Genomic DNA, 51,978 nt, shown 5'->3' on the forward strand with positions numbered 1-51,978 from the left:
CTTTTAAAAGCTCTCGAAAGACCTCATATGTACGCAAAAATATGCAATGTTGGAAGCTACATGTTAGAGGAAAATATTTGAATAAATAACGTAATAGGGTCTCTTGTCAACTTGAGGGAGGGATTTCACTCTAAACATCTCAGAACAAGTCTAAGGATTAGCACAAATGTGTAGAATTTGCTGGGGGTTTTATATACAACACGAGGAATCTACACCTTCAGGCATGAGAAGATAGAAATGGTTCATTAGTGCATTGATCATACTATTCAAGCTGTAAGTGCTGCACTTTAGTAACAAAAAGAAAAAAACAAGGCCAATTGAATGTGGGTTGTGTAGCACCGATGACCTTTAACCACCACACACAACTTGTTAATAGAGGGGTACGGATTTAAGTGTGATGCTATTATATTTCTCTGCTCCCCTCTCTGTTTTGATGTCAACTGCTAAATGCTGTATGTACTGACAGCTGCCGTATATATATATGAATGACAATTCGTTGTGGAATACTGTTTCATGTGTGCAGTTGTTGTTTTTGCATGTGATGTCTTCGGTTTGAAAATTGGCCGTTCTACATCTGGAGATGTAGAACGGCCTGGGGTAGAAACCTTGGAAGGTGCACGTTGCAAGCAGTGTAGAATAAGACGCTAATGCTGGAGGGTAATACACTCTGCGTGATGCTTAGAAATTACACAAAGTTTACACTGCTCAGAAAAAAATAACTGAAAAGGAAAAAGAAAATATTGGTTTCATCATGGTTTATTGCTTTAATTACTACCTGCTTTCCTTTAAGCGTGCATGTGGCCATCGTTTTGACACGTAGGTGGTGCAATGTTGACCAAACACTATTGCGATATAACCTATGAAGGGGAACTTACTGGTTGAACAAATGATGGGGACACACGGATTTGAGTCCGCTGGTGGGTAGTCAACAACATTAAACATGCATTCCAAAGATATTTGATCATAGAATTAATATTTCTTCAGTATCGTAAATAAAAAAAAACATAGGCCGTAGCAAAAAATGGTTGCATCGAGGCTGACAGCCTTGTTTCCTTTGCTTTTATCTGTGAACTTTATGTTGCACATCGGCAGAAATCTTAATTTTTGGGAAACAACATAAATTTCATGTTGTCCTTGTTTGACCAAATTACCTTGAAATAAAGCTGATGTGACAACAGCCAGGGCAGAGGTCATGAGAACTCACAGTATTACAAATACTGTTTAAAACTTGACATGTTTAGTTTTTGATTAGAAAACAGACCTTGTAGAGCAGTGGAGCATAAAGGACTCACACCGTGAATGTGTCGAACTATAGATGTGGTGCACAGATTAATGCTCACTGAGGATTGATCCCAGACATTTGGGTTTTGCAGTTTTGTAATGTGGACAGTGTTTACTAGACCAAGCTGACATGTTGACTGATCTGCTGACAGTGATCAAAGGTCAGTGCAGTGATAGTGCAGCGAGAGAGAGAAACACAGATACGAGACGGGACGGTTCAACCAACAGAAAGCACTATTTCAGCACTCGTGAAAACTGAAATTTTAAAACGGAGTCAAACATCTAACTGTAATGTGATCACGGCTTGTAGTGACAGTCCCCTTTTTGTGATGATCTCTTAATGCCATTTCAAGAAAAAGTAAGAAAAGTAAAAGCAGCTACAACATGACACTCATTTATTTTAGCTGCAGAAAAGAACCACAGACATAACTGGATATCGTTGCTCTTTATACTATTTCATCTGACTTTCTAAACCAGAAAGCACTGAGGGAAAACATCTGCCACGACCAACATATCACATTTGATGCCACATTCAACCAGAAGTGATGGAGTTACTTTAAAGGTAGATGTTTTTTTTCCAGTGCAGTGTCTACATCATCTTTTCATTGCTACAGATGTATTTTAAGTATAGTTCGGTTTCATGTTTCATAACATGAATGTAATCAGAGAAGGTTTTTAGCGTTAATGATTATTTTGACTTGTATTAGAGTATCTGAAGCACTATTGTCAACGGAATTTAAGAAGAAAAGCTATGAACAGAAGCTTAAAACATTGCTATAAGCATAAAATAAAGACTCATGAAAAAATATTAGGAGTCTGGTGTGTTCCTTGACAAATTTATTAACAGCATTTGGAGCCCATTATGCTACTGATTCATTAATGAGAGTGAAAAAGCCTGTCTTTTCACAGGCCAGTCTATGGCTATGCCATAGCCATAGACTGGCATGAGGCAGATCAGTCCTTCAGATTATCATGACATGACACATGACAACAACATATTCAGTGTGTCCCAAGCACCTCAGAATTACATTCATTCAAAGGATTACATTTATTAATATAGAAGTATATGTTCTTATTATGAACCCATTCTGATTTTGCTGCAATTAATACAAAAAAAAAATAAAGGCAGTAGGCTACAGAAAATTCACATTATTAAAATACCCGGGTATATGGGGTATAATGTTGGTCTAAAAATACTCAAAGGTGGAAGGAATCAACCTCACACCTGTACACACAGTTTTAAATTATCATTAAAACATCATGAGCAGCTCACAGTTGGCATTACAATGAAAAAATCAACCAGGAAGGAAACAGAAGACTGGATGGACTGGTTTGGCTGGCTGATAAAATGAAAGTATGGAGTGATGAGTTGAAGAGAAGGTTTATGATCATCTGTCATGTCATGAAAGCACAACATTTGGGAAACTGCTTGGACTCCAGGTAATGTGTTGTTGTATTCAATTTGCAGCAATCCATCACTGAGGTCCACTGGACAACAGACTGTAATAGTTAATAATTAACTACTATGGAACAACAAAACAAGAGAGACTGCTGAAAAAAAAAAACTTGCCTACATTAGACATTCACACACATAGATTAGACATTCACATTGTCATCCATGTCATCTGTGCATGCGAGTTCAGAAATCATGAACTGGCCTTCAGGTAGATTTGTTTCCACATGGATGTGACACAGTAAACCATCCTGTCTTTAAATCCAGTTTCTCAAACATACCATTCGTTTGCTTGAGATGAGGCGGCTCAACAAGATGCTAACACGGAGCAGCTAGCAGATATTAGCAAAATTAAAATCCATTTTTTAAATTAACATTTAAAATGTCTTAACAGAGTGGCGAAGAGGCTTTGTAGACTTTCCTTAAGAGTTAGATGTGTTTTACTGCTAAAGTCAGGACGCAGTTAGCCTAGCTTAGTGTAATAATTGTCAAGAGGCGACAACAACAACACAAAAGACTCCTTCATTTATACAATACCGTATTAAGGACCTATGTATTAACGGAAATGAAAAGTCCACGAGCAAAAGCAGCTAAAGCAGTCATAATTAGTTTGTACTAGGGACGTCCTGGGACGAACTAAGACTAAGGTACAAAATTACATTTACTTGATAGTCATTCTTTCTGTCTTTAGGAACTGGATTTGAGTATCATGGAAGTACAATTGTATTGGTACAAACTAACTTCTAGTATTGTGACATCCCTAGTTAAGATCTACAGTATCCATAACAGCAGCAGCACAGACAGTTTTAAACACTACAGCTTGTATGATTAGCATAATCAGCAACCACAGCCACCCCACACACAGACTGTTCTGTTTTGTTCTGTTACCATCTAGCAGATATAGACACTATCTGCCAGCACGCTTCAATGTGCAATGCAACTGCCACTTGCCACTTTTACCAACCATTTGGAAATGTGCTGTAAATTTTAGTACTTGTATTGTTGTGCTCTTACTTGTCGTGCTACTTATGGCTGAGCGGTGCAGTTCTCTCGTCCACAACATTTCATTGCACTGATCACATAACAAATAAGTATATACATGAGTGGAAAAAACAATAGAAGAGAGGATTGGGGAGTTTGAAAAATGCAGACAACTTGGGAATATGACTGTGACTACCCAGCACTTGTCTTTTTTTTTTTTTTTTTTGCTCACTGAGTTGTTTGACCATGGGCTAGTTTAAAGTAGGTAACATTAATTATGTAGACATCACAGTCTCAGTAAACATACGCATGTATTCCTCCACATGCTTGTTGTGTTGACAAATCTGACCAAACTGACAGATATTTCCTGTTTCAGTTTTTAGTTTATTAATTAACTATAATAACCTTGGCCCACATGTGACGTAAAGATTTTGTTTCTCTATATAATGTTAATTAGTAAGCTTTAGAGGTGACTAAGTATTTTTTAAAGTTAAAGTAAGTTGAGTTTCCACTGATTTCCAGTAGTTCTCCTAAAGTGGGCTACCTTCTGTATATGCAAACTCCACATCAGATCTAGACATGAAACTGCCTTCAGCCTCTTCATCTCACTCTGGGAAAGAAAGTAAACGTGTATATTGGTATTATGTAACATGAAGGAGTCAATCAGATGGGTCGGTGGTATATAAGGCATAAAACCAGCACAGACATGAACCATATCTTTTCAGCTCGCTCTGCGCAGCTAACAACTTGAACGGTCGGTGCTCATGAGATGAGGGCTTATCCCAGAGAGAGTGTTACAGTAAAAATATCAGCCTTGTCCATGCGTGATCCAAGAGGCCAAAATTCCAAACATCATCCTTCAGAGAGTTCTTCAGTCTTCACGTCATCTGCATCCTCAGACGTTACGTCACCTGCTGGGTGTGCAGCAATCTTCTTCAGGAGGTTCTCTGATTGAAGCAGCTGATTGGTCCAGTCCTGACACACATCTTCTATACCAGGCCCCGCCCCTCCATATTCTGGAGGCAGGATGTGTGGCGAGAAGAAGTCACTTAAAGAATCGTAGAAATCACCACCGTGCATATGAATCTACGATAAAGAGACGCCATGTTTTTAGAAGCAAGTTTCAATGCATGAATGAATGAAAAGAAATGCATTATGAATAAAAGAGAGTGTAAGGACTGAGGTGACAGAGTTTGCTATATTTGTAGTGTGAAGTACAAAATGTGCTGACCCTCTGTTTGATTTTATCTGGCAGGAAGGGCCGAATCATGGCGAAGACCGGACGGAAGAACATCGGCTCGTTGACCAAATGAATTCCTCTAACCTTCAGTGGAAAAGCATCCTGCACATACAAGCACAAGCACAAAACACATTTAGCAAGTTCACTTGACTACACACTGGGATAATCAACGTAAGGAGCACAGAAGATTCTACTATTTCCTCTAATCTGTCAACCGTATGTACTGGATATACACTGTCTGGCCAAAATAAAAGTCGCCACCAAAAAAAAAAAAAAAAAAAAAGGTCACACACCAATATTTTGTTGGGCCACCTTTAGCTTTGCAATCAGGGAAGAAAAAATCCATTGATGGAATAACCTGGTCATTCAGTATATTCAGGTAGTCAGCTGACCACTGTCCTTCCAGTTTTTAATAATGCGTTAGACAGTTCTTAACCCAGTTTTAGTAGTTTCTACAATCTCCTTAGATGTTTTCTCTGCTTGATGCATGCCAGTGATTTGACCCTTCTCAAACAGACTAACATCTTTTCCACGGCCACAGGATGTGTCTTTAGACATGGTTGTTTAAGAAATGAGAAGCTACTCATTGCATCAGTTGGGGTTAAATAACTTGTTGCCAGCTGAAAGATAATCCCCCATGCATTAATTGTCCAATAGGAGGCTCGTACCTATTTGCTTAGTTAAATCCAGGTGGTGACTATTTTTTTTTGGCCAGGCAGTGTATATCTTAATAGACTTGTTTGTAACTGCAACAAAACACTGGTAACAGTAGTTTATAGTAAACATGATCCTGAGCAGAACTAAGAAAAGACAAATGGGCAGAAAATGAGATCTAGTTCAGATTATTGATGTACAATGAGAATAAGACATACTAATAAGTGTGTAGTAGAACAAAGCTGCAGAATAATTGTCACGAAAAGTGTTGGTCATCATCTGCATAGCATAGTGCGATTTTAGGCCTACCGAAAGTACAGAGGATATCTTTCTGGCGAGGGAAGCGTTAATTTGCAGGGCGTGGCCTAAACACCACCCCTGAAGGTCAAATATGGCCTTTACACCCCGCCTTTGTGTCTCTGTCTCCCTGGAGATGATCTCTGATGTCATCATGCTGATTCTGAAGACCTCGAACGCCGACCAGTCTTTTGAGTTCCATTGCCCTGCAGACAGGAAGAAGAACACACTGATGTTACTGCACATCAGTGGAATGAGTCCTCAAGTTTCACTAAGTGTCAGCAGAAAAAATCTCTGAAGCATAGGGACCTGTGTAATATTCTGTTAAATGCATTCTTTATTTCAAGTACTTGACTAGTGTCAGTTTTTTTGTGCAACAAACAGGGTTGCCTTCTTGAATCTCATTTACCAGCACCGTTGTGCTGCTTGAGGTTACGACATGAGATTTCGTGAGCACAAATGTGGTAGATGGAGGAGCCACCCTGTGAACAACGGTGCTGGGCAACTGTTGAGCAAGCTAACAACCTGGTAACTTCATGTATGCAAAAGCATCATGAAAGGATAAGGTTGCTGGGAATACTGACATTTTCCTCAGATGTATTACTGTATGACTTAAATTAGGTAAATGACACTAAATTAACTTTCTATTCAAGTCCACCACTTCTGAAGATATCAGCAAACAGGCCACAACTCAAGAACTGAGGCCTTAGTGAAAATGTCCTCTTACGGGGATGTGAATACCACAGAAAGGTACTCAGCTTGTGCAGGCAGCCCCATTTCAAGGCAGTGTTAGCATGCTAGTAGTGGTCACTGCCACTGAGTCATTTCTAGGGTATCTATCTCAGCCAAATGCTACCGATTTGCTTCAGTGCTGAGGAAATCATTAGATTACTGGAACTTGATATCCTGTGGAGTGTATGCCATTCTATTGTGTTAAAAGTGACAGAACATGTCGAGAAGTAAAGTCCTATTACGTTGACACACTGTCTCAACTGGCAAGCATTAGTATATCAGGTGTACAACAGCACATTCAGGAGTGGTAAACTAACCTAACCGGGGACTCTTTCTGATTGTTTTGTAAACAACTTTCCTTTTTGATCAGGCTTATAGTTAGGGCTGGACTAAACCATCCCTTAGTTATGCTGCTATAGGCCTAGGCTGCTGGGGGACGATGCACCAAACAAATGTCCTCCTTCTTTCTTCTCTCTCCTCTCTCGCATCCTCCACTTTCTTTTCTCTGGCACAGAGCTCTTGCCCTCTAATTTCCTATCTACTACTAGTCATGCAATTCTGTGCTATTACTGTATAGAATGTTTACTGCTGTGTGCATTTTCTGGTCATTTTCTCCATCGACAATGCTGTATGGACACTGAAGGTACCCTCCGTGTTTCAGGATGCTTACATTCACTATTTTTGACCAACTCACAGTCAGTGTGTTTTTTAGCCGTCCTACAGCCTTAAAAGTGTTAAAATCAACCTTGTTGGGAGTGGAATCTTTTTTTTTCTCCATATTATATCATGAGTTAACACTGGGATAAACTGACAGTAAAGCACACTAAATGCATATTTGATGTACTGATGATCTTAGATGCATGCGTCATGATGTGTCATGGGTGTATTAGGAAAGTTGGTAACAACACTGCCACTTAGTTTGTCATTTAGCCCGGTGGTGCTTCATGGTATCGCAACAAAAATTCCCTGCTGCTAAAAAAAATCTGTAAAACTGTACAACTGCTGTCAGGACACCAAAGTCTAAAATCCATGAAGGCTTCAAATGTGAGCCTAGAAAGTGAGTTTTATCAAGACGTCATCACAGTGTAAAGTCTTAAGAGCATGTGCAGTGAGATGTAGAGCATGCACAACCAACATCTAAGTTAGAAAACCTTACTGCCTCATGCAGTGGGCAAGCAGTTTTCATTCTGGTGACCACAGCCATATTTGACATAAGTACCACCTTCTAAGAATATATCCATGGCATGTGTGCTAGATAACACCCTTTATCAACTGCTCTTTTGCTGACAAATTGCAACATGTCTTGGAACATTGCCGTCCCTAAGTTTTATTTTATTTTTTTCACATTCCTCAGTGAAATCTTATGACGCCATCATCAGGAGTGTGACCAACAACAGTGCAATTAGTGGTCAGATAGTTTCACAGGGTACCTTTGAATAATTTTGCATCTCTTTTGACTTGGTTCAGTCCGTCTGTGGCCAATATGCAAATCTTTCTATGCAACAAGCATTTGTGTTTCTTTGCAGTGGTTTTACTCAGATCTGTTCATTTAGGAATTCTGGACGTTTTGACTTTCTTTATGGGTTTATTTTACTCATTTTTCTCCCCTTGGGCCCCTGGGCCTGTGCCCAGAAGTCATGTTCTGCAATCCATTCATGACACACACCATATACTGACCAATCCTATAGATGAGAACCCTGCTGCCAGTGTGGTCGCGCTGCGGGAGGACGGCGTGATATGATGTGTTGAGGAGGCCGAGCACGGAGGAGGGAGACAGGCAGGTGCTGATTTCAGGACTCTCCTTCCGCCATCGCAGGTAGTTCAGCAGGAGCTGCACAGGACAAATTCAGGGACATTAGGGAATTCAAAGGATTCTACTGTATCTGTCCTCACCTGTGCACGTGGCTGCAGCACTGCTACTTTCTGTTTGCTATGAGCTCCAAGGACACAGATCAAATCTTCAGACCTAGTAACCTTTAATCCAATGTTATCTGGGCCAAACCCTGAGAGTAAATAATCTTGCTGCCAGAACTGGAAATAAAAAAATACACACCATTCATCTGTCAGCCATTTAAGTGCTGGGAGTCTGACTTTATGTCTGTGAGTATCAAAACTGCATAGCTTTGACCCACTTGGCAGAGCCTCTGCTGCCTTCATTGAAAACAAGCAACTCAGCCTTCCTGTGGAGAGGCAGTTTTACATGCAGCCACCCCATAAGCAATCTTATAAGGTACACACAGACACACTTAACATATGAGGAAGTATGGTGGCATTCATTTTGACCTTTTAGAATGCTGTAACACAAGTACAATAATAACAACAGCTCAGGTTGTTACGTTTTTAAAGAGGATATTATCTTTCGCAGAATTTCCTAATGCAGTCAACAACTCTACTGGCCAACAAGGACAAAAGTCCTAAAGCAACAGTCCACAGACAGGAGCCGAATCATGTTGCTGTACTGGACAGAAAACAAACAGAAATAGCTGCAGTGTGTACTCAATCCCGCTTGTGTATCATATTTCACTATCTGCTAAATGCCCTCACCTTTTTGACGTTATGCCCGCTACAAGACAAGATACCCAGGTGATGCTGCCTGAGTAATTCTCACCCTTTACAGACTGGCAGATGTGTTCTGGATGGCAACTTTAGCAACTCATACACAGTCAGGGTTGGAGGTCATGTGAGGCACAAATTAACCTTTTTATTATATTACCACTGTATTACCACAACTGAACACTAGTTCTATAATGTCCAGCGTTATTAAGCGCAACAGACACACCATGCTTTTTGAAACAAAAACTTTTAGCAACTGTTAGCGTCTTCCTGTATGGTGGCATCATAAAGGCCTGGCAACAATATAAAGTGATCGAGCAAACTATATGTAGCAAATATTTTGATTTGAAGCTTTTCTTGTAGCGATTATACTCACAGTCGGTGAATAGTTGCAGCTGGTGAGTTAATTGCTAAGTCACTCTGCTAGTGGTGTAGACAGTCACAGTCCATTTTTTTGGTTATGGTTACGTATAAGTCCACTATCATTCTGTTCTCCATTTCACAACACTTCTGTCAACAAAGTTGTGAAGACAGAAAATAAAGACCACCAAGCTAACTTTACTGTATTTGGTATTACTAACGGACTACAATCTTCTATATCCTGTTGAATGTAGCATATTTGTTTGTCTCTGCTGATACTTGAAGCAAAATACCAACAATAAGGGGAAAGATTTATGCTACGGGAATATTAGTTCCATAGAGTAACAATAGCAATCGCCATGGAGAAATTTAAACCTAGCTGGAAAAAAGCTACATCAGCTTTAGGTTTCAAATCAATACAAAATTTTGAGAAATGAAGACATTGACAATAATAACAGCGCTCTCATTTGTCTCTCTAAAGCTCAAGACGATTCAAAATGGATCAAATTAAAAACACAACACAGAAAGTATAATCAACAAATTATTTGTTCTGATGCATTCCACATCCGAGTTCTCAAATAGTTGTTTTGAAACAAAAATTTTTAGCAGTCATTTATTGTTGATTCAAACTAAATTAGAGAACATTCAAATGAAACACTCAGCACCAGCTATGTAGAGATACTACACTTGCAGCAAAGGACCTGCATCAAAAATGTTCGACTAAAAAGGCCTGTGACTGCTTCACCGTTAAATTACTGGATTATCTAGGGTTATTAGTGTTATTACTGCAGCTGGGTAAGCTATATATTAAATGCACAGTTTACCATTTGCTTTATATGTAAAATATTATTATTAATATTATTTTGTAGTGTAACCAGTAAGGACTGCGGTTACTGTAAATACATATTTTATTTTGCCCACTTACATTTGTAAGTGGGCAAAATAAAATCAATTTGGGGTCCAAACTACCTTGAATAGATGCTTCACATATAATCAGGTTCAATGCTTTAGTCTTACAGTTTGAAGATGTGACATAGTCATAAATGCCATTTGTATCATAATACCAGGAGCATTATAGTAAAATGCTGGTGGTTTATGTTCATACATCTCAGTACAGTAATACCCAAGGGTAGAGAGCTAACAAGAGAAAGGAGGCACAGTCTGCAGGGGCTGCACACTCCCAAAAACAATGGTGCTTACTGAAGAATTTAGTTTGTATTCTGAGACTGTTCTTTTCTCAAACGAATAAACGTGAGGAGGGAGAATAATGAACTGATCATTTACATGAGCCTGTAGGTAAGTGGCTCAGGTTAACCTGAGCAGATAAAAAGTTCCCCTCAGCAACTCCTGTCCTATAACACAATAAAAACACTGACTTTAATATTGTTCAAAATGGTTTTCAAGTTTTGGCTACAAGCCCCGCAGCGGTTACATATGCCTCTAAATCATGATTACCATACGGCTCTAAAGAGGTGAAAGTCTACCAATAACTCTGCTGCTCGCTAAAATGACCGAATGACAATGTAAATACAACCACAACAATCCCCCACTAAACTAAAATGAAGGGCAAAAGCCTCCAGACTTTCCTTAAAGTTACGGTCCAGTTCCTGTTTAATCCAGCCTACGCGCTCCTGGACTCTGTAAGACTTTCAGTTCGCTGAACTGATTTGTGTTGTGTTCTGGGCGGCAGTGTGGTGGCGGTGCTGCACCTTCAGAGAGAGCTCCGCGTCGAAGTCTCTGGCCCGCAGAAACTTTAGAAGAAAGGCGTCGGTGAACGTCCTGACAGCGGACAGCTCGGCGGCCAGCAGCGCGCTCCCCCTCAGGCGGCTCACGTGCGGACTGAGCTGCTCCGAGTCGTCGGGGAGTTCACTGAGCTGAGGTCCGTTCATGTCGCACTCGGGTCCGGTTTCATTTCACTGTAGCCAGCGGGCCGCTGCTGGAGAGAGGGGGAAGATACCGGCTGCCAATGGATGGAGGGAGGGTGTGTGTGTGTGTGGGGTGTGTGTGTGTGTGTGTGTGTGTGTGTGTGTGTGGGTGGGTGTGTAGTTGTACGTCTGTGTAAGGACCATTTTTTTTCTAAGGTTGAATTAGCTTCAGGTGATAGGGAACCAATCAAAAGTTACACAGGTTAGGATTTGCTCTGTGTCACTGTGAAGGGATCAAGGGACTTTGAAGGGCCCCGGAGCATCCCACCTCTCAAACACAAGAGCAATGAGGCTTACAGTCTTCTTTAACTCATTTAGCCCATTTGCGTAGTCACTTTATGTTTGTTTTGTATCATTTAGTGGCTGCTATATCACATTTTAGCATTTCTTTGCATCTCCAATCATCTCTCTTGTGTGTTTTTGTGCATTTGTGTATATATCCAGTCTATTCATGGGTTTCACCAGGTCCCTTTCCACAGGTGTTTAAAATCAAGCACCTAGATTATGAATGTAGGCTGCATGGTGCTTGATTAAAACACCTGTGGAAAGGGACCTGATGAAACCCATGAATAGGTGCACTTGATTTGAAGCCATATGCAGAAAGTTGCTCAACATTTCCCCCTGCTGGTCACCATCAGCCATCAGCCTCTCTGAAGCCTCTATGGCGCCTCAGACAAAAGAACAAAACTTCAGACGAACCAAAAAAGTTTTTTTCTTTTTTAGGTTACTACTGACTAAATTACTTAACTCTTTAGTTTTCTCTTCTGTTTGCATTGTCCACCATTCCCATGCTGGATTTAAAATTTGTGCAAGGATTGTACAGGAAACCATCATTCAGCTGCTAAGATTCCTCAGATAAACCTGAGAGTTAAGGATGACAAATATTTTATTCAGTTCATATTGATATTTTAGGATGATGATGATGGTGGTGGTGAAATGCTGATAACTTTAACATTTGCTTAACTGTTGCCAAGCCTAAACAATCCTTGGTTTAATCTCTATGAAGTTCAACAAATATTGTAGCCTCATTTTACACCTGTATAAGGGGGCAAAGTAAAAAATGTGACATGTATTGTCAGTATATGGATGAGATGTTCTTTTTGTCAGGACTTCATTTAGTTAAACCAGTGAAGTTTATATAATTATTTAAGAAATGTGTGAGAAAGAAAGACTTGCAGACACCACTTTTGAGCTTTAGCTGTTTTTACTGAAAAAAAATGTAACAGGGGTTGGTGAACCAGGCACCTCTGTAGCATAATGCTGCTACTGTACATACAAGACAACACCCACAGCACAGTCACTGATTATACAATGCTTCTAATCAATGTGTTCATCAATATATAATGTATTGTATAATCAACAGCTCTGTGTTACACGTGTGGTCACAATGTGGATCAGAATGCTCTCTCTGGGTATTCAATCCTATAAACGTCTTCATTTTATTCTAGTTAAAATACGGGTGTCAGAGAATTTCGATTTAAGTATTATGTTCACAACGTTCTTTATGCTCCACACTGAGAAAGCTTTGGACCATCACTGAGCATGAAATGTCTTATATCGTGATATACGTCCAAGTCAAATACACCAAATTACCTTCAAAAATGAAAAACGTTTATAATGGAGTAGGAAGGTCATAAAATATTTCTAAAATAAATCATGTCCCTGGATCCTGGTGCGCTAAGTGGTTCTATTTCTAATCTGCAGACCCAGAGGTCAAGAGAGCACTGGAGGATGATGATGATGGACGTGTATCTATGAGAACTCATGACCATCAGGTGTTCAAGACAAATAAGACAACACACAGTTGTGTGGGGGTGGGATCAGCAAACAGCAAATGGTTTCAAAGATCAGACTTCAGGAGATCGCTTGTTTAGAGATAAAACTAAAACCTTCCAGAGGAGGCTGGAAGAGCAGACAGTGCTGCTGGATGTGATCTCAGCTCAGGCCTCAGCAACAACTGTTTTCCTATTGATGCTTTCAGCTGCCTGCTGGGTTACTGCGCAAATGTATTTGTTTAGCTCTCTCCAGCTGACAACGACCATATTATCAGACAAACATATTCTGCAGTCTAATCCCATCGAGGCTGGACACTCAAGTTTTAGTGAGATCTGGTCAGAATCAGTTGGTACAGTGTAAAGTGAACTTGTCAGAAGAAAACAGACAGTGTTGTATTTAAACATTCCTACGACATTCTGAAAGAACTTGTGTTGGGCTCAACAGATTCCACCACTCTTGCCTATGGCTGGGTATTCAAACACACTTTGATACTAGTGGCAATATAACACCAAAGATTCAGTACCTCTCTTGATCAAACATTGACATGGCTTCCATACAATCTCTTTTTTTCCATAGGGCAGCAGAAAAATGTTTCAAATCTTGTAAATGTAATCATTAAGTGTCATTCAAACACCAAAATTTGAGCAGACATTCAAGGTTATTGTTTTCATACTCTGATACCAACATATAAGAGTACACTGTACCAAAATAATACACAGGGCTGATACCCAGGCATACTCTCTACTGGTGGAAAACGGGAGAAGGATTTCACCTGTCTGTCACCATCGAAAATCAGTATTTTTTGGGTTTAACAGAAGTGCATGTGATCATCTGGAATGTAGAAGGAGAATTAAAAAGGTGCATATTATTACTATCTTATAAACCCAGTGTGACATGGTCCAAACTAAGCAGGCTGCCTGCAGCTTAAATGTTAAGATTACTGAAAAAAATGGGATACACAATAGATTAAAAGAAACCTTATTATTTGGTCCATTTCCTGGGTCTGGATGCACATTTAAAATATAAAGCAGGACTCAGGGTGTACTCCTATAAGAAGTAAACATATATTCATGGGGTCAGTTTTCAGAGTACATACAGAAAATAACTTTTCACAAAAAAAAAAAAAGCACGGGGCTGGATGACAGGCAGTCAGGAAGCCTACACACAGATTGAGAATTAGCAGGCTATGGTGCTAATGTGCCCACAATATCCTGAGTACTAATCTTAATCACGTCTCATCCCCCTCTCACCTGCCGCTGTGGAATATGCTATTTATAACGGAAGAGTGGCTTTAACTTTATTTGTGTGTCAACATGGAAACCTGAGGGATTAACGAATAAAAGTCCCAAACACAGGAATGCTCTCTGATTAAAGGATATTTACAGGAGGACAATCTAGTTGTCCTCATTTGTTTTTGTAGACATCTGTGGGTGTTAGTTTGTGACGGAGAGAAAAATCCTGAGCACTGAAGCCTAAATGTAATACTCAGTTTTATATGTTATCCTCACTGAAAGAAAATTAACACCAGCTTCAAAGACACCAGTGTACTAAAACAAATCACTGCAAGAAAGAAGGCAGGGAAATGTATCCGGGGTTATATTTTATACTAATGCTCAGTGTCACCAACAGTACTCTAGTATTGAAGCAGGACAACAGATCTAGTGAAAGGGATAATGTTTTCAGTTCAGTGCATCTTCAAGACTTTACAGCCACCTTGTTTCACTTTATAGCGTCACTTTAAAACAAGTTATTAAGAACCTGGAGCTACTTTCTTAACTGCCAAAACACTGATTGTCATCTTACATTACTGAACATCTTCCTGTATGGTGGCATCATAAAGGCCTGGCAGCAATAAAAAGTGATCGAGCAAACTATATGTAGCAGATATTTTGATTTGAAGCTTTTGTAGCTTGACAGTCACAGTCCATTTTTTTGGTTATGGTTACGTATACATCCACTATCATTCTGTTCTCCATTTCACAACACTTCTGTCAATAAAGTTGTGAAGACAGAAAATAAAGACCACCAAGCTAACTTTACTGTATTTGGTATTACTAACGGACTACAATCTTCTATATCCTGTTGAATGTAGCATATTTGTTTGTCTCTGCTGATACTTGAAGCAAAATACCAACAATAAGGGGTTTAGGTTTAGGTTTCAAATCAATACAAAACTTTAAGAAATGAAGACATTGACAATAATAACAGCGCTCTCATTTGTCTCTCTAAAGCTCAAGACGATTCAAAATGGATCAAATTAAAAACACAACACAGAAAGTATAATCAACAAATTATTTGTTCTGATGCATTCCACATCCGAGTTCTCAAATAGTTGTTCTACTGCCTATTCAGTCAAAGCACCACTAAAACATGATGATTAAAACTAAAACTCTAGCAGTGTTAGACACTGTGGAAAGACAAGGAAAAATCAGGACGATAAAGTTTGGCATTAAAGTACACACACTCCTTGAGAGGCTCTTATTGCTCTGGGACTGGGGACTCACTGAAGGATGTCTGAAGTCAGTCACATCAAACTGCATCCATAAGCGGTATTAACTAATTCCACAAAAGGAATGCTGTATACATTTTAATTTGCTTTTAAACTGTTACTACTACCACAAAATGAGCTGATGTTGGGACAAGTAGCAACACACCGCAAGTGTGCCAGCCTGTTTTTGGAATGTGGAAAGACAGCAACAAAACTATTACCTTCTCTCTATTAGAAACATTAAGAAATAGTCATTTTCTCCAGTGTAACCACAACTACCTGTCTTTAGGAAACAAAAGAAAATGATTTCATTTCGTGGCTCTAATGCTTTGGCATTACAGACTGAGACTAAAGCTTGAAGTGTTGACACAATGACAACGAGTTCTTGAAATGAGTTTGTCAGTATGCAGATGATGTGATGTTGGTTGTTGGTTGACAGTCACACAGAGACAAACCACAGCCAAGGCTCTGAACTACCAGCCATTATAAAAGACTACCATCACATCTGGTATAAATGCTGGTATTCAAATAATGGCTTTTTAGATAAACTGTAGGAAACAGATACCTAGTAAAGACTGACTTAAAAACTACCTGATGCCAACAACAGTGACTCGTGATCAATTTAGCATAATGTACAGTACATGACCATGTCATACACACTCTGCTGCTCTGATTAAACTTTTAATAGAAAAAAAAAAACACTTTCATTCAATTATTAAATGCAGTTTTTGATCATTTTCTGTTTGATGTTAAGCTGCCATTGGAAAAACAGCAAAGTAAAAGTATTGCTGTTACCTGGTGAATGAAAGCAACATTCGCAATGGAGACCAGAACATTAGAGCAGCAGAGACTGCCTGGAACACTGCAGAAATGTACTGTACATAATGATGAATCTATCAATACAACAAGCAAACAAAGTAGGTTCTGAGTGTGTATTAACTGGTTAATAGGCCTGGTTCTCCCTGTTACTACATGAGAATGTATAGTAGACTTCTAATTATAAACTAAACAAATACATTAAATAGACTTTGTGTCAAGGCAAACATGTCATTTCTTAACTGCCTGTTAAACCTGAGCTACACCAGCGTATCTGTAGTCAAATAGATTCCGTCCAAAAGCCACACCACTGGAATTTGTGTAACACCATCCGTTTGACTGTGACAGTTTGGACGAGTAGGTGACAGACAGGTGACCTCTTCTCCTTTCATCATGGCCACATTTCAAACAACCAGAAATAATTATTGTTACACTTTCCAAACAGTCTTCAGTTGGTCAATCAAGATTTCAGGGGACAAAATAAAAATTCCGTGGAACTCATCCCAAATCCCAAATGAGTTGACAGGTGGTGATGAGGCATCTCTTCATTCATATGTACACAAATAAGTCCACATTCATTCAGCAGAACCATTTCCCAGTGGAGGATGTTTTTGCTTCCACACAGGGAAGGTAGGAGTCACTGCAGGATGATTAAGATGGGCTTCATCTTTTTCCAAAAACAAAAGTAAAATTCCTTCTCAGCTCCACAGCTGAACAGTCATTGCTGCTGCTGTTCCATTCAGTCAGCACGCAGTACTTCACTTTGTTTTTTTTTTCTACTCGATATTTTCTGAATATTTTCACCTTCTACTTTGGTCTGTCACATATTTACAACCACAGTCACAAATAATTGCTAGTCTGTATATGTGCATGTGTTCTTCCCAAGGTCTGAAAAAGAATAAGTGATGCACCTCCATGAAGAATGAAATATAATAAAATCACTGTTTGTGTGTGTAAACACGATAGGCAATCGGTTCCAATTCACTTTTCCTACAAAGTGCATGTTTCTGTGTTGTGTGTCTCTAAAGCATGTAAGGTGCAGGTAGGCAGCTCTGTGATGATTTAACTGGTTAAGCTGAAGAGCACAGGGGAGTCAAGCCAGTGACTGATTGACATCACAAATTGGTCGTCCGCATTGTCTGTTGTCGCCATAACTTCCTTTATAAATCTGATGTGGACAAAAAGCTTCTGGTTCATTCAAATTAGAGGGTGTCTTCAAATGTCTTGAGGTGCCAATAGTAAATAATTTATTCAAGGCCTCTGTCTGAGCATTACCTGGATGCCGGGAGTGTAGGAGTGTAATATCTAAAGAACAGCAGTAGCTTGAAGTTGCCAGCCTCTCCCTGCGTGGGAGATGTGTGGCACAGAGAGGGCACAGGGACAATTCATGTCAGGATGATCAGCTTGCATTTCATTTAGCTGCATTGTTCATGGTAGGCGGAGGCTTTGAGGAGAGCCCAAGCAATGGCTGACATGTAGGCGTAGTTAAACAGACCACCACTGTTGGCTGTTGGTGTCAAAGAGAAATGTTTCACCCACTGCTTGAGTAAGGTAGAGTTTAAGTGATAGGCCCACCTTTGGTTATTACTGAAGGTAGGATGGCCACATAGCTGGGTTGGTAGTTGAAGAGGAGAAAGTTTTTCCCTTGAAAAAGTTTTGTACCCAAGCAAAGGCTCATGCATTGGAGAAAAGATTATGTAGGCGTGAGAGTTTAACACTCATCCTTAGTTGAGAGTTCAACGCCCTCTCGCTGGGTAATTCCTTATTTAGGAGGCGGAGTTTCCTCCTTTGAATAAATTCTGGACCCAGGCGAGGGGCGTGGCCTGATGTCAGGAGTCATCGTCTGTGTCCTCTATCAGGACTTTGGTGTCACGGGTCTTGGACCTGAAGAGGGAGGAGAGGGAGAACACTGTTACAGAGTGATTTTTTTTTTTAGACTGGAACATCAGCCTAACCTTCTGTTTGGTTAGTGTTTTTACTGTTTCACTCTTTACGTCTGCATTCAGCTCACAGTGACCTCCATACCTGCACTGCACAAGTAAAGGCTTACCAAAACCTTTACACACGGTTTTAGAAATAGCTGCACAATGTGTGCTGAATATTCTGTTCAAAGGTCCACATGAGTGGAAGGTACAAGATAGCATAACGATCTGGCATTACACATTTTAGTCACTGTTTGTATAAGCTTGGTTTCAATGCATGGGAAACACTGAACATAAGGAAAGCAAAAAAACAGTGGTTCAACTTCACTTTAGATTTCTTCTTAAAGATTTACATTGAAATAGATACCTGTTATGTCATTAACAATCACTGAACGAGTAAACACAATGCTTCTGATGTAATCTCTGAACAGATCTCTGGATATGAATGCAGAATGTAATCATCATCAGACAATAGCCATGGGTTGCAAACTATACATTCCCAACTGAAGATCATGTTCAAAACATTTAACTGGAAAAACACAAGTTGACATTTAGTATAAAGTAGTCACAGGAAATGCAATGTGCTTCTACAAAACAAGACAGTACCCTGCTGTTTGCTGACTCATGCCGTATGCAGCATAAAATCAGATCATAGCTTGAAAAAGGTCACTACTGTCTGACATCTTTATCAAAGTGACAACAGTACTGCAGCACCACCAGTAAATCAACATGGACTGAAATCTATGATATAACATACACTGAATTAGTTATATCAGGGTATAGTGTACATTGTCTAACTACCTGCCCGCAGTATGCACAGACATACATCTTTATTCACGTTCATTTCAACAGTCAAAACTAGAAATTTAGTTCTGGACCTCCAACTGTTTCACAAGCAGAAAGATAATATTTCTGTCTGTGTGAAGGCACTGTGTTATCGGTACCATGTCAGTACCAGCAACATAACCTAAAAACATATTTTGTGGGGTTAGTTTGTCAACAGTGACCCTTGATCTTATTGCAGGATCCTTGCTTTCTATTTATCTTGGCTGTTGACATTAAATGTCATGTGGCACTGGCTATTTTGGCTAGCAGCTACGCTAACAAGGCCTTGCAGAAATAAAAATGAGACTGTTACTAATTCTTAGTATTAGTCAGTTATCTGCTTATTATTTGAATATAAAGCATCATTATTATTGGAATATGAATGACTGAGGGATGTCATTGCTTCCCTTTTGAATTGAAAGCCATTTTTTTTTTCTCATTTTGGATTAACTCTTTATTGTCCTCAGATGATATTAGACTCACAGAAACCAATTAATTTAACATTTACAGTGTGTACACTGCCATGTTTGCCTTCAGTAAGTGGTCTGAGTTAACATCAAATATAAAAGTAGGCAAGGCTTTGGGGAATAGATGATGACACAAAACACTGATTATTATTAAGTGCAAATTGGGTAGTAGGGTGATTATGAATCATAGGTTAATACTCACTGTGAAGCAAGTCGTGGCCTCCGTAGACTCATGCTGTAGCTCCTCTTCCAGTGCTTCTTGCCCTGACGGTTCCTGACGCCATCCTCCTGGTCCATCATCTGCTCCAGCAGTGTCTGGTCATCGGCATTGAGCGGAGCCACACTGATGTCTCGGACGGCCCTGAACTCACCACAGTTATTCAGGTGTTCGTTCTCCAGTCGGAAGAAGTTCCACACAAAGCGCCTGGGAAGGAAAAACATTGACTCATTCAGTTTTCTCTTGGCTGTATTTCTTACAGTTTAGAAAGGAGGACCGCAACATTTGTGTCTGAGACCGCATTAATAATCTGCATGAGGAGAGTAACAAGACTAGAAAGACATACTCAGGAGAAAAGTAAAGGGAGAGGAAAAAGAAAAGGATGGCGATAATGGAAAAAGTTAGAAAATAGACAGATTTTGAGTACCTAAAGACTTCCAATGGAGCCAGTACTGTTGCCAATATGTCAGCGATGTTATCTGACTCAAGGAGTGTGCTGAGTGAGATAGTTAAAATCCATGAAAAACGCAAGAGCACATCCTCCACTATGGCACTGTAGTAATAGGCCTGGATGGAGAGACAGAGAGCAAGAATAATACAGCGTACATAACAGATCATATTATCAGGTAGTGAAAGGATTATGTCATCTTGTGTGGAGAAATACCTTGTGTGGGTAGACTATCTCCTCTCTCAGAAAAGTATTTTCTCCTGCATTGCGGTCAAACAGGCCCCAGTCCATCTTCAGGTCCCAGACCAGTGTGTAACATGAGCTGACCACTAAACAGCCGATATACAAATAGAGGAATATCTGGGCTTCAGCGGGGGCTGCACCTGAGGAGGAGAAAAGATGCCAAGATCAGTTAGATGGTATGGCAGAGTAATTGATAGTCACTTTTTCAGGGATTCGGGCCCCAATCACACTATTGCTTTAAGAAAGAAAGAAGGTACTTTATTGTACTATATGCTTTACACATATGGCCATTTGTACACACAAGAGGCAGTGGGCATGCTCAGGAAAGTGGGCAACAGCATACAGCGCAGGCGGGGCCAAGTGGTTGGGACCAAAACCAAAAATATGGACCAAAACTTGAGTTTTCCCCACAGATATTCAGAGGGATTTGGTCTCCAAGAACCTACTAGCTCAGATCAGACCAGCTTTATTTGCCATGCACTGTATGTATATTTACACAAACAAGGAACTTGCTCTCCACATTTAACCCATCCCTGTTAGCACAATTGGAACAGTGGCCAGTGATGCAAGGTTCCTAAGGAGCAGTTTTTTCAGGTTCTTACTCTACAAACAGATGCAAATCTGCATGGCTGGAAAGTTGCATCTCTAACCATGACTCCATAGCTGTCCAGTAGAGCACAGCAGATTAGCAGTGCATCACCTTAAACACCAGATTCTACAGGGACAACTCTAGGAAGAGACCTGGCAGTTCAACACATCTTCCATTTCACAATTACTAAGACTGCTCTGGAAGTGACCTCACTACAGCTTCAGGAATGGTTTTATCCTATCATCTCTGCAGTTACACAAAGCTAGAAGTATCGCAGTCTGATACATAAGTGCTGCAATAAAACTTCATGACGGTCATAATATTAATTTTTGTTTAAATTAAGAAAGCTGTTCACTCATTTTGGAGGTAGGTCGAGCTGTTTAATTGCATTATAAAGAGATAAAGATAAAGAGCCTTTATTTGTCATTATATTATACAAGTATCATATGGTCAGACATGGAGGGTTGGTCCTGAGCCGCTGCACTCGCGCGCGCCGCCACTGTGGCCCAACCTGACCGGTGCCTAACACCTAGCATGTTTTGATGATGGGAGGAAACCGGAGTGCCCGGAGAAAACCCACGCAGACACGGGGAGAACATGCAAACTCCACACAGAAAGGCCTCCGCCCCGGGGATTTGAACCAGCGACCTTCTTGCTGTGAGGCACCAACGCTACCCACTGTGCCACCGTGCTGCCCTATGTGGTGACACACGTGTGTCTATTGTTTTAACTTTACTTCTCTTAGTGTGGAGAATAAGACCTAGTCTTGTTTTATTTGCATAAAAACTGGAACCTTCCACAGGCAAATATATTGAATATATTTATAAATCACCGTCAAACTTGTTCTTTTTACAAAAGGGTGTCAAACTGAATGACTTTACAGCAGTGTCTACCTTTATGTGTGCTGTACAGGGCAGAGAAGGTGACGACAAAGAAGGAAGTGGAGTATTTCCCAGCATTAACCAGGTGAGGGAAGGCCCGCTTGGTGTCACGGTAACGTCGCAGACACTGGACGAATCGGAACCAAGCAGGAAGACACTTGATCACCGCACGAACGCCATAGGAGTAGGAATTACACACACCGTTGCCTGAACAGATGACATTCAAGAGAGTGTCAGTCATGTTATGATGCATCTATATCATTCCACAGCTTATCACAGCTTTGAAATACACAGTAACTCACAACAGTTGTGTTACATTTTATATTTTACAAGTTACATTTTATATTTCTGTCTCACCGTTTTCGATGAGTCCGTCGTGTTTTTGCCAGTTCAGTTCAAAACTGTAGAAACAGATCATGTACTCCAGATCCATCAGCACCATCACCAGAGAGTTCAGCTGGTCAGCCAGCCAGAAGTCTGCAAATCCAACGTGATGAAACGGAGCTGTCACCACCCGAAACTGTAGAGGAAGGCGGATAGGAAGATGAGGTTCTATTCACAAGATCAATAACAGGATTTAGCTTAAACCACACCACCTTCACTCTGAGGTGGCATATGTTTTTGAAAAATATTTATTTTGATGAACTGATATCTTGATATCCTACACAGCATTATAAGGTCTTGCTGTGCTTCAGAAGATGTGGCATCCAAACACATGTAAACAGACGTTATGGACATAAAAGGAAACCTCACTAAAAACACCTCCCACGAACTATAAAGATCACAACTATAAAGATAATAAATTGTTGCAATAAATGAACGGACCACACAACCTTTACACATAAACAAACATGAAGAGCGTATAACTGATGAATACCAGAAGTTTGAGCAGCCAGAAACGTGACTTGTAGTAACAGGTCTTGAAGGGGTTGATGAGGAAGAGCAGGAAGAAGCCATAGAGAACCAGAGGGTTGGCCTGCATTGGGACCAGGATGTTTATACTGAAGATACAGGACAGCAGGCTGACGCACCACAGCACCCCCAACAAACCTGCGATCTGTAGGTACACACACACACACACAGGTCAACTTATTTCCATTGTGACCTGAGTGAGTTTAGAAGGCACGCTGGCACATGTAAGCGTGTGCTGACCTCAAACAGATGTTGGTGGGACAAGTTGTTTCTGGGATTGAGTTCAAATATGAGTACATGATTAACTCCTGCCTGCCTCCATCCATAGGTGTTGATACCTGAAAGATAACAACAAGGAAATAAGAACATGTAAATATTTTAGTGTAGTACATTTACTAGAATGGAAACTGCAATTTAATTAACATCAACATCACTTTAGGTCCAACTATCTGCTCCAGTACAGAGGAATTCCCTTGTCCTTAATTGAATGAACGGAAACTGGACGCCAAATTTAGTATCTAAGCATGTACAGTGTGATGTGTGCTTGTGTGTGTGTTTACCTAACAGGAAGAGGAATTCTATTAACAGGAAGCCTCCTCTGTAGATCCTGACCATAGGCCAAACATTCAAGTCTCTAATCACCACAGCTCCTAATAACAAGAGCAGACAGAGAGACAGTGTGATAGGAGAAAGAGAAGACAGCAGTAAAAAGAAATTAAGTAAATAAAGAGTCATCGTCACCACATGAGTTCATAAAACAAAAACTTTAGACCTTTACGTGGCCATTTTGTTTGGATTTCTTAATTGTATATAACAGTCATTTCTAGTAAGATCTGTATGTATTAGTGAACGGACTTGCAGGTTGCAATTCAATCAATTCAGAAACTTGATGGATACATTAAAGAAATATAAAATATGCTTATTCTAAAAACAAACTATCTTCTGACATTCGAATATTATGGCTCATGATTTTGCCTGCAGCAAACAAGTCTCTTTTTTCACTATGTTTGTTTCTTAATTACATTTAAGACTTTTTAATACTGTCTTAATTCTTATCTTGTGTTCAGTTTTTTTAAGGACAGATGATGAGGTCTGATCTCATGGGTAAAGTGAAGATGCATTAATTCCTCATTTTGACACCATGATTCAATTTTGTCCTGCTGTGACCAACAGAACAAATACTTTAGATATTTTTATAGCATGTGCATTTTGACAGTCACTTTCCAGGAAGTAAAAAACAAATCATCATAAATATCACAGTATGATTAGGTGCTTAGAAATGTGTGTGTGTTACCTGCAATGACCACAGTGACTATTAAGACAAGGAATACTCCACAGTAAAGGCCGACCCTAAAGGTGGTCCAAGCAGGAGCAGGCTGTGGATGGAGAGAAACACCCTTAGATGTGGAGTGTGTGACATGACAAGCAGCAACATTGGAACAGAAATTTAAAGTGGCCACTCAATCAGATATTAATACTCATGTTTTGGATAGAATATACTGAAGAATATATTTGATGCCTTCAGATTGGGTTGTGTTAACTGTGCTCACAAGTAGAGACCATGCGAACACCCCTTTCTTGTATTAGTTGACAACCTTGTAAGTGGAAACTTCAGGAGTGGTCCAAGGTCACAAATTGTGATGTTAATGTTTACAGAAATGGCAAGGTTGTATTATACTCATCAGCCACAACATTAAAACCATCTGCCTAATACAGTTTAGTTTTCCCTTTTGCTCCCACAGAGTTTGGGTGCATCGGAAAATGGACACAGGCCTTCTGAAGGTGTCCTATCGTGTCTAGAACCAGGACGTTGGTGGGGCAGTCTTTGGGTCCCGTGGGTTGAGGGGCGGGGCCTCTGTGGATCAAGCTTGTTCCAGAGCATCTGACAGATACTTCATCAGTTTGGGGTATGGGGAGTTTGGAAGCCAAGTCAACAGGCTGGAATATTTTTCATGTTAATGTAAATTAATGTAAATAAATGTATTATTACTTAATAGAAATTAATTTTATGACTGTGTTATGGCTGATGCTACCATGGCTGAAGACAAGCTTTTTGTGGACACATCTTGTGTTGTAACCAGCTTCAAATAAAAGCAGCAACTGTACCAGTGGGCTAGCTTTAAACACAGGCTCTGAGTACAAACCAGCCTATAACGAATGTGAAACTGCCCCAATAAATAACAATAACAAAATAAAGACATCAGACAGAGAGAGCACTCGCCTTGTAGTAAAATCCCAATGACAAAGGCACGCCATTATATGTTTCTAAATTTAGACAGACTCATAAACAACCACATTAACATTAACCCAGTAAAGGACAACAGATGCACTTTGGCTCCCTCTTTATTAGAAGCCGGTTAAGCAGGAGGTAGTAAATACTGAGTGTGTGACTGACCTGTGCAGCCCCCAGAGGAGGTACCCTCAGTCTCTTCATGGCCCTCTGCCTGTCACCGCCTTCCAACTCTGTTGTGACCAATCCCTGAAAGACACAGGAGATTCTGATGTGTTAATCTAATGCTGGCAGTGATAACCTTGTACAGTCTGTTTTGGTGATACTGTACATCTACAGCCATGTGGACTTTGGGGAATTTGACAGAAATATCTGTAAATGGGTGTGTGTATTTACCTCGGTCTCAGAGATGAGCTGTGTGATCTTTTTGCATGTGTAAAATGGAGCCACTTCAACATGGGCCACCCTCCAGTCGGCGCCCCTTGATGTCTCCAAAATCTTGTCATGCTTCTTCAGGATCTTTCTGAAACCTGTGAAGTTCAGGTTCTGTAGAGACGCGGAGTGGGGGAGACAGAGAGAAAGAAAGGCAGTTGAAAAGACTCTTAAAGCCAGCTGATGAAAGACGTGAAATTGTCGATGAGAAAAATCAGGTAAAAGAAAAAAATAACTAAAGCAGAAGGCAAAACTAGTGTGGATGAGAACATGGTTGGGGAGACTCAGTCAACATGAGGTGTCCATTCTTCAGTCAGAAGTGGAGGTTAGATTTTAACCGTCAGTTTTAACACATTACCAAATGATCAGGGCTACACCTCCTTAGCAAGCAAGGTCAACTGCATTTCTCCTTTAATTGTCAGGAAGGGAGGATATGTGGATAAATCGGGCTAAGACTCCTGTTGTCTGAGTCCAGCTTTTGTTCCTAAGAAAAATATCTGGCTCTTCAGCATGTTCATGTTCAGCATCCACAATGTCCACCATGTAGTCCGTGATCATTCGGTGTGGCAGAACTTTTTGCAGCAGAGTTGCGAATGTGATACAGGATGTAAAGCAGCAAATATGTAAATGTAATGTACACAAGTTCAAGAAACACAGAAGGGGTGACAGAAACTGCAGCATATAATTCGATTAACCTAATAACTTTATGTGTCACTTCTGTCACTCATTATCAATTACTTTGCGGGTTACTTTCTTAATTGACTTGACTTGATTTTGGCTACAAAATAGTGAAACAAACTGTGAAATTTCCCACAGCTGAAGGAGATCAAATGGTTTGTTTCATTCCATCAGCACTGCACACATTACGGTTATTCTGTGTATGATAAATATCCATTTATAGAAATTTCATTCTAGCTGTGAAATTGTGTTGAGGTGGTGTGTGTGAATGTGCACCTGATAGTTCTGCAGCAGTATGAGGCTGAGGTAGAACTCTGAGAAGGCCAGCTGCAGGTCCTTTATATTTCTGTGTTTGCATCGCTCCTGTTGCGACAGGGCAAACACCGTCTTCCTCCTCCTTAGGCCAAGCCCACTGGCTGAGCTCTCCCTCTGGGCGTCCAATGAGGACTGCAGCTCGTTCTGCAGTGTGGCAAATCGCCGCTGAGCCTCAGCCAGTTTTTCTGGAAGGACAAAAAAAAGGGAGATCATTGTTAATGATATAAATCAAAAACAAAACTGTGTCATAGCCATAGCTACATGAGTGATTTCAAACTCTATAGTGTATGACTGTGTGTCGAGACAAGTGGTGTCAGTTGCAGTTATTACCAGAGTAGAAGGTGTTAATTTTGGCCAGCTCTTTTTCACACGTCTGGAAGAACTTCTCCTCAAATTTGGCATAGTACCTCTTGACTGTATCCTCATCTGTGACTGCAACAAAAAAGAGTTGTTAGAACAGTGAGGACTATTACTGAATGAATCACCTTGGCAGATCTGAATGTAGCTGGGGAATGAAACTATAATTAAAATAAATAAATAAATAAAAATCCAGGGAAATGTTGAAGAAACAGTTGGAGAAATTATAAATTGGAAGGGATGAGTGACTTAGTGTGCTATGTGTAAATAAAATTGTTTAATCCCAAAAGCCCTGCCCAGTCCTGTTCCCACCAGTGGAGGGAGCAGTAAGACAGCAGCAGGACTGTTTTCATGGAACGTCCAAAATTCTGCTACACTTGAGTTTACCAACCTTTGTGCTGTGATGCATACCTTTGGTTGAAAAATGGATTAAGGAGCAGGTGAAGTGCAAAGAGAAAATTCTTTTCTAATTCGGGGTAAAGCTTGCCCCAAAAAAGTATATTTAACAGGAACAAAAGACTGAGTAAAAAAGAAAATACTTTAACAGCCACTCCAGTCATCAAAAATATTAACCTATTATCTTAACAGATATCAGGAAGAGACTACAGATTTATTTGTACCAGCAATTAATTTCTATTTCAGTTCTAACCAACAGTGCAAGGGCAAATGTAAGCAGCTATTCAGTGCCTGGGTCAACACATGCACAAAGAATAAACCACTTTAGATTGAACAAATTATTGATAGAAATCATGAACAAGTCAAGTTTATAGGAGCCTTAAAGAAGCAAATGGAACAATAACTATAGTTCTCTACAATAATTGTACCTCTCTCCACCTCCTTTATAGTTATATATGATAAAACTATAATACACTGCCTGGCTAAAAAAAAAACAAAAAAAACAAAACAGCTGCCACATGGCTTAAACTAAGCAAATGGGTATAAGCCTCCTTTAGATAATTACTGCATCGGTGATTATCTTTCAGCTGGGAACAAGCTATTTAACCTCAACTGATGCAATGAGTAGCTTTTCATTTCTTAAACAACCATGTGGAAAGACACATGCCGTGGTCGTGGGAAAGATGTTAGTCTGTTTGAGAAGGGTCAAATCATTGGCATGCATCAAGCAGAGAAAACATCTAAGGAGATTGTAGAAACTACTAAAACTGGGTTAAGAACTGTCCAACGCATTATTAAAAACTGGAAGGATAGTGGAGAACCATCGTCTTCCAGGAAGAAATGTGGCCGGGAAAAAAATCTTGATTGATCGAGATCGGCGATCACTCAAACATTTAGTGAAATCAAATCAAAGAAAAACAACATTATGTGTCCAAAGAATGAGGTCAGCTGACTACCTGAATATACTGAATGACCAGGTTATTCCATCAATGGATTTGTTCTTCCCTGATGGCACGGGCATATTCCAAGATGACAATGCCAGGATTAATGGGGCTCAAATTGTGAAAGAGTGGTTCAGGGAGCATGAGACATCATTTTCACACATGGATTGGCCACCACAGAGTCCAGACCTTAACCCCATTGAGAATCTTTGGGATGTGCTGGAGAAGGCTTTGTGCAGTGGTCAGACTCTTCCATCATCAATATAAGATTGTGGTGAAAAATTAATGCAACACTGGATGGAAATAAATCTGGTGACCTTGCAGAAGCTTACTGAAACAACGCCACAGTGAATGAGTTCTGTAATCAAAGCTAAAGACCTTTGTATATAGTTGTATATTATAGCAGCTAAATCACCTGGAGTAGAACTATTACTGTCACAGACCGTGTTCTGCCACTGTGCTCTTGTTTATCTCTATAACAGTAACTTTGTGAGCACTCTGTATACACACTAAAACATATGTGAATATTATGAATGCTAGCTCTGTCCATTCTTTTTTAGTTTTTATCAATCTCTCATGTAACATGCATCAGCTATATATTGTACTTTTGTCTGCATCATGTTTAGATTCTACATGTATGCTTTATTCAGATGTATTACTCCTACTGCTCTCTTCTCCTCTCTTATCTTTTTTTCAGTCTCTGCTTGATCAGCCTAAAGCAGATGGGTCCCCCAAGCATGAGCTGGGTTCTGCTGAAGGTTTATTTCTGCTAAAAAGAAGTTTTTTCCCGCCACATTTGCCTTAGTGCTTGCTGTGGCTGTTTCAGGCTCTGGGTTCTGAAAGGTGTCTTGAGACAATTTGAAATGTCATTGACACTATATAAATAAAACTGAATTGATTATCTTTAACCAGCTATAATTTTGAATGGTGTAAAAAATACTGCGTTTGTGTTTCATAATTTGTGACACTTGGGGTCACTGTACAAGCCAAACGCAGCATTTTATTCAAACACATACAAAAGAAAAAAGGAACAAAGAAAATGACTGCTGTGTCTCTGCTAACGTGTTGATAAAACTGATTTTACACAATTAATATCAAAGCTAAGCCCTGCAATGGACTAGAGACCTGTCCAGGGTGTACCCCGCCTTTCGCCCGATTACAGCTGGGATAGGCTCCAGCACCATCCGCGACCCTTCACAGGAACAAGCGGTTACAGAAGATGAAAAAAGAATATCAAAGCTAAAGACAGGACAAGATAATAAGGTAACAACTAAATGTCCTCCTTTCTGATTAAAACAAGCTAATAAAAAGCCCATGTTTACTATCCACCCGCATGAATGATTCAGTTAATTGGAAAAATAAAACTTGCAAACTGAAGAAGATCAAGCTCCATCACAACATCTGAACCATACGTCTGAAGTTAATGAGACCTCATCTGGCGTTGAAGAATCATAACCAGGGTTATAATGTGTATATTTCCTTGCATATCAAAAAGCAGGGTAACAAGTTGAATTCCCGTCCCTCCTATTGAGTCAAAGCTTTTATATATATATATATATATACTTTTACCAGAATGCAGTCCTGTAATTTCCATCATTTTTTGATCTCAACTATTTCAGATCTCACGCTGGGCTAGATTCTGGTAAACACAAAACAGTGGACAGAGAACCTGTGTCCGACCACTAACTTGCATCCGCAGTCACGACAGCAAAAAACAACAACAGTCCTGGCAGGTGGTTTTGAGTCAGACTATGCAGACTCAGTGATTCACAGAGTTTCAGACTGGCTGCTTTTAGACAAGACACCAAATTACCTAAATTGGAGTGTCCCAACCACTCCCTCTTTCTCTCTCACCAGTGCACAAACAACCACCACAGTCAGACTACAGTAATCTCCTTATCCCCTTTTGGCCTTATTCTGCTCTTTTCTTGCTGTGTCCCAGCTCATGACATGATGATTATCATCATTATTATCATTATGACATGTCTGTTTTTCCATAATAGGCTATACTTTCCACTGGACAATTGATGTTTTTTTTAACTCCATTGTGTAGCAACACCCTCCTTTACTCTTACACTGCCACACACATTCACACCAACCAGTGCAGTAGCCTGGGCTGTGTATCTTGCTCAAAGGCACTAAATGTAAAAAAAAAAAAAAAGCTAAAGCACAGGAACAGAATTAGACATTATTTAAGCCAGTTCACATATATTCTCTCTTACCTCTATCTACATTTGTGGTGCTCACAGCATTAAGTTTGAATCTCCTCCATGCTTATTGCACTTGTAGTGTTGCACTGATGCCTGGCTATAGCTAAGTATGGCATTATCATAGTCCTCTACTGGACATGAGTCGAGCAAGCATGGAAATGCAGACGACCAGTGCACTTAAACAACCTTTTAGTTCTGTTAAAAAAAGCTTCCTGAACTAAAAGCTCCAGAAGAAACGCAGCTTAAGTTTCTCCCTTCACTCCCTTCAACTATCCCTAGTACTGTAGACAATATACAGTACGGCCAATGAACAGTTTAAAGCAGGGGTGTCAAACTCATTATAGTTTAGGGGCCACATACAATTTGATCTTGAGCAGGCTGGACCAATAACATAGAATAACGACCTATAAGTAACGACAACTCCAGGTTTTTTCCATTTGTTGTAGTCCAAATAAGTAAATTAGGAGAATGTTTTATTTAATAAATGATCCTTCAAAAAAAAAAAAAAAATGAAATTTCTTATGGAAAATAAGTGCAATTCGGGTACATTGCTGTCTGCTGTTTAGTGCTGGATCTCAGTGTTGTGTTCTGTCTACTTCTCTTTCTAAAACAGTTGACAAATTAGGGATAGCAGTTATTTTAATTGAAAAATTGCAGTCTATATAATTTTCGCACTTTGCAAATTCATGCTGCGGGCCAGGTTAGACCCTCTGGTGAGCCACTTTTGGCCTGCGGGCTGTATGTTTGAGACCTGTGGTTAAGAGGGACTGCTTCTGTAGAATACAGTTATAACACAGTGAATACTATTCACAGTGACGTTTGATCAAGTTTTTGACAAGTGGCTGTTGGATGTTTTAAATTTCTAGTCTGCACAGTTCAACACTGAAGCTAGTACATTAAACAGTCACTAGATGCTGGTTATTAAAAATCAGTCTCAACAATCTCAAACTATTAATTTGAGGTCTCAATTATAAATATAAAATACATATATACATATAAAATAAAGACTGACAGAGGGTAATGGAAAGAGAATGAGCAAAAAATATTGTTAGAGAGGCCATGGTAGAAGGTGGAGGGATAAGTAGAATGACAGATGGTTAGTGGGACTGATAATGATTTAAGAATATTAACAATGAGCCTTTGTTTCCATACGTAAGATCTCAAAATACCTCCTGTGAGTCGAAGATTCCAGTGCATCGCAAATCACCCTGTGTCTTTATTTTCACGTATACCCGTTAAAGATCTACTGCATTGTTTGCCAGTAATCTGGATGGATAAAAGCCTGCTAGTGCCAGTTAACTGCAGGAAACTCAATCAAACCAAAGAAATAGTTCAATTTTAAGACAATTACAAACATACATCAGGCTGTGGCTCAGTAGGTAGAGCGGGTTGTCCACGAACCAGAGGGTTAGCGGGTCGATCCCCGGAATGTGTCACATGCCAAAGAGTCCTTGAGCAAGACACTGAACCCCCAGTTGCTCCCAGTGCATGGCACTGGTGTGTGAATGTGTGAGTGCTTGTGTGAGCGAATGGGTAGGTGTGTCTGTGACTGTAAAGCGCTTTGAGTACCAATAGGTAGAAAAGCGCTATATAAGAGCAAGGTCATTTACATGATTAATAATTTTCCAGACTTGAGCCTCTGAGTTGGAGACAAGTCACAGAAACCTTCTTAAAATAAACTGAAAATGAAACAGCATATCAGTCAGTGTGGCTATAAACGCTTGGCTGTATTTATTGATTCCTCAAAAGATGAGAATGGAACGCCCCGTGATTCATGATAGTAGGAAGCAACATGTGACTATTGTTGTGTATAAAACAGACATAGCACCTGAATTGATGGATGTATAAATGACTCATCACCATCGTACATGTATGGAGCTGTTTTTTTCTGACCATCCTAAATATGCTCTTACTGTTAAAATTTGTCTGTGATGTGTATAATTTAATGGATGCAGCATACATGCAGACTGTTCGAAAACATCATGAGGACGCTATGAAATGAGTTTAGTACACGTCACTCACGTGTTGAAGAAAATTACACAGTTGTTAGACAATAAAGTCAGTACAGAGTCTAATTATGTGGAGGCCAAAAAAGTGTAAAGGAAAAGAAGAATTATGCCATGTTTACTTAATCTTGACAAGACCATGAGTGATACTATGTGTGTCTCTTACATAATGGGTTAAATACAGCCCACACCTCAAGATGACTTCCATCACAGGTTATTCAATCCTCAATCAAGAACAAATAACAATAATTAGTAATAGTGGAAAAGTTGGGCCTTTAAATGTCACCTTTCCTTTCATTATGATAAAAATTATTTTGGTGTAAAATCTGAGTTAGGCAATTATCTATTATGCAGTACCGTCATGGGAAATTGGCAGGACTTGCTTGTTTTCAGACATGTCCTGACTTGAGTTTGGATTAACTCTTTAACATGTCATCACAATAACAGATTTAACTTGGATATTAACTAAAAAAATAGTTTGTATTTTCTTTATTACAGTTTATAACACACAGAGAAGCGAGAGACCAAGAAGCTGCCAAAAGACAGATCTGATCTGATGGAGAGATGAATATAGTCCTTCCAACTTCACACTTGTGAATTAATTCTTGATCACCAGATAACAGAGCAAATGAATATTGTGTTGTCCTGAAAATGTGAAACACCTGGCCAATATTATTGCACACATGGTATGAACTGACCCGGCATTTGATTGATTTTTACTAATCTGATTCTCTAGTTTGTCATGGGAAAGTCTGCATGAATTAAAGCTTAACATAGTCTTTTAAACAGTGGTTTAAGATACTTTGTTCACCTGCCGGACCAGCTGGAAACTGCATGATAACTGTTAAATGGGTTAGTGAGTGTGATGATCCTCTCATGGAAACTAATACCACATCCAGCCCAATATATGGCATCTGATCAACAGGCAGCTGGCAGATGTACAAGCTGAGGCAAATACAGTGCAAGCGGTCTGTCAAAGTGGCCACATGAGCTTCACGGAGTCTAACATGTCTGGTAAGAGTTGTTTGGTTTGTTCTGTGAGGTCATGTTTTTGACTGCTTCCTTTAAGTGGTGAGTCTGTTCTGTCAAAATAAGATGAAAGAAAAGATACCAGGAAAAGACATTGTACTTGTCATGTCATTTAGTATTGCTTTAATTGTGTGAGACACAAAAAGGCCTGTCATTACATGATGAAAAAAGACCTCTGATAACCGGGTTTAAGACATTTTAAGACCGAGGCCTTAAATTTTGGTCCTGTGTTTTTGGTAAGCACACAATTATGCAATAATGCAGCATGAGCTAGCCCCATATAAATATAATGGTAGGTAAAGAACTGCACATGCCAATTTTGATGGCAAAGAGGAGTGGTGATATCTCTGCCAGTGCCATTGTTTTCAACTGCAGAATGTTACGGAATGTATTTTCACACTTAAACCATAGAGCAATACATTGAGAACTTCACAAAAAAGACACATACAGACAAATATTGTTTCTATTAATACAGTGAGGGTGAAAGTTATCTGCCCTGCTGCATCCCAAGCAAAAAGTCTAAGCACAACTATGTACCTGCATGTGGCCATAAATTAAGCGATCAAAATACACATTTGAAATACACATCTATTTTAGATTCACACGCCTTCACACTCGTAAAGCGATCAGGCACCTAAAGATGGACCAGATGTGTGTATGCGTGCTTGCGTGGAATACCTTCAATAGACGGGGCCTGGTCCTGAGCAGCATACAGCATTTCTTTGAAAGCCTGCAGACAAAATGAGACAAAAGTTAACATTAAGTAAAGATTTAATCTTCTGGAAAGTTCCATACAGGGTTAAAAATATGAAATGCCAGTATTAGACATGTTATGCAAGCACTTAATTTTTGATTAATCAAGTCTATGAATCTAATCTATCTGAATCTACTTCACAGAGCAGCAGGATATTTAGAAGGCTGGATAATATGTCAAGGTTAAAAGATGTGAGAGCTATTTTTATTTACTATCAGCGTTAAGTACATTATATAACACATATTTCTAGATACCATTGCGTAAATGGTTTGTCACAACAAAGTGCGACACTGAAATTATTGCTTTGTTTAACACTATTGCAGAGGTATCAACTTTAGCATGAGGCAAAAACATATTCTGTCATTCTTCCTGTGATTAGACATAGTTATGTTTGACCGTTACTATTAAACTAAACTATCTCCGTCTTTAAATTCAATCCGTAGAGTCATTAAGAGTTTACATCCACCAAGAGTGTGATGCAAAAAGCACCATACACATTTGTTAGGTCTGTTCGGGGACAGATCCTGTGACTATGAGAAAAATAACTGAACTATAACTAGACAGTACTCTTGTGATAAAAACTCATAGGCGGAGGTTTGACTAGAAGGGAGGAAGTAGTAATCACCACCATCTTGTTCATCGTGTTCACAGTTGGGTGGAGGACTGTGGACAAAAAACTTGAACCTCAAACAAGTTACTACTTTAACAACACAGCATCATGCCATCCCAAAAGTTGAACTGGTAGCCAAAATGTCCCAAAGCAAATTTTTAAGGAGTCTATATTTGCATAAACATAGCAGAAGCTCTGCCTTTCATTACTCTGGATTTATTAGTTCCCTGTAGACAAAGAAGCATAACAAAAAGCAGGTCTGCTTTATGGCAACAGACTTTACATAACTGTACTCAGAGACTTTCATCAGTCAAGCATGCTGTAAACAGACGTTACGGTCTCCACACACAGTTTCTCAACCAACTGATGTTTCAGTGAAACAGTCCACAACATTCTAAGTTTGGTACATATTCAGAACGGCAGAGAAAACAAAGAAACACACAGAATAAGATTTTTGTAATTTATTTTCAAAGGATAGAGTCGAAAAGAACACAATTCTCAGTGTATCAGTTAAGTTACCGTCAATGAGATGGAGCCATTTCCTCACTAAAACAGACTCAATAGGAAAAGCTATTTTTACAGACGAAAACATATCTATAATGAACTTAGACTAACTACTGAAACCACCAACTTTGCACAACGTCGTGCCACTTTTCGCCTTTCACCAACACTGAGGACACAGACATTCTGTTTGAATAAACTTTAAGTGAGCTGTCATCTGACAGAACTGAGTGGGGACTTCGTTTATAATAACTCTAAGCTGGGTGAGCAGAGTAGTTGCAGATTCTGGCAGCAGGAAGGCTAATTACAACATGTAATGTGAATGTGCATGATGTATATCATTCAGAAAGATTGCGATGTCTGCCAAGCTTCGAGGGCTAACCCCAGTAGAATGCTGGGGTGGACTGCCAATATATCCCAGGAGGAACTTAAGCTGTAGAATTTGTTGGGAGTACCTGGACATTAACAAATTTCTGGCAGTAACTGTTAAGATTACAGAAGTCTCGAAAGAAAGTCCTGTGCCAAACCACATAAAATCCCTCCAGCTGTGGTCAAGGATTTTATCTATATTGCCCAGTATTTTTAGATACTACTCATACAACTGAAAAACATCTCCAGAAAATGTCTGAAAGCACTGTACAGTACTGTGGCAAACAATCTCTTAAAAGATGAAGAACACCTCAAAAAAATACCTCAACAAATATAAATTGCACTTTGGAAACGAGACATTTTCTAGTGCAATAGGTATGTTACCCAATTTACCCCTACTGTTTGACAATAGTGGCACGGACATGTTGACCCCGCACCGATGCATCTGTGTAATTTTGCCTTCATCTTGTAATAAAGCAGGTATATAGATACAGCCAGTCAGTCTCCCTCGTGCTGTGTGTTAATAAATCTGTAGTGTATGCTGCAGCTTGTCACTGCTGTGGAGAGGGCAAGAAGACGGCAGTCATTCAGTCTCAGTAAGCGCTAGTAGGACAGCAGGACAGTCGCCCTCTTTCATCTACTCTTGCTCAAAGGGTTGAATAGTAGAGTGGTCAGTCAGTCAGTGTTTCAGAATGCCATCAGGGCACAACATCACAATGGGCTCACTGTGTGCCAGCCTGCCAGCCAGCCAGTCAAAGAGCAGCAGAGCGGGACAAACTTGCTTCTGCGGCAAACAGCAGAGCGGGTCAAGGTCAAACTGTCAAACTTCAGCCCACACAGCCAGCCTGTAGTCACTGTTTCACCAGTGGAGCCTCTACAACAATGTAATCAACAATACTGATCACGAAGAACAAATATGGGGTAAAGTAACAGCAGAGATGAAGAAAGAAATCAATGGCTGCAAGATGACTCCTATCAATTTACATTTAGAGACACAGCATTAACTGAGTTTGTTGAAATGACATAAGGTTTAGTTCTGATGTTCAGTACAAACAGAGTGCAGTAAAAAAAAAAATGATCCAGGCAAGACGTAATCATATATACTGTAGAGCAGGATGGCGTACTAAAACATTGACTGGCTATAAAAAATTAGCTTTATTCCAAGGAAAGAAATCAGGATTAATACAAAACAGTTTGCCATAGTAACCTGAGAGATTAAGGTAGAGGAGACAGAGAGGAGTTTTCCCATCAGCTCCTCAGTCCTGTTTATATTTTTATTCACCACCAAGAAAAAGCAGATTTTCTGACAAATGCAAAAATATGCATTACAAGAGAAGAGACTGAATGTCAAGTCATGCCTACTTTTACACAGCAGTTCGATGTTCATCCCATATTTCCCAACATGCTGTGTGGGAGACCAACGACAAGACTATTAATACCTAGTAACACCACATTGTTTTTTATGTGACACATAAAGTCACTCAGACAAACTGAACCATGTTCTTCCAAATGTCCGGACATTTACCAACTGTGTCTAACATCCCTCAACTCTATCAGCTGGTCAAACTTCAAACAAAAGTCTGGGCATGCATTTTCACTCAGTCAAAAGATGTTGTATTCAAACAAGGGACAAAAATGTGCATCCGTTTGATGTTTGGAAAAGTAAGAAGTGCCCTTTGCCTTTGAGAGGTGAGTCTCTGCTGACACAGTCTAAAATTGCTCTAATTTTCACAGCTACCGTAGTTAGCAGTTACCTAATGCTGGCAGACAAACATTAACAGACGTCAACAATGATGCTGGATCTTTTGTTTTATCAGCAGAAATTAAATTAAACCAAAAACCAAGGAAACATAATGAAAAACTGAATGCAATAACAGTCTATGCTAACGATCATTGAAATTTAATATTAAATAATAACTATGAAAGTTTAAACTGCTTGAACTGAAGTGTGGAAAAACAAAGGGTTGAGGTTAGGAGGCAACTTAGCACATTAGCATGTTTTCGTCATATTTCTCTTCAAAACAATATGGTTACAACGTTAAAAGTGGTGAGGTCAGTGGAGATATCACACTACCCTGTAGAAAACATGGTTTTCTGTAAACATCAGATGAGGATGTAATAGCAACCTCCAGGCACTCAGACAAATCTCACAATAGTAGTCCAAAGACTGATGCTGCTGTCTCATTGTTTTGAGGCTGGAATAAAAATAAAAACTGGATCTTCTATGTTGAGGTGCTTGCATATAGTAGCTGTAATACTGTGGGTGGCCATTTCTTTTTAGCAAGCATTAAACATGTGGGGTCTCAGCTTAAAGAGATGATTGTGGATGTACATAAAAATTGCAATGCAACAACACATTCCACGCAAATTGGAGTATTTACATCATGGATTTCGGTGATTAAATTTCAATTCAATTTTATTCATATATTGCAGTCAATAGAAATCTAAATTGTGTGAAGATGCTTTACAGAACACAGAGTCTTAAAAACCCCAGAGCAAGCACTAAGGAGACAGAAAAAACAGCATGAAAAAACTCCTTTTTATCTGGAAGAAACCTTGAGCAGGGGGATCCAACTGCTTGAGGCCAACCAAACAGAGACAGAAATTGAGGCAGACGAGATGTTGCAGCTCTAGGCAGTAGCATAAAAACCTATAGATACAGAACTTTAACTAATGTTTATTGAGTTTATTGAGAAAACCTTTATTAGTCCCGCAATGGGGAAATTGCAATAGTGGGGGGAGGAAAAGGGGAAGAAAAACAGACAAGAGAAAAATGAAGGTCTCAGTGACTTTGATTATGTCATGACATTTATTAAAATCATCATCTGTAAACTGAGGCTGTTTGAGAGAAAGGGACCCTTTCCAGCATTACTATGTTGTTCCTATGGTGTTACATTGGCTCCAATGTCTAAACCAGGCACAGATAGACAGCACATTCTTTTAATATGACAATAACTTCAGGTGACAGAGTGCTCTTTTCGCCAATCTGATGTCGTGCTATCATCAAAAACAAACACTCGCAGACACACATTTAGATGATCGCCACAAAACGACATGCTTTCCCACACTTTTCCTGAGGTCTTTAACGTGTGTGTTGTCAGTAGGCTGGCTCAGCATGTGCTAAGGCGCAAGTTTCCAAAACAAAACACACGCAGCTCAACAGGAAGGAGGGCAGCTCCGCTTATCCTCACAGATTACCCTACTTCTGTCCTTTTCCCCTTCACTCTCTCCTTCTCCACGTCTCTCACTCCTTCCCTCTCTGCTCTTGGCCTCTTGCTGGTCTCAGTTAAGGGCATATCATCTCTTCTCTCTCACACACACCCCAATGCACACATAGGCTCACCACAGGCAGACTGCTGGACCACAACAGCTGACCATAAATCTACACACCTGCCTGTGTATGAGAGGGCGGTTTTTGCCATCCTCTTTATTTATTAGATCTTTGTAATGTTTTTCTCGATCGTCTTCTCCTATAATTGTTCGGCCTATTCTTCTTTTCTCACTTCCCTTGTCCTTTTATTTACAACTGATTCTATCAACCCAACCAACTTTTTCTCTGCCCACTCTCCCGCTCAGTCTTCTTTGCTTAATCTCCTTCATACATTCCTTTACTGCTCTCTCAGCCTCTCTTTTTCCAAACCCCCACTCATGAGGAGGCAAACACTTCATATCTTGACACCAAACTGTCAAAAGGATTATATGAGTCATAACTGGATTATGCTCAGATCTCTAGGTTGTTCCTCATTTTTCTGGTATTGGTGGCTTTCCCAGCTCAGATACAAAATGCTTTGTGAAAGCCGTACAACAGCGATATGAAGGGAGCTGTGTTTTTAAATGTCAAGCTTTCAAGGGCTATATAGCAGAAAGCAACGGGTAGCCCCAAAAATGCAACCAAGTGAGAGTTTTGAAAATGTATTTATGGAATTACAGTGATGTCACACTTCGTGACGCACAAATGACGCAAGCTAAAAGCTAAACCAGCAGCTTCACTCAGCATTAACATCTGACTGAGCAATATTTTTAACTATATGGGAATTCAAATGTTTTCTCATGTGGAAAATATGACTCAAAAAATATACTATTACTGTCAGAAAGCATGAATCAACTTATTGTAGGTATCACTGATCATTAGTCTATGTATCACAGTATGGATGATGAAAATGTTTTCATTTATCAAATATGTGTTTAGGCTTACAACTATATTATCATTATTATTTTTATCTCAATGAATGGTCCAGTTAAACTCTCCACAACATTCACAATCACAACATCTTCATCTTTCAGCTAGTTATTGTTTTGTTTGAGGCGACTCCATGGTAGGCAACATAGTCATGAGGCCTACTTCTTTCCATTTGTGTGTGTGTTTGTGTTTTCCCAGTGCTTATGTGTTCTATGACAGTGATCCCTCTGTCCCCAGACCAAATATGTGTCAGCTATTAAGAATGGCTTCACACTCTTCCTAAAAGTCAAAGGTGTTAAATGCAGAGGATGCCTTTACCATTCCCAGATCTGAGAGCTGAGCTCTGTGCCGTAAATCTGCTTTACTGCAAACTGGACGCCACTTGTGATCTTTTGGTTGAGGTCAAGTATCAGTTTTACTTTGTCCCAATCGTTTTCAATGGGATTATTTCCTGTGTTGTGATATGTACGGGTGCAGTGATATTTAATTAAAACCGTTCAGTAGGGAGTGTTTGGTTTGACTATAGTCTGTTAAGAAAACACTTATTATCAGTAGGGATTTCCCGATAAGGTTTTTTTTGCCCCCGATTTTTAGGACAACTTTGACAACAGGAACATTTCTGTGTCTTGCTCCTACTATGGTCAAGCTATGAGTCTCTAAACAATGTGTATAGGCAAATGGATATTCACTGGGAGCTTGGCAGGGTGTACGAAGGGAATGACTAAGTGCTGAAAACAGAGACAAAATAAGGGGAAGGAAACCATGTCTTATTAACTCAAATGTGACCTCTGCATGTGATGTATGCATGTGTGTCAGTTTGCAGGAGGAGTATGTGATCCTCTAATACCAGTCAGGTGATAGCCAATGCCACCGCCACTCACACCCTGTCTTTTTACTTCCATCTGACCTTTTTACCCAGTTCTTCTCTTTCTCAGTCGTTCTATGTGAAGCTTTTTGTTAATCTTCATATATTTCTCTTTGGTCCTAGAAAAGGGTTCCATTAGAATTATATGTATGGCGATTATAAGGAGAAAGTCTTTAGAAATGCCACATTCTTTGCTCTTCCCTCTTTTAATTTCTTTCAAGTTTCAACAGTTATTCTCAACTATCATCTATGAATCTAATTACAAGATAAGATACAATGAGATAAAACAATCATTTAATTTATCCCAGAAACCACTCTGTCTACACTGACCTTTGTGTTTCTCTTCACATCTTTCTATATTCCCCTCTCCTGCTATTCTTCTCTATCTTTGCAACTCTTCCTCCTCTACCAATATTGTGTCCTGTCCTCATCAGATCAGAAGACCAGCAGAGTCAGCAGCTGTCGTCCATAACTATATTTTGCCAACAACTAATTTAAAACACACAAACCGAGGATATACAGACTCTGTCCAAACGCAGCCAAACACAACCACAGGCCATGCCTTGCCCAAACCTAGAGAAACAGCTGGTGGATATGCTTTGTGGCTCTGACTATGCAACAACCAGGGGTTTGCCAACTGATGTAACAAAATCAAAAGCCAATGCCAGGTGAGAATAATGGAGGCCAAGCATGCTTGTTAGGGATACTTGCCACAACCCTAGTTCACTGTAAATTATCTATCTCTATCAAGTGTTGAAGGTCATCCAGTAGCACCAGGGTTCACAGAACTGGCTGAGATTACTACTAGGGTGTGACATAATTTGATCCATTTTAATACTGCCGCTAATACAAAGCTTTTCTAGCAGGACTAATATGCTTTCTGATATGTTGCTTTGAGAAATTCAGCAGCCCAAAAAACTGGGAAGCTGTGTATGAATAAAAACAGATTGTAATGTTCAAATCATTGAAACCCTATATATAATTGAAAATTGTACATATCTAACATATCAAATTTTGAGTTGTTTGCAGACACTTGACACTTGCGGGAAAGTGAAAAATCTGTTGATTTGGTTCCAAGGTAAGATATAGCCAACTTTTGGCTCCACTAAAATAAACACATCTACAGGCAAAAGATGTTCACCTGCAACAAAATCTATTGAAAAACTACAGCAGCAAAGTCTATCTTTCATTAAGCAACCACTGTTGACTGATAGCAGCCATGCCCCATATGCATTATTTGTACATACTTTACTTTTCATACATATTTTTGATCTCGTCTTCCTTGTTGTGGCTTCCACCGTGGGTCTTGCTATGTCACTTGCACAGGCTATATTGTTGCTATAAAACTGACTACAGTTAATATTAGATAGTGGAGTAAAGCTTTCTCAGTTGTCAGATTTGAACTCTTCCTCAAAGCTGGGTCCAGTGAAAACGTGAACATACATATTAAACTGTCAGATTTTTATAGCAGTACTGCAACATGAGTGGATGAAATATACAAAAATTCTTGATAGTAATTAAGCGTTTAGAGGCCCTTCTCTAAATGTCTGCTAACTAGTAATGAGGGTACAAGTAAAAACAGCAGATTGTTGATTCACCCTTATTTTACTGTCAGCAAAATAAGGGTGAATCTATTCCTCACTCCATTTGAAACCAGCTACCATCAGCAAACTAACTTCCCATGAACTGGGGCTGCTGCGGCTTGGAGTTTCCACCACTGCTGCTGTGTACAGACCTTGACTACAGCATTGTGTTGAGTAAGAAAAAAAAAACTCCTCCAGCCAATGGCATATGGAAATGACGTCATGAAGGAGTGCTGCACTTTACTGCATAGTACTGTTCATCTGCAAGTGACATGTTACAAATGAATGGTAAACGACAATCAGGCAAACCTTAACAGTGGATGACACAGCTGCAGTGAGCATGAGTACAAAAGGAGCAAACCCCAGTATGCTTCAGGTCAAGAAGGAACAAAGTATTTTTGGGTCTGAATTACAATTGAAAATAAACATTCATTTGCATTTTCTTTTGCAGATATTCAAAAATTTGGTCAAAATCGGCACAAAATTTTTGATGGAAACCTATGTATCTAGTTTCAGAAGATGGAAGCTTAAGTTTCCCTCAAATCATGACTCCTCTCTAGAGGTCCAACAATTATCAGTTTGTTGCTTAACATTAAATCCTAGTAACCATTTTGATAATAAATTATTCCTTCATCCAAAAATGACACAATTGTTCCAGCTTCTCAAATGTGAACATTTACAGCTTTTCAGATATGATACTCAAATAAATATCTCTGGTTTTTGGACTTTTAATCCTTTTAACAACAAAAAGATATCACTCAGGATTCTGGAGACGTGTAATGGATATTTTTCTTGATTTTTTGAACCAGTTAAAGGTGCCTTTCCTTTACTTTACCTTTTTGGTTCACCTTTCTGTCCTTCATGCTAAAACTCCACTAAAACAACTTCTTAACTTTTAATAAAACCAGACTCTGACTGAGTGTTCCAGCCATTTCCTCCTCCGGCAGGGTTTTCAGTCAGTCAATGAGTCTGTTGAGTCATACAGATGACCATCAGGCATATATATTCTTGTAGTTCCTGTCTGGTAGTCACACCAGGAATCTGCCAGGTTAAATAAAGCTGCTTCCATCATAGGTTTATATGTGGCCAGTGTCAACAAAGTGTGAGTCTATTCTATTGAACAGACTAACTATCATGCACGTTTTTGTAGATTAAACTGCAGGAAACACATACAACTGCACACTGTTGGAATGCCAGTAGTCTGAGCTACAGACAGAGCTGTAAAAAAATCAAACGACCTGGACTACAATGAAAACAAAGCTGATCGCCTTTGCAAACATCAATTCATGACAACTCAGGGTACACCACTGTTTATGAAACTGGCCTGCTAAGTGGCTGACCCAAACCCAGCGGCCCAGAGAAAATATGACACACAACTAACAGCCGTTGTCAACATGGCTCTGCAAACCTCACAGGCCTGGGTCCCAATCTTCACAGGCCTAAAACTAACTGGGCCAAGGGCCAGATTTACAGCTGGGTGGAACAACAAGCTACATCTGGTCTGTGTCTAGGAGCGGGAAGACAAGGAGTCCATGTGAAACTTCTGTGGAAACAAGTAACACGTGCAGTACGTGCACAAGAGTATTTATTTGTATCCCTCACAAGTACAAAAATATATCAGACTGTGTATCACCTTCACTGATTCTCTGTGTGTTGGTCCAGGCCAGAACTACATTCTCAAGCCTAATAGTGTAAGGTAAACAATCAGCCTTGTAATCCGGCAATCCGCTATTGTTCTTATAATAAATTTAGGCCGGAAGTTATTGATAAATGTTATCATGTGGATTTTTTCTGTGAACCAATAAAACAAGTTTACAAACAATGTTACTCATGGTGTTTTTCTGCTTTGTCAGAAAAACACCGGGTTCAACTTTGTTGCAACACAACAAAATGCCATAGCAAAGCTTTACTTTGGATAGTTGAATATGTGCATGCACACGTTCCAGGTAGACTGCTTTACAAACATGAACGCAGTACTTCTACTGCTCATCTTGGAATTAGTGTGATAGTATGGTTGTAGCGGTGATACAGCATCTTTCCAGAGTTGCATAATCCTGTCTGTGAGTATTACAAACTTCTGACCAGTGTTCGGGGGTCTGAATAACCTCACGCACCCACCAACGCCATCTTGCCGATTTAATGCAGCACTGAATCATTGCTTACAAACATGCCGAATGGATTTCGTTCATCGTAAAAGAGATGATTATTTAAAATCTATGATTATAGGGGTGTAAGGCTGCAATAACCTGTCCTCATTACATAATTGCAATCTTTACATTTCTCCCCAATTACTGTGGCTACCACTAGCATACATAATGAAAAATAAACTTCATTCGAAAAAGCCATGTCATTAGAAGTGTGGCAATTCTTCAATAAGCCGCACTGTAAAAATGAAACCGCTACCACAGCAGCACAACCACCACGCATCTACACCTCAACACTGAAGTTCAGCCAGAGTTCCAACCTCAAAGCAAGAAGACACCAGCGTCAGCGGTTTTGTCTGATTGCTGGTTGGTGATCGGTGCTTGGGTGTTGCCGCTGCATCCTTATATGCTGAGATTCAAACAGGAACTCAATTTTCCCAAGAGCAGATGCTTGCGATTACCACAAGAACACGGTTTTGTGGGACACTTGCAAATTGTAAGCCATTTGTTTCTGCACACACAGAATTATGAAACTGAACAACACAGATTTCTATTAATGTTATGCTCCAAGTGATAAGAGATGGATAATACAGGTGTATATGCAGTACACAGCATATTGTCTAATTTGGTTACACTGCATAAATCTGATCTTTTGTGATGAATAGTATTGTCAGATAAGAGTTGGAGACTGAACTGGTTCATTAATTTATAGATTTAATGCTATTGCAAGAAATAATAAAAGTTATGATTATTATTTAGTGGTAAATTAACCAAAGAATTCATCCATTTGAATCCAAAAAAGTATGACAGATGCTTTGAATCAAATGAAAGAATAATTGCTATAGGTGTGTAAAACTTCCAGGTTCAAGATGCTTCATTGTAGGTTTTCATCCATATTTGAAATCCACATTTTCTAGCACTGCCTTGAATGGCACATTACTGTGCTTCCTAACATATTAGTGTCACTAATGGGCAGAAAGATGTGAGGCCTTGTGTGCGTACAAACTAAATAGGGCCCTTTTGTAAAGACAAGTCTTCGTGGTGATACTAGTGATGAAAAACAAGGCAAATGTTTGTTGCTGTCCAGCATGGTCCAACATGGTTCATATAGTATTGATAAGATGTTCAAGTTCAAGAGTATTTTGTTTCCTGCTTAATTCTCCTAAAGGCATTTTGTACACAGAAACACAGAATGAATTTCCAACAAGTCTCTATTTTAGGAGCTTTCTATGTGTGACCGGAGGTTACTTGGTTTGGTGATTACAACTGCTGTTTGGATCTGAGACTGGAGTGAGTTCTAAAAAGGTTGCAGGCTGATATAACACTGAACAGGGCTGCTGAAGCTCCTCAAAACTCAAAAACAGACTGCACTTCTAACTGCAGGAAAAGACCTTTGGCCCTAAGCCTAATGTGACTGTGCTGCAAAAGGAACACGGGATTCAAACAATGTGTCAGGAGTGCCGAGGAGATGACTGATCGCCTTCAAGCCAGGAACTCAGCTCTGGTTCAGACAAAACGGAAAAACACAAGACAAATGTGTGCATAAATACATACTCTAAATATATAAGAGCAAAAACAAGCATTTCCAAATCACTTAAAATAAATCCAGATCATTATAAAGAGAGGTTTCTCCGGTTTTAGTCATTCAGAAAAGTCTGTGACACTGAGAAAATGTGCTGCAGTCACACTGAGCTGTACCAATATGTGGCTCTGCAGAGCACAGGCAATGACTTGTGAAAAACACTGCAACGACCATCACCGAAAAATGCAGATACTGCTGTTCACAGGTAGCAAGAGGGGGAGAGAACCTGGAGGCAGAAACATGATAGCTGCATTCCAGCCACAGCAAAGTGTTATACAGTAGAACACCTCTCGATGCAACTCTATAGCTTATTTATACACATACATATTGATATGTATGCTAACTGATGCTATACTCAAATACGATGTAGTTATACATGTTTTTACATCTGCAACAACAAAAAAACACTTAAGCTACTGAGAAAGTCAATGCATTCCCAATATTATACAATGAAAATATGAGAACACTGATGTAAACGAACAGTTCCTTGGTTAACATGATCAAATGCAGTAAGTAACCTTATGGTTCAAAATGTAAGTTTTGGACTTAGGTCCAGGATGATTAAATGACCAGATTTTAAGACAACATCTCTAAACCTTTCTCTGGAGTTCAAATAATTCACTTAGTAATCAAAAATGAATCAGCAATTATTTTGAAAACTGATGAATGATGGAACGTTTTCCGTAATAATACTAACTCCATTACACAGCCCTTCTGTTTTCAAGATTTCTTGTGTCTTATGTGAATTAGATAACTGAGCTGTTGGCAAACATCACTGGCAGCAGATTGGGAGTAGCTAACTGAGGCCTCGTCCACACATACGAAAACGATCTTTTCCCTCTCCGTTTTCGAGGGCATCGTTTCAAGAAATATCCGCGTCCACACAGGTCCGTTTCAGCACGACCGAAAACGCTACTTCATATTCCAGGCCTATAGGTGGCGCTGTTTCGGTTTCAGAAATTCACCAAAAATGGAGAGGAAGAGGCGGAGCATGCGCACAAATCTTGAGCGCTGTTTACAAATCGCCTTTTTTGCTCAGCGTGGTGGCACAGGAGCATGATATTTTGCCCTAGTAACCCTAATAGGCTCAACATCGTCTCCAGCATGAAAACTAGCATGTAGTCCGCCATTGTTGTTGATGTTGTTATGAGATGTCTTGCGGGAGGTGGAAGGCTGCTCGGGGGTGTGGCGATGACATCATCGTTTTCCCTGTTTCTCTCTGTCCATACAGAAACGCAAGAGTTGCGTTTGTGAATTTCTCCACCCTGGGACCCGTTTTCAGAAAAGTGCGTTTTAGGGCTATGCGTTTACAGGATACGTGTGGATGATCGGCCAAAACGATGCAAAACTTCTGCGTTTCTGCGTTTTTGCGTTTCTGTGTGGACAGGCCCTGAATGTAATTCTTTAGGTGTCTTACACAACAACATAACAGAAACACAAAGTTGATGTTTATTTATTGTGCCTTCTTAAAACCAGCGTCTGTACTAGGCCGAAGACTGAAACACCACTCTGTGCATGCACGCTAAGAGAGTTGTGCAGATGCCTTGCATTTTGGGTACAGCCAGAGTGTACAGTCTGAGCGGTCACACATTTTAGGATGCACCTCCGTGTTCATGGCTAAATCAACTACATTTACATGACATTAATAATGTTGGCATTAATAATGTTGACATCTTCCATTTGCTTCATACACACAGATCACCAGAAAGGAACTGTGCTCCCATATTATATATATTACGTTGACACTATTACACTGACATGAGAAGTAAATAACATTGACCATCTTGTGACAATGCAATGTTCTGCTGGGAAACTTCTGGACCTGGCATTCATGTGGCAGCCATCCCCAGCAGGATGCAGCCTGACACACACACAAAAACGCTTTAGGAACAACTCAAAAAACATGAAGAACAGCACAAGGTGTTGACCTGGCCTCCAAATTCACTAGATCCCAAACTGATCAAGTATCTGTGGGATGCACTGGATCAAGCCAAAGGCCCTCACTAACAACATTCTGTTACCAGACAAATACAGAAACATGATGCTATACCAAAGCTATGTAGATTAGTTTTCTATCAAGAATTTTTCTCAAGTGCAATACCCACATCTCAGGTACTTTCACATTGTTCGCATACTGTCATTTTATGTCATTTGTGGTGCGATATTTGTTTTAAAAGAGTAATCCTCCTATTGGAGTTTGTCATTATTCATGGTATTCATTAATGTCAATAATATTCAGCCTCCACCATTTCAGTCTTTTATTTAACTCTGGTTTGTTTTTCACCAAACTGTAGTTATCATTATTATTAGTAGTAGTAGTTACTTACTCAAAACTTGATACAGTCTGCAAATATTTTTTGTACCTTTGAATGTTTTTGATTGACGCAAACAAAATAAAACCTACAACTATGCTAATCTGTTTAGACTAGGTAATCTGTGTAATCTGTTAAAAACTAATATGCTATATACGTTAAAATAAAATATAAAAAAAGATAAAAAAATGATGTTGACAAAAAAAAAGGAAATCACAAGCACGTAGACTGCATCGCACTCATCATTCACGTTATCCTTCAGGCGTTATCTCTGATATATTTACTCTACATATCTTAATATATTTTTTCTTCTCTTACTTTAGTCTATTTTGTATCTTGCCCTGCCGCCTTGACACCTACATTTCTGCATAGGGATCTCATCTCTCTCTTATCTCAAATGGCGATGCTTGCAACAGCCATAGCTTGGACTAGATGAGGCCTCAAGTAACCAGTGAATTATTTTTGAACACAAAAAATTATAGATGAGACAGTAGTACTTATTTTTCTAATACTATCGGTACAAACTTTCCAAATCTTGACACCCTGTTACTGGGTGGTGAATTAGAGCAGATTGACAATTGACAGTGATTCGAGCGGCGGTCAATGCTGTGTCACGAGCATTGTGAAATCTACTGGCGCAAGCTCAGCTCACCCGAGGCTCTGGCCTACAAATATGATGACAGATGCAGTGTCAGTCACATAACACTTGTGTCTGCTTTGTATTTGTTTGCCTACTTATTTGGTATAGTTTCATTTCACTCTTTGTGTTTAGCTTTCAAGACTATATGTTGATGCAATAGATTATTGTGACGTACTTATAAAGCGTCTAACTGAACTGAATGTACATTTTTGGACTGGTATTGGCTTCCAAAATATTTATGACACCACAAATTGTGCTGGTGTGTGCACATCCCAAGACTTGAAAATGTGTAAACGGCCTCACAGTTTCAGTCCCTGCACAGACGCAGTTCTGACCAGAAAATAAGAGAACAACACAGTGAAGTCAAATGTAAGCAGGACATATTTTGGCAGGGAGGAGAACTTCAAGCTTAAAACCCTAATCGCTCTACCAGTATTTGGAGCCAGTGGCCTGTGAAAAACGAGCCGTTCAACATTAAACGGCCACATTCGTTATTTTAGTGAATCAGGTAGGTATGCACATTTCAGGTTTTAACTATAGACTCAACTACATTACTGCATACCTAAACACAGTCACACCTGCCCGGCTGAGCTTGTCATTATTCCAGTTGAACCTAATGGGCAATGATAGCTTGCTGTGCCAAGTGTAACTCATTAAGTACAACTTTTATACCACCAATTTTACTGTTAGGTGATAACACGTGGAATCGTTGTGATTAAATTTGTCTAGCATGCAGAAAGAACAGCAATGGCACTTATGAATTTTAGATTCAGCACCAGGTTTCTGCTGCAGCCCCAGTACAACCTTGACAAGCACAGTATGTTCTTAATAAAATGCACTGGCACAAATGCAAAGGCTATTGTGTTTTTTGTTAGTTTTTCACGTTTGTTGACAAGGTGAGCCTTGTGTACGATTTGAGGCACAACAAAGAGCTGAAGTGCGTTAATAGCATTAATAGATCAAAGGTTGCAGGTTGAGCTACGAGCACCTCTCTGGGTCAGCTATTTGAGGAGCGACAGAGGGGTTAACGGGCGCAAAGATTAACAAGCTCGATAAATGATGACTCAGCCAAATGCCTTTTATCTCCTAAACCCATTCCAAGCAGATAGGGATGACAGACACGCAGGGCTCTGCTGGTGTACATAACGACTCCACAGAGCCTAATGTGACCGGGGTGGAACCTGCAGAGCAACAAAACAAACCTAGCTTGTCTGGTTTGAGAGCTAACACTGGTGAGCTGCTGTTGCTCGATTAGCGGTCGTGTCAACTGAAGCAGTTCTTCCCTTCCTGTTTTCGAACGTCAGAAAAGAGAAGGACAAGGAAGTCATCTCTAATCAATAACCCCGAACTGAAAATAAGCAGGATGAAACTGAACAGGCATCTAGTGTGTTCATCCAGTTAGCCAGCCCGCTAGCTAGGGCTAGCATAGTGTAGGTTTAATCTGAAGCTAACGTACCTCATACTGGATGTACTGTTTTCTCCACTCCGGGGTGATGTGAGCCGAGAGATGCTCTGTGAATTTCATTTTGACAGCCGGTGGTTTTCCGTCCTCCGCTTTTGTTGTAACCAGGACCGGGGCGGTTCAGCTGGGCAGCGGGGGGGAATTTCGCCGTGCTGGTTCTCTAACGTTTACAGAGAAACTCTCATCCGAATATTACGATCTGGCTGCTCGGTCAAAGACAGAGAGATGCCCTTTTTGTCGTTAACCTAGGTAGCTACCGGCACACATGAATGTCTTTTTAAATACACTCGACAACGTTCCGGCGGAGTCACATCTTAGCTCGAGGAAAATGTTTAAATGGGGTTTTATATGTAACCCCAATGTCGCAAAAATAACGCTTAGTTTCTGGTGAGCGGGCTCCCAGCGCTGGCGTTAGCTGGCTCGCTATCGTTCATCATCTACCTCTCTCTCCACCTCCCGTCTCCCGCTGCCTTCAGGTGCAGTGGGGAATATGAAAACAAGGCGATTCGTCGTCGCACATGACTATGCTGGTGGTGGGAGTTACAAGGTTCTCCGGGAAACGTCATGCACTCCTGAGAGTTAATTGGTCGTTTTTTAACTTGATGGTGAGCCAATGAGCTAGCTGTAAGAGAAAGGAGAGGAATGCACATCCATACACCCATAACTTATGTTTAGCGCAGAAGCTGCTGTTGTTTTGTTTTTCTGAGGAGGTACAGTTCTTGTTATTGATCACCAGACCGTGTTTTTCTGATTCATTCTGCTTTGGCGAATCTTCTTGATTCTTTAACAGAATTAACTTATTTTCATTTTCGGGTCTGCCATTTGTAACAATTTGTCTAGACTACACTGGACGTTGGTAGTCTCATTAGGCGAAGGCATTTGAATGTGACAATATTAAATGAGTATTGATCCAGAATGCCGACCATAATACGATTCATAACATAGCTTTGTGCTCAGTCGTGTGTCTCTATGAATTGCTCTAATCGTATTTCTTATCTCTGCACCAAATCCTGTTCCATCAACAGTGTACACAGTCTGCATTTCAATGGGAAAAACATCTCCCCCAAATATTCCGATAACACTTGAATGCGGCACATGTGACGTCCCCAGCCACCTTTGGGGATGATGACGTAGATGCAGATAGACTTTTTAGCGAAATTCAAGTGGAAAGTTTCCACAGCATATCCTCTGTGTGTTTGTGGCTCATCTGCTGTTCTGGAGATCCAAAAATAAACATGTACTGGAAAACAAAATGTGTCAGAATGATGTAGGCTACTGTACATCCAGCTAGTGATCGATCCTTTGTTTGGTGAAAAGCATAA

The 51,978-nt window shown here is 39.8% G+C and overlaps 2 protein-coding genes across 2 annotated transcripts; both read right to left on the reverse strand.

The window, feature by feature from the left end:
* Nucleotides 1–2,201: 2,201 nt before the first annotated feature.
* On the reverse strand, nucleotides 2,202–11,440 carry ttpa (tocopherol (alpha) transfer protein; the record flags this gene model as incomplete). The annotated part of the gene is made up of 5 exons (XM_084546968.1): nucleotides 2,202–4,801; nucleotides 4,947–5,057; nucleotides 5,919–6,112; nucleotides 8,316–8,469; nucleotides 11,261–11,440. 5 exons carry the CDS (start codon nucleotides 11,438–11,440, stop codon nucleotides 4,568–4,570), a joined length of 873 nt encoding a protein of 290 aa, XP_084403094.1. The 3' UTR covers nucleotides 2,202–4,567.
* A 1,116-nt stretch (nucleotides 11,441–12,556) lies between these two features.
* On the reverse strand, nucleotides 12,557–51,738 carry LOC311490053 (xenotropic and polytropic retrovirus receptor 1 homolog). The gene is made up of 16 exons (XM_084547391.1): nucleotides 50,651–51,738; nucleotides 34,333–34,384; nucleotides 27,046–27,147; nucleotides 26,677–26,900; nucleotides 25,687–25,836; nucleotides 25,456–25,539; nucleotides 24,355–24,436; nucleotides 23,621–23,710; nucleotides 23,301–23,398; nucleotides 23,026–23,205; nucleotides 22,506–22,668; nucleotides 22,161–22,355; nucleotides 20,652–20,818; nucleotides 20,415–20,554; nucleotides 19,973–20,194; nucleotides 12,557–18,440 (listed from the first exon to the last, which is right to left on the reverse strand). The coding sequence occupies exons 1-16, from the start codon at nucleotides 50,717–50,719 to the stop codon at nucleotides 18,386–18,388; spliced, it is 2,073 nt and encodes a 690-aa protein (XP_084403517.1). The 5' UTR covers nucleotides 50,720–51,738; the 3' UTR covers nucleotides 12,557–18,385.
* Nucleotides 51,739–51,978: the final 240 nt, after the last annotated feature.

Source organism: Chelon labrosus (genome assembly GCF_963514085.1).
Source record: "Chelon labrosus genome assembly, chromosome: 6".
Lineage (NCBI taxonomy): Eukaryota > Metazoa > Chordata > Actinopteri > Mugiliformes > Mugilidae > Chelon > Chelon labrosus.

Bases quoted from the DNA above. Each gene is read 5' to 3' on its own strand.
- LOC311490053 (XM_084547391.1), bottom strand. From the start codon at position 50,719: ATGAAATTCACAGAGCATCTCTCGGCTCACATCACCCCGGAGTGGAGA. The intron at 20,195-20,414 runs GTACTCAAAATC...TTTCCTTCCCAG, and splicing joins GCTCCATTGGAAGTCTTTAG to GCGCTTTGTGTGGAACTTCT. The intron at 18,441-19,972 runs GTGAGTATTAAC...CTCCCTCTTCAG, and splicing joins AGGCCACGACTTGCTTCACA to GTCCAAGACCCGTGACACCA.